Here is a 63,138-nt window from a genome sequence, read left to right as displayed (position 1 = left end):
ACACACACACACACACACAGCGAGGGAGGGACACGCACAAACACAGCGTGGGAGAGGGGGACATGCACATAGCGAGGGGGCGGGACACACACAGCGAGGAAGGGACACACTCACACAGCGAGTGAGGGCACACACACGCACACACACAGCGAGGGAGGGAAACGCACACACAGCGAGGGAGGGACACACACACACACACACACACACACACAGAGCGAGGGAGGGGGACACACACAGCGAGTGAGGGGGGACAGACACACACAGCGAGGGAGGGAAACGCACACACACACAGCGAGGGTGGGGGGGACACACAGCGAGCGGGTGGGACACACACAGCGAAGGGGTGGGACACACACACACACACACACACACACACACAGTGAGGGAGGGGGACGCACACACACAGTGAGGGAGGGACACGCACAGATACACAGCGAGGGAGGGACAGACACAGCGAGGGAGGGGACACACATACAGCGGGGAGGGGGACACACACACACAACGAGGTAGGGACACACACACACAGAGCGAGGGAGGGGGACACACACACAACGAGGTAGGGACACACACACAGAGCGAGGGAAGGGGTGCACACACACACACAGTGAGGGACGGACACGCACACACACACAGCGAGGGAGGGACACGCACACAGCGAGGGAGGGATAAACACACACACAGCGAGGGAGGGGGACACGCACACACAGCGAGGGAGGGACAAACGCACATACACAGCAGGGGGTGACACACACAGCGAGTGGGGGACACACACAGCGAGGTGGGACACACACAGCGAAGGTGGGGTACACACACAGCGAGGGGACACACACACACACACACACACACACAGAGCGAGGGAGGGGGTGGACACACACAGTGAGGGACGGACACGCGCACACACACAGTGAGGGAGGGACATGCGCGCACACACAATGAGGGAGGGGGACACGCACAGCGAGGTGGGGACACACACAGCGAGGTAAGGGGACACACACAGCGAGGTAAGGGGACACACAAAGCAAGGGAGGGACACACACAAACACAGCAAGGTAGGGGACACACACAAACACACAGCGAGGGAGGGACACGCGCACACACAGCGAGGGAGGGGGACACACAGCGAGTAGGGGGACACACACACACAGTGAGGGGGGGACACGCGCACACACAGCGAGGGAGGGACACGCGCACACACAGCGAGGGAGGGACACGCGCACACACAGCAAGGTAGGGGACACACACAAACACACAGCGAGGGAGGGACACGCGCACACACACACAGCAAGGGAGGGGAAGACACACAGCGAGGGGGGGACACACAGCGGGGGAGGGGGACACACACAGCGAGGGAGGGGGCACACACACACACAGGGAGGGGACACACACACACACACAGGGAGGGAGGGACACACACACAGCGAGGGGGAGGGACACACACACAGCGAGCGGGAGGGACACACACATACACAGCGAGGGAGAGGGACACACACACAGCGATGGAGGGGGATACTCACGCACACAGCGAGGGGGGGTCACGCACAGCGAGGGAGGGGACACACAGCGAGGGAGGGGGAGACACGCACACACAGCGAGGGAGGGGGGGACACACACACAGCGAGGGAGTGGGACACACACACAGCGAGGGAGGGGACACACACACACACACACACACAGAGCGAGGGAGGGGACACACGCACACACAGCGAGGGAGGAGGACACACAGACACAGCGAGGGAGGGGGGGACAAGCACACACACAGCGAGGGGGGAGGGACACACACACACACAGCGAGGGGGTGGGACACACACAGCGAGGGGGTGGGACACACACACACGCACAGCGAGGGAGGGACACGGACACGGACACGCACACACAGCGAGGGAGGGACACACACACACACACACACACAGCGAGGAAGGGAGACACACACACACACACAGCGAGGGACACACACACACGCACATCGAGGAAGCGGGTCACACACTGAGCGAGGGAGGGGGTGGACACACACAGTGAGGGACGGACACGCGCACACACACAGTGAGGGAGGGACATGCGCGCACACACACTGAGGGAGGGGGACACGCACAGCGAGGGGGGACATACACAGCGAGGTAAGGGGACACACACAGCGAGGTAGGGGGACACACACAGCGAGGTAGGGGGACACACACAGCGAGGTAGGGGACACACACAAACACAGCGAGGGAGGGACACACACAAACACAGCGTGGGAGGGACACACACAAACACAGCAAGGTAGGGGACACACACAAACACAGCAAGGCAGGGGACACACACAAACACACAGCGAGGGAGGGACACGCGCACACACAGCGAGGGAGGGGGACAGCCACAGCGAAGGGGGGGACACGCACACAGCGAGGAGGGGGACACGCACACAGCGAGGGAGGGGACACGCACAGCGAGGGGGGGCACACATAGCAAGGGGGTGGGACACACCCACACAGGGAGGGAGGGACACACACACAGCGAGGGGGTGGGACACACACACACACACACACACACACAGCGAGGGAGAGGGACACACACACAGCGATGGAGGGGGATACTCACGCACACAGCGAGGGGGGGTCACGCACAGCGAGGGAGGGGACACACAGCGAGGGAGGGGACACACAGCGAGGGAGGGGGAGACACGCACACACAGCGAGGGAGGGGGACACACACACACAGCGAGGGAGGGGGACACACACACACACAGCGAGGGAGGGACACACACACACACAGCGAGGGAGGGGACACACACACACACAGCGAGGGAGGGGACACACGCACACAGCGAGGGGGGGGGACAAACACACACACACAGCGAGCGGGTGGGACACAAACAGCAAGCGGGTGGGACACACACACACGCACAGCGAGGGAGGGACACGGACACGGACACGCACACACAGCGAGGGAGGGACACACACACACACACACACACACAGCGAGGAAGGGAGACACACACACACACAGCGAGCGGGTGGGACACACACACACAGCGAGCGGGTGGGACACACACACACAGCGAGCGGGTGGGACACACACACAGCGAGGGAGGGACACGCACACACACACACACACACACACACACACTGCGAGGGAGGGGACACACAGCGAGGGAGGGGACATACACACACAGCGAGTGAGGGAGGACACACACAGTGAGGGGGGGGGTCACACACATACACAGCGAGGGAGGGACATGCGCAATCACACAGCGGGGGGGGGGGACACAGCGAGGGGGGGAACACACACAGCGAGGGGGGGACAAACAGCGAGGGGGTGGGACGCACACACAGCGATGGGGGGACAAACAGCGAGGCGGGGACACACACAGCGAGGGGGTGGGACGCACACACAGCGAGGGAGGGACACACACACACACACACAGTGAGGGAGGGACACACACACACACACACACACACACACCACACACACAGTGAGGGAGGGACACACACACACACACACACGCACAGCAAGGGAGGGACATGCGCACACACACACAGTGAGGGGGACACACACGCACAGCGAGGGAGGGACATGCGCACACACACACAGTGAGGGGGACACACACACACAGCAAGGGAGGGACACACACACACGCACACGCACAGTGAGGGAGGGACACGGACACGCACATACAGCGGGGGAGCGGGGACACACACACACACACACACACACACACACACACACACACAGCGAGGGAGGGACATGCGCGCACACACACAGCGAGGGAGGGGGACACACACACAGCGAGGGAGGCACACGTGCACACACAGCGAGGGGGGACACGCACACACACAGCGAAGGAGGGACACACACACACACAGAGCGAGGAAGGGGGGGAAAACAGACACACACAGCGAGCGGGTGGGACACACACACAGCGAGGGGGTGGGACACACACACAGCGAGGGGGTGGGACACACACACAGCGAGGGAGGGGGACACACACACAGCGAGGGAGGGGGACACACACACCGAGCGGGTGGGACACACACAGAGCGAGGGAGGGGACACTCACACACAGCGAGGGGGGGTCACAAACAGCGAGGGAGGGGGACACACAGCGAGGGAGGGGGACACACACACAGCGAGGGAGGGGACACGCGCACACACAGCGAGGGAGGGGGACACACACACACACAGCGAGGGAGGGGGACACACACACACACAGCGAGGGAGGGGACACACACACACAGCGAGGGAGGGGGACACACACACACAGCGAGGGAGGGGGACACACACACAGCGAGGGAGGGGGACACACACACACAGCGAGGAGGAGGACACACACACACACAGCGAGGAGGGGGACACACACACAGCGAGGGAGGGGGACACACACACACACAGCGAGGGAGGGGGACACACACACACAGCGAGGGAGGGGGACACACACACAGCGAGGGAGGGGGACACACACACAGCGAGGGAGGGGGACACACACACACAGCGAGGGAGGGGGACACACACACAGCGAGGGAGGAGGACACACACACACAGCGAGGGAGGGGACACACACACACAGCGAGGGAGGGGACACACACACAGCGAGGGAGGGGACACACACACACAGCGAGGGGGGGTCACGCACAGCGAGGGAGGGGGACACACAGCGAGGGAGGGGGAGACAGGCACACACAGCGAGGGAGGGGGACACACACACAGCGAGGGAGGGGGACACTCACACAGCGAGGGAGGGGGACACTCATGCACACAGCGAGGGGGGGTCACGAACAGTGAGGGAGGGGGACACACAGCGAGGGAGGGGGACACGCGCACACACAGCGAGGGGGGGACACGCGCACACACAGCGAGGGGGGGTCACGAACAGTGAGGGAGGGGGACACACAGCGAGGGAGGGGGACACGCGCACACACAGCGAGGGAGGGGGACACGCGCACACACAGCGAGGGGGGGACACGCGCACATAGCGAGGGAGGGGGGACACGCACACAGAGCGAGGGAGGGGGACACACGCACACACAGCGAGGGAGGGGGGACACGCACACAGAGCGAGGGAGGGGGGACACACGCACACACAGCGAGGGAGGGGGGACACGCACACAGAGCGAGGGAGGGGGACACACGCACACACAGCGAGGGAGGGGGGACACGCGCACACACAGCGAGGGAGGGGGGACACGCGCACACACAGCGAGGGAGGGGGACACGCGCACACACAGCGAGGGAGGGGGACACGCGCACACACACACACACACACACAGCGAGGGAGGGGACACGCACACACACACAGCGAGGGAGGGGACACACGCACACACACACGAGGGGCTGGGACACACACACAGCGAGGCGGGGACACACACACAGCGAGGGGGGGACACACACACAGCGAGGGAGGGACACACACAGCGAGGGAGGGGACACACACACAGCGAGGGAGGGGACACACACACAGCGAGGGATGGGGACACACACACAGCGAGGGATGGGGACACACACACAGCGAGGGATGGGGACACACACACACACAGCGAGGGAGGGGACACACACACAGCGAGGGATGGGGACACACACACACACAGCGAGGGAGGGGACACACACACACACAGGGTGGGAGGGACATGTGCACACACAGCCAGGAAGGGACACGCACACACACAGTGAGGGAGGGACACGCACACATACACAGCGAGGGAGGGGACACACACACACACAGGGTGGGAGGGACATGTGCACACACAGCCAGGAAGGGACACGCACACACACAGTGAGGGAGGGACACGCACACATACACAGCGAGGGAGGGGGACACACACACAGCGATGGAGGGGCATACTCACGCACACAGCGACGGGGGGTCACGCACAGCGAGGGAGGGGGACACACAGCGAGGGAGGGGGAGACACGCACACACAGCAAGGGAGGGGGACACACACACACAACGAGGGAGGGGGACACACACACACACACAGCAAGGGAGGGGGGACACGCACACACAGCGAGGGAGGGGGGGACAAACACACACAGCGAGGGAGGGACACACACACACACACGCGCACACACAGAGCAAGGAAGGGACACACACACATACAGCGAGCGGGTGGGACACACACAGCGAGGGGGTGGGACACACACACACACAGCGAGGGGGTGGGACACACACACACACACACACAGCGAGGGAGGGACACACACACACAGCGAGGGAGGCACACGTGCACACACAGCGAGGGGGGACACACGCACACACACACACACACACACACACACACACAGAGCGAGGAAGGGGGGGAAAACAGACACACACAGCGAGCGGGTGGGACACACACCCACATACAAACACACACACACACACACACACATATACAGCGAGGGTTGGGGACACACACACACCACACACATACACACACACACACACACACAGAGCGAGGAAGGGACACACACACACAGCGAGGGAGGGACACACACACACACACACACACACACAGCGAGGGAGGGACACACACACAGACACACACACACACACACACACACACACACACACACACAGAGCGAGGGAGGGGGACACACACACAGCGAGGGAGGGACACGGACACGCACACACACACACACACAGAGCGAGGGAGGGGGACGCACACACACAGTGAGGGAGGGACACGCACAGATACACAGCGAGGGAGGGACAGACACAGCGATGGAGGGGGACACTCACACAGCGAGGGAGGGGGACACACGCACACAGCGGGGGGGGGTCACGAACAGCGAGGGAGGGGGACACAGCGAGGGAGGGGGACACACAGCGAGGGAGGGGGACGCGCACACACAGCGAGGGAGGGGGACACGCGCACAAACAGCGAGGGAGGGGGACACGCACACAGTGCAAGGGAGGGGGGACACGCACACAGAGCGAGGGAGGGGGACACACGCACACACAGCGAGGGAGGGGGGACACGCACACACAGCGAGGGAGGGGGAGACGCATACACAGCGAGGGAGGGGGGAGACGCGCACACACAGCGAGGGAGGGGGACACGCGCACACACAGCGAGGGAGGGGGACACGCGCACACACAGCGAGGGAGGGGGACACGCGCACACACAGCGAGGGAGGGGGACACGCACACACACACACACACACACACACACACACACAGAGCGAGGGAGGGGACACGCACACACACACACAGCGAGGGAGGGGCCACACGCACATACACACGAGGGGGTGGGACACACACACAGCGAGGCGGGGACACACACACACACACACACACACACACAGAGCGAGGGATGGGTGGGATACACACAGCGAGGGAGGGACACACACAGTGAGGAGAGTTACACACACACAGCGAGGGAAGGGGACACACACAAACACAGAACAAGGGAGGGACTCGTGCACACACAGTGATGTGTCTCCTCGGACGTGTAATCGTCCAGCTCTCACTCTAGTCTGCTCCCTCACAGGGTCACCGTCTCTGTCACTCCCAGGTACAGCGAGGCCTCGATCCTCAGTGCTGATTTATATTCTCCCAGGTGTGAGTCAGCCTCAAGCTCCTGCTCCAAGTTGCTCCCTCCCACGGTCACTCCCTCTGTGACTCGGTGCTGATTTCGAGCCTCCTGCTCTGCTGTTTCTCCAGATCCAAGTCCCAGTCGGCCTTGACCCTCGCTGCTGATTTATATTCTCCCGCTTTGTGCTGCTCTCTCTCAGATTCTCTCCCTTAGTGACTCCCAGGTAATGGTAGGCCGCAAGCCTCAGCTGAGATTTATAACATCCCATTCCGCACTGGTCTCTTACAGGATCACCATTGTACCTGGAAGACAGTGGGAAATAGGAGGATTAGACAGAGCAGAGGGTGTTACAGTGATTGATGGAGCTGTAGGGGATGGAACAGGTTATCTGGGGAGCTAGGCAGACCTGCAGTAACTAAAGAGCGTTACTGGAAGATACAGCGAGTTGCAGAAACTGAAGAAGGCAAAGGAAATAGCGAGATGGGGGCTTGCTCATGACGGAGCTTTGTAGAGTCTAAAGGGCTTCAAAGTTTGGGAGAAGATTTGTAGCTCGGGTGCTCGTTGTTGTGGTTCTGTTCGCCGAGCTGGGAATTTGTATTGCAGACGTTTCGTCCCCTGTCAAGGTTACATCCTCAGTGCTTGGGAGCCTCCTGTGAAGCGCTTCTGTGATGTTTCCTCCGGCATTTATAGTGGTTTGTCTCTGCCGCTTCCGGTTGCCAGTTCCAGCTGTTCGCTGCAGTGGCCGGTATATCGGGTCCAGGTCGATGTGTCTGTTGATTGAATCTGTGGATGAGTGCCATGCCTCGAGGAATTCCCTGGCTGTTCTCTGTTTGACTTGTCCTATAATAGTAGTGTTGTCCCAGTCAAATTCATGTTGCTTGTCATAGGAGTGTGTGGCTACTAAGCATAGCTGGTCGTGTCGTTTCGTGGCTAAATGGTGTTCTTGGATACGGATCGTTAGCTGTTTTCCTTTTTGTCCTATGTAGTGTCTTGTGCAGTCCTTGCATGGGATTTTGTACACGATGTTGGTTTTGCTCATGCTGGGTATCGGGTCCTTTGTTCTGGTGAGCTGTTGTCTGAGAGTGGCTGTTGGTTTGTGTGCTGTTATGAGTCCGAGTGGTCGCAGTAGTCTGGCTGTCAGTTCAGAAATGTTCTTGACGTATGGTAACATGGGCCAGTCCTTTGGGCCGTGGCATGTCCTCGTTCTGTTGTCTTTCCCTGAGGCATCTGTTGATGAAATTGCATGGTGTTTGACCCCACCCCACAGCTCACCAATAGGATAAACAACACACTGAGAAACTACAAAAAAGATAGATAACCACGTTTGACCTACAGATAATGAAAACTGAAAGCAACAACACCTTCAGATTCTATGGACTACCTAAAGTACACAAACCAGACATCCCACTCAGACCCATAGTATCACTACCAGGGACACCATCACACAAACTGGCTAAAGAGCTACAACAGAAACTGAAACACCTGATCAGCAGATCCAGACACTCTATACAGTCAACACAGGAATTCTTGGACATCATCAGAAATACACACGTAGACAAGGAAGAAACTATTCGACGTAACAGCACTGTTCACCTCTCTTGACAAAACCCTAGCCAGAGAAACAATAGCCAACCTGCTGGACGTACAGAACAGACAACAAGACGGGGAACCTATCAACAAAGACGGCATACTCAAACTACTGGACCTGTGCCTCACAACACACTTCACATTCAACAACCAAATATGTGAACAAATCAACAGCACACCCATGGGCTCACCCATCTCTGGACTCATCGCAGAAGCGGTAATGCAAAGATTAGAACAAACAGTCTTACCGCAAATTCAACCCAAACTCTGGGTCAGATATGTGGATGACACCTTTGTAATAATTAAAAACACAGAAATAGAGAACACACACCAGATCATCAACGCCACACTCACAGGAATCCGATTCACTACAAAGGTAGAAAAGGACAACCAACTCCCATTCCTAGACGTGATGGTACAGAGAACACCGAACGGAGAATTCACCACAAAGGTATACAGGAAAGCCACACACACAGACCAAGTCCTGAACTACGAAAGCAACCACCCCAACACACACAAAAGAAGTTGCATCAAGACACGGTTCAAAAGGGCCACAACACACTGCAGTACACCAGAACTGCAAAAAGAGGAAGAAGAACACCTCTACAATGTATTCGCCAGAAACGGATACCCCCGCAGTTTCAGTCAGGATTGTCTGTATGGATCTGCTAGACAACTGTCCTCTGATATTGATGAGGGCAGTCCAGATGATGTGGGTTACATGGAGTTCATTAAGGTCTTTGACAAGGTCCCACACGGAAGGCTGGTCCAAAAGGGAAGATCCCATGGGATCCAAGGTCAGTTGGTAAATTGGCTCCACAATTGGTGGAGGGTTGGTTTTGTGATTGAAAGCCTTTGCCCAGCGGGTGTACCACAGGGATCTGTGCAGGAGCCATTGCTGGACATTATGGACATTAATCACTCGGATGGGAAAGCAGAAGGTAACATTAGTAGGTTTGTAGATAACATGAAAGGTGAGGGTGTTGTCCATGGTGAGGGGGATGGACTCAGGCTGCAGTCTAATGTCCATCAGATGATAAACTGAGCAGAGGAATGGCAGACAGAGTTTACTTCTGATCACTGTGAGGCAATGCACTGTGGGAAGTCTCATAAACAAATGATATCCATCATGAATGGTCGGTCCTCCTGGAGTACTGAGGAATACAGGGACCTTGGTGGGCAAGTCCCTGGATGTCTGAAGGTGTCAGCACAGGTAGACAGGGCTGGGAAGGCACCTGAACTGGGAGCAGGAGGGGGACCCATATCCTGGTGGGGAACGTTGCTGGAGCTGCTCGAGAGGATTTAAACTTGTCTGGCAGGGCTGTGTGACTCCAAAGAGTTGTAAGGCCAGAAGGAAATTTGAGGCTGGTACAGATGTTGTAGACAGCAATATAAATAGACAAGGCAGGCACGAACATAGCAGACAATGAGGGAAAACGGGTGGATTAAACTGCAGTTATTTCAATGCAAAGGGCCAGACAGATAAGGCAGATAAACCCAGAGCATGGATGGGAACATGGGATTGGGATACCATAGGTATTACAGAAACACAGCTGAGGGAGCGACAGGCCCAGCAGCTCGATGTTCCGGAGACAGATGCTGCAGGAAGGATAGAACAGGAGGCAAAACAGGCGGAGAGCTGGTGGTTTTGACTGGGGGAAACATCCCAGCAGGACCTAGAGGGAGTATTCATGCAGGATCGCCCAGTTAAACGATATTAGTGGAACTGAGAAATAAAAATTGGCCATTAGTTTTCTATGGTCGGACTACAGCGATAGGCAATGGGAGATGAAGGAGCAAATATGTCAGGAGATCTCAGATATCTCTTAGAATATTAGGGTTGTAATGATAGGGGATCCTAACTGTTCCAAACCTGGACTGGGATTCCTACTAAGTTAAGCATTTGGATGAAAGGAATTTGTTAAGTGTGTTCCTGAAACTCCCAGTCATTATGTAAGTGGCCCAACTGGAGAATGGGGCTAAAGCTGACCTCCCCTTGGGAAACAAGGTCGGGAACGGGACTGAGGTGTTAGTGGGGGAGCCCTTTGGAAAGTCACCACAATTGTATTCGTTTGAAAATAGTGATGGAAAAGGAAAGGCCTGGCCCACAAGTTCAAGTTATTCAATGGAGCAAGATAGTATTCGACATGAATTTTTAAAGTAGATCTGGGGAGGCTATTTGCAGGTATGTGGATGGGTGTATGAATAGCAAAGATTTAGAGGGATATTGGCAAAATTGTGGCAAATGTGACTAGAAACGTCATGCAGGAGTTGGTCTGAAGGGCCTGTTTCCATGCTGTATATCTCTATGACCCAATGTCTTGAAATGAGTCCACATTATCGAAGAGGAGGTGCTGGAGGGTTTAAAACACAAAGGTAGATAAATCCCCAGGACTTGATCAAATGTAGCTCAGGACATTGTGGGAAGCTGGTGAAGACATTGTAGGGCCCCTAGCAGAGATATTTGTACCATAGAGAGCTATGTGTGAGAGGCTGATAGACTGGAGGGTGGCATTGTGGACAGTGAAGGTGGTTTTCTGAGATTACAAAGGCATCCTGATGAAATGTGTGAATGGCTGAAAAGCTGTAGATGGAGTTCAATCTGAATAAATGTGCGGGAATGCATTTGGTACAACAAACACGGGCAGGGCTTATACAATTAATGGTAGGACCTTCGGGAGTGTCGTAGAACAGAGGGACCTCAGGGTTCAGGTACATAATTCTTTGAAATTTGTAACATGGAGAGACAGGATAGTTTAAAAAAAGGTGCTTGCCTCATTTGCCTTCACTGCTCAGTCCTTTGGATATAGGAGTTGGAAGCCATATTGAGATTATACAGGCCATTGGTGAGTCCTCTTCAGGAATACTGTGTCCAGTTCTGGTCGACCAGTTATAGGAAGGATATTATTAAGCAGGAAAGGGTTGGGAGGAGATTTACTGGGATGTGGCTGGGTATGAAAGGCTTCAGTATAAAGAAAGGCTGAACAGGTTGGTATTTTTCACTGAAACCTGAATGTTGACAGATGACCTCATAGATGTTTATAAAATCATGAGGAGGATAGATCGAGTTAATGGGAGTTGTCTTTCCCATGGACAGGGGAGTTTCAAGGCAAGGCATTACATTTTTAAGTTTAGAGGAGAGACATATAAAAAAAAGACATGAGGAGCACATTGTTACACAGAGGATGGGTTGTGTGTGGAATGAACTTCCCAAGGAAGGGGTGAATGTGGGGACATTTACAATGTTTAAAAGACATTTGGATTAGGGCAGAAATAAGAAAGGTATGAAGGAATATGATCAAGGAACAGGTAGGTGGGATGAGATCCGTTTTAGAGTATGGTTAGTGTTAACAGAACAGTGTGGTATGACTCTCTGACTATGATTATAATGTTGTGTCATTAATTAAGAAAGGCTGCAAGAGAAAGCCAGGGAGCTACAGGCTGATGAGCGAGACATCAGGGTGGGTCAGTTGTTCTGACAGGTAGGCCTTATTACGAACAGCCAGCATGGCTTTGTGCGTGGGATAACATGTCTCACAAACTTGACTGGAGTTTGCTCAAGATGTGACCAAAAACATAGACAAAGGCAGAGCAACAGACGTTGTTTCTGGCTTCAGCAAACCCCTGTTCAGGGTGAAGCATGATCCATTGGTTAGTAACGGTAGATAACAAAGGATCAGGGAGAGCTTGCCAACTGGATACAAAATGGGATGACAGTGAGAGACAGAGGATGGTGGGAGAGGGTTGTTGTTTAAACTGGGGCCTCTGACCAGCAGTGTGCTGTAAGGATTGGTGATGGGACCACTGTTGTGCACCATTTACATAAACAATCTGAGTGAAAAGAGAGCAGTCCCTGTTAGTATGTTTGTGGATACCAAGATTAGTGGAAGAGTGGGCAGGGAATATAGATATCGAAGGGGATATTAATCAACTGGGCCAGTGGGCCAAGGAATGAAAGATAGAGTTTAATTCAGGTATTGGATTTAATCAGACAAACCAGGGAGGACTAACACAGTTAATGGTTGGGCCCTGGAGAGTGTTGTAGAAAAGGGAGAGACCAAGGGGTGCAGTTACATTGTTCCTTGGACTGGCATCACAGGGGGACCGGGTGTTGAAAGCGGTAATTGGCACACTTGTCTTCATTGGTCAGAGCATTGAGTACATGAGTTGGAGATATTGGTAACACTGTCGTCAATATTTCTCCTGGGCAGAGGAGGCCACGGGGTGACCTTATAAAGGTTTATGAAACAATGTAGGGCCTAAGTACGGTGAATAGCCAAGGGTAGGTGAGTCCAAAGCTAGAGGCATAAAGGTGGGGTGAGAGAGCAAGGATTTAAAGAGGGAGCTGAGGGGCAACATTATCCACAGAAGATGGTGCATAGACGGAATGGACTGCCAGAGGAAATGGTAAAATCAAGTACAATTACAACATGGAAAAGATACTTGGGCAGGTACATGGAGAGGGGAAGGTTTGAAGGGATATGGGCCAAACACAGGCAAATGTGACTCATTCCATTTAGGAAACCTCGTCCGAAGAATCATGCCGCACAGAAACAGACCCTACGTCTGCAGTTATTGGAGGAGGAGAAGACTATCGAGACAAGGCATGTTGTAGAGATTGAAGCAAGTTACAGCGATATGGATGGTCATCTGGACTGGAGGTTTCAAATATGTGAAATAATTGGTGAGAGGGGAGGAGATGACAGAGATAGGAACTGTGATAGGAGTTAGAATGATTGAAGACACTGGTCCTCAATACAAGCCATAGATAGTGTTGGAGAGGGAATAGGGAACAGAAAGATCCCAGATTGCATTACCACCCTCTCATGGGAGGCCTGCTTTCCCCTCAGTTGTTCTGATGCTCCCTAAGAAAGCACAGGACTGGACTGATAACTGGGAACTCCCGATGCTGTCTCATTACAACAAAACTTGCAGCAGGTATGGTGATTGAGCCTGGGTTGTGTCTGTACTGTGCTCCCCCTCCAGCACTTTCTCTATGTCCTGTTTTGTTAGCTGATGTTTGGATCCCTCTTACTACTTTCTGCTCTGTGCACTGGAATGATCTTACCTGGCAGCAGGATTGATTGAAGACTCCGACCTCCCTGACTGTGTCTTTCCGGCTGACCAACCATCGTCCCAGCCAGCAGTTGGCAAGTCTATTGAGTCAGGAACTCCATGAGTACCTGTAGAAGACACAGAAAGGGGCAGAATGGGAAATTAGACTAATGCTTTGAGGGTGACACATATAGAATGGCACTGAGCCCACATAGATCTGGAAAATCCCAGTCTCCATTCCTGACCTGTGCTGCCTCATCTCTCTGGAGCGGAGAATTCTGTTGGCTCATGATCTGGAGTAGCTTCAAAAGTGAGAGACGCTGACAGAAGCAGCAATTAGACCCCCACAGTGAGGGATACCAGACGGTGAGGTACTGAGTCACTACACCAGAGCGCCGGGTCAAACAATTGTGCAGGAAGAAAGGGTTTTGATTCATGTTGCACTGGGATATACAAACTGTGAGCAGGTGAAGTGATGGCCTTGGGGCATTATTGTGTGACGATTTATCCAGAAACTCAGCAAGTGTTCTCTGGACACAAGTCCAAATCCCACCATTGCAAATGATTGAATGTGAAATAAATGCTTCAAAAATGATGTAATTAAAAACATGTAAGTGAGTATTAAACAATTGCTGATGTTAAGAAAAATCCATCGGATACATCCCTGTCTTTAGTGAAGTAATCTAAGATGGGACTGGGATATCACAGGGATTACAGAACAACAGCTGAGGGAGGGACAGGACAGGCAGCTCAATGCCCCAGGGGACAGATGCTGCAGGAAGGACAGAAGGGGAGCTGAGAGAGGAGGAGAGCTGCTGGTTGTGATTGGGGTGAAACATCACAGCAGGGACTGAGAGAGGAGATTCCTGCGGGACCGCCCAGTGACGCTGTGTTCATGGAATTCATCAATAACAATGGGGCTTCCCTTTCCTCTGATTGTTCTACAGACCCCGATAGCCCCGCCCTCCTGCACCTTGACCTTCACAACATGGCGGCCCAGAGCGCTCCCTCTTCCCTCAAACAAATGGCGGCCGTGACCCTGGGCCGCTTCCCCGATCAGAGACCGCCACCTCCTTCCCCGGGCCTGGAGGGGCTTTTTTGTGTTTTTTTTACCTCTATCCGAGATTTGTGAATTCTGTCCGCTCCTTTCTCCCAGCGACGCTCCCACACACCGGCTCTGAGCTCACTCTCTGAAGCCGATCGCAGCTACTTGCCGGAGAATTCAGCTCCGTGTCTCTCCCTCTCCCTGTCCCGATCAGTGTGACACTGCGCATGTGCCACATAGGAACCAAACTGCGCGTGCGTCTGAGGTTTCCGGTGAGTTTATACAGATTATTCATAACTGAAGAGAATCATGGGTGAAATATTTGTCATTAACAACAGTTCTGTCGACTTACAGATATAGAGCTGGCTAGTATGAGAGTAGATTGTTCGGTCCAACTCAACCATACTGGCCAAGTATGTAAATTACCAGTCGTTCTGAGTTTGAAAACAAGTTTCTTACTCAATTTGTGCAAATCGATTGAAAATATGTACGTTATCAGATTTACATCACAACTATTTCTTAAAATCTCACATTGATTTATGACAGAGGTTTAACACTCCACTATGTAGTGAAAACGATCAATCCTGCAAAACAGTTTGCATTCTGACCAATCCTGACGCGTTCACTCCCGAGAATGCTTTGGCCCCGCCCCTCACTCACTCTGGTTGGAGGACCGGCCGCTGCTTGGTCCTCCAGTTCCGCCCCTTCCTCCCATTTGCAGAGTTGATTCGGGCGTGACTCAGCAGCTAAGCACCAGAAACATTAAGGGACAAGGGAATTTAGAGTCGATGTCTTGTGATGCGGTGAAAATATCCCGAATCTTGACCGGGAGGCCTGGGTTCAATTCACAGCGAGTGCAGGTGTGTCTAATAACAACTTTAAACAGGTTCATTCGGAAAAACAAGGGAACCGAGTAAAAACAATAGAAAATGCATACAATGTGGTGGGGTTCTCAATGCTCAGATGATTTTAGTCTTTACCAAGTGTTTCAGGGCCCCAATGGGTCCCAGTACAGACTATTCCACTCCACCTAGTGCGCAGCCAGATACCAGGATTGTGGGGCAAATTGTTGTGGTGGGATCCAGAGGTGCTTTCCCTCTATTTTGGAGGTAAAAATAGGTGAGAAGAAGCAGGGTTTTGTATGGAGTTACCTGCTCCCCTCCTGTTGCAGCAACTTATTATTGCCCTAACTTGACCTCGTACATTTTTGGTAGCGATCAGTGACATTTCGTAAGCCAACATACAAGATCTGTCACTCTGTTTAAGACAGCAGAAATCTCTTGTAGCACAATAGTCATAGAACAATACAGCGCAGAACAGGCCCTTCAGTCCTTGATGTCACGCTGACCTGTGAACTGATTCTCACCCCTACACTATCCCAAAATCACCCATGTCCTTATCTAAGGATTGTTTAAATCTTCCTGATGTGGCTGAGTTGTCTACATTAGCAGGTAGTACGTTACCCCTCTCTGAGTAAAGAACCTGCCTCTGACATCTGTCTTAAATCTATCACTCCTCATTTGTAGTTATGCCCCCTCGTGCATACTGACATCATCATCCTAGAAAAAGACTTCCACTGTCTACCCTATCTAAGCCTCTGATCATCTTGTATGTCTCTATCAAATCCCCTCTTAGCCTTCTTGCCAAGGAGAACAGGTTCAAGTCTCTCAGCCTTTCCTCGTAAGACCTTCCCTCCAGAGTAGGCAATATCCTGGTTAATCTCCTCTGCACCATTTCCAATTCCTCCTGTCCTTCCCGAAATATGGGCACCAGAACTGCACACAGTATTCCAAGTATGGCTGCACCAGCTTTTTGTATCTTTGCAGCATGATATTGCGGCTCTGGAACTCAATTACTCTATGAATGAAACCTAACACACCATATGTCACCTTAACAGTACTATCCACCTGGGTGGCAACTTTCAGGGATCTATGTACATGGACTCCGACATCCCTCTGCACATCCACACTACCAAGAATCTTTCCATTGACCTAGTACTCTGCCTTCCTGTTATTCTTCTCAAAGTGCATCACCTCACATTTAGCTGCATTGAACTACATTTGCCACCTCTCAGCCCAATTCTGCAGTTTATCCAAGTCCCCCTGCAATCTGTAACACACTTCCACACTGTCCACTACTCCACCGACTTTAGTGTCATCAGCAAATTTACTAATCCATCTACCTATGCTTGCGTCTAAGTCATTTCTAAAAATGACAAACAGCAGTGGTGGTCCCAAAACAGATTTTTGTAGCACACCACTAGTAACTGGACTCCAGTTGAATATTTTCTATCAACCACCACTCGCTGCCTTCCTTTAGAAAGCCAGTGTCTAATCCAAACTGCTAAATCACCCTCATTTCCATGCCTCTGCATTTTCTCCAACAGCCTACTATGTGGAACCTTATCAAAGGCTTTACTGAAGTCCATGTATACCACGTCAACTTCCCTACCCTCATCTACATGCTTGGTCACCTTCTCAAAAACCTCAATGAGGTTTGCGAGACATGACCTGCCTTAACGAAACCATGTTGATTATCTGAAATCAAATTGTTGTTTGCAAGATGATTATAAATCTTATCTCTTATAATCCTTTCCAAAACCTTTCCTACAACAGAAGTCAGGCTCACTGGTGTATAATTACCTGGGTCATCTCTACTGCCCTTGAACAAAGGCACAACATTTGCAATCCTCCAGTCCTCTGGTACCAAACGTGTAGACAATGATGACTCAAATATGAAAGCCAAATACTCTGCTATCTCCTCCCTAGCTTCCCAGAGAATCCTTGGATAAATCCCATCCAACCCAGGGGACTTGTCTACTTTCACTCTTTCTAGAATTGATAACACCTGTTTCTAACTAATCACGATCCTTTCTAGTCTAATATCTCATACCACATTCTTCTCCTCTACAATATTCTCCTTTCCCTGAGTGAAAACCAATGCGAAATGTTCGTTAGCACCTCTCCGATCTCCACATGGTACACACTCAACTTCCCATTCTGTCTTTGATTGGACCTGTTCCTACCGTAATCATCATTTTATTCCTCACATACCTATAGAAAACTTTAGGATTCTCCTTTATTCTATTTGCTAAAGACTGCTCGTGTCCTCTCTTTGCTCTTCTTAACTCTCTTTAAATCCTCCCTATCTGATCTGTAACTCTCCATCTCCTCATCTGAACCATCTTGTCTCATCAACACATAAGCCTCCTTCTTCTTCTTAACAAGCGATGCAATTTCTGTAATAAACCACGGATCCCTTACCTTATCACTTCCTCCCTGCCTGACAGGGACATACCTATCAAGGACATGCAATATCTCTTCCTTAAACCAGCTCCACATTTTCATTCTCTGCATCCCCTGCATTTTGCTACGCTATTCTATGCATCCCAATTCCTGCGTAATTGCATTATAATTGTCCTTGCCCCATTGATAACTCTTGCCCTGTGGCATGTACCTGTCCCTTTCCATTGCTAAACTAAACATATCTGAATTATGGTCATTCTCTCCAAAGTGCTCACCTAAAACTAAATCAAACACCTGGCCTGGTTCATTACCAATCACCAGATCCAATGTGGCCTCCCCTCTTGTTGGCCTTCGACATACTGTATCAGGAAACCCTCCTGTACACACTGGACAAAAATTGATCACCCAACGTATGAGAGTTATAGCATTCCCAGTCAATGTTGGGGAAGCTAAAGTCCCCCATAAGCTCTTCAGCCACGTTCTCAAACAGACTCGCTACCTCTCTGCACAGAAGCTAAAGTCCCCCATAATGCCCACCCTGGTACTTTTGCACTTACCCAGAATAATTTTGCTAATCCTCTCTTCAACTTCCCTGGAACTCTGTGGAGGCCTATAAAAAAAACTCTAAGCAGTGTGACCTCTCCTCTCCTGTTTCTAACCTCAGCCCACACTACCTCAGTAATAGAGTCCTCATCAAAAGTACTCACAGCCACCGTTATAATATCCTTGACTAACATGACTTGCATGGACCCATTGCAGTGCTTCAAACTCCATGAGGCAGCCATACTCTCTATGACAGACAGACTCAGTCTGGAACCTCCTCTGTCAGTATTATTGCCAGAGCCCGTAGCCTTTGCACTACTTAGCCATTTCTTGATGTTATCCAAACTGAATCAAACTGGCTTAAAACTCGCATCTGTGATGTTGGAAACCACTGCAGAAGGATGAGATGGATCATCCCACTTTGCACTTCTGGATACAGATAGCTGCAAATGCTGTTGTCGTATCTGGTGCATGGATGTGTGAGGCCCCTCCATCAGTAAAGGTGGGGATATCTGTGATGCTTCCTCCAGTGAGTTATTTAATTGTCCATCACCGTTCACAACTGGGTGTAGCAGAACTGCAGAGTTCCGATCTGTTCCATTGGATGTAGGATCACTTAGCTCTGTGGCTTGGTGCTGATGCTGTTTGAAATGCAGATGGTCCTGTTTGGTAGCTTCACCAGGTTGGCACTTCATTTTTAGGTACACCTGGTGCTGCTGTTGGCATGCCCTCCTTTCCTGTCCTTTGTGATGGGTGAGAGCAGGATTTACAAACCCACGAGATTACAGATTGTGCTGGAGTACAGTTCTGCTGCTGTTGATGTCCCACAGTGCCTCAGAGATCCAGTTTGAGATTCTACATCTCTTCAAAGTCTGTCCCATTTAGAACGGTGATAGTGTCACTCAACACAATGGAGGTTTTTCTCAACTTTCAGCCAAGACTTTGTCTCCAAGAGGAATGTGTCCTGTCCGATACTGTCATGGACAGATGTATCTGCAGCTGGTCAATTCATAACAATGAGATCAAGTATGTTTTTTCCCTCTTGGTTCCCTCACCACCCATTGCAGACTCAGTTGAACAGCTGTGTCCTTTAGGACCTGACCGGCTCAGTCAGTAATTCTGTTGCAGAGCTAGTCTCGATTGTGGACATTGAAATCCTGTACCCAGAGTACGTTTGACACCATTTTACTTCCCCAGTGCTTCCTCCAAATGGTGTTCAACATGAAAGAGAAGTGATTCATCAGCCAATGGAGGACGGTACCTAGTAATCAACAGGAGCCATGAGACTTCCTGGTGTCCGGAGTCAATGCTGAGTACTCAGAGGGCAAATCCTCCCTGTCTGTGCCACCACCTCTGCCTGGTCTGTCCTGCCGGTGGGACAGGACATATTCAGAGATTTCAGGAGAAAGTGAAGACCGCAGATGCTGGAGATCAGAGTCGAGAGTGTGGTGCTGGAAAAGCACAGCAGGTCAGGCTGATGAAGGGCTTAGGCTCGAAACGTCGATTCTCCTGCTCCTCGGATGCTGTCTGACCTGTTGTGCTTTTCCATCACCACAATCTCAATATCTTGGGATGGTGATGGTGGTGTCTGGTCATTGTCTGTAAGGGTTGATTTCATGAGTATGAGAATGTCAGGCTGTTCCTTGATTGGTCTGTGAGACAGCTCTGCACATTTTGACACCAAACTCCAGATGTTAGTCTGGAGGACGTTGCACCATCCAGAGGGCTGATTCTGTGGCTGTATTTTCTGGTGCCTTGTTAGATACCGAGTGGTCCACCCAGTTTCATTCCTTTGTTGAGACTTTGCAGTGATTAATACAGTGAGTAGCTGGCTGGGCCACTGTCGGGTTGGCAGGATTTTTTTTTGCCATTGACAATGGTTTCATGGAGATCAGGAAATTCCTAATTCCAGTTATTTTTTCTTGAATTCAGATTCCACCATCTGCCAAGTTGGGATTCGAACCAGGACTTCAGTCATTTGTTTTAATATTTTGGATAAAAGTTAAATATATTAGGTTTGTTTAATCACTTTAAATATCACTTACCCAGGTTTTGTTTCTTTGTGAAACACTGTCCATCCTCCTGTCTCCTCCATCCAACAAGAAGAGTTTGGAGCACATGGCGTTTCTCTGTCACTAAGACTGAGATAATCCAATCTGCTGCTTCCCTCCCTCTCACTAGCCCACAGAGCCAAACTGCCTCACATGGTGTTCCTGGTTTTTGTCCTAAACTTACATCTTCTTCCAGTCTCTTGTCAAGCCTTATCAGAACTCATCTTGACCCTTTACCCTAATTTCACTAAACTATAGACTTTCCAACTCTCTTTCCTCCTCCTTCTCATCAGTCCCCCTCACTGATTCACCAATATTGTTCCTTGTTCTGTCTTTTCTGGTTTTATCCTTCTCTCCCAAAATCCTGCTCCATCTCCACTCTCTCCCTTACCTTTCTGAATTCCTTGCATTTGGTGTCCTTGGCCCCTCCTGTATCTCACGTACACACTGCCAGGAGGTGCCATTGTGCAAAAGCACCATGTTGGGTTTCACATGTACACTGACGATGCCCAGCTCTCCCTCCCCATCATCCCTCTCCATTACTCCACTGTTACTCAGTTATCAAACTGCTTACCACATTCCCACTACTCGATTAGGTGCAGTTTCCTCCAATGAAACATTGTAATGGTTAAACCCATTGTCTGACAAATTCCTTTCCCTTACTGCTGAGCCTTTCCCTCTCACTGGGAACGATGCAGCAGAACTACACTCTTCACAATATTATTACAGTTATATCTGATGTGAAGCTGACCTTCTGATCAGACATCTACACAATCCCAAACACCAGGAATTCCAATCTCTTAAATGTTGCTTGTCTCCTCCTCACTCCAGATCCATTGCTACTGAAACCCCTTACCCGTGTTCCGTTAAACTTGATGAATCCGAAACAGAACCCTTGATTCTGTGACTGACTCAGAATCTGGTTTCAAACTCCCCCCTCTGTATTTACCCTCAGACACATCAGTATTTATTCTGTCAAACCCCTTAAGAATCTGGTGGTGCAGTCTGATTGTAGGTTGTGGAAATGGCAGGGGATGATATGTTGTATCTGGGTGGAAGTTAAGGACTTGGTGGGGGGAGGGGGGGTGGTCTATCCTTGTTGCAGTTGGAGGTGTGGGTTTCAAAGGCAGAGGTGCAGGAAGTGGAGGAGATATAGTGGATGGTATTGACCACATGGGAGGGGAAATTGCAGTCCTTGAAATACGGGCCATTTGGTATGTTCTGGCCTCACTGGAACACTGCAGTAAGCATGAGACAGAGACGTTGGCCAGGGAACAGGCTCGTGTGTTAAAGTGGCAGGCAGCTGGAAGCTCGGGTCTGTTTTTGCAGCAAAACGTAGATCATCAGTCGCCATTTCCGCCACCTCCACTGAGATGCTGCCAGACCCAGATTCCTGTCCCCTCCATTAACAGCTATGCACCCTCCCAATCAGATCATAATCCACTCCTTTGTCTTTCCAAATGTTCCTGTCTCTCTCTGGGTTCTGTACCTGCCCATTATTTGCTCTTTAACCCCTATCTCCTGCAGTACAAAGATCTGCAGGTTAGTTGAATTGGCCAAGCTAAATTTCCCATAATGCTCAGGGATGTGTAGGTGAGGTGCATTATTCAGGAGAAATATACAGTAATAGGGTAGGGGAATGGGTCTGGGTGGGATACTCTTCGGAGATACGCTGTGGACTTTTAGGGCCGAATGGCCTGTTTCCACACTGTCAGGATTCTAATTTTCCCAGCTCCCATCGGTTCTGAGGAAGGGCCACTGGACAGATTCCTGTTCCCAGATGCTGCCAGACCTGCTGAGCTTTCCCAGCACCTCCTGCTTGTTGTTCCTGATTGACACCATCCATCCACCTTCCGGGTTTGATTCAGGCAGGGGGAGGATCCCACCACTGACCTCACAATGGGGTCCAGCTGATTGATGGCAGCTTCGGACCAATAGGAAAAGGGGGTGGGACTGGTGGACGAAGTGGAACCAGCTGGTCATCCAAACAATGGGAGTGAATGAGGGGCGTGGCCAGTGGGATGACACGTCACCAGTAACTCCGCCTGTGCAGTGTCACGTGACTCGGCCGTTGGTGAATGTGGGAGACCCAAACAGGGAAGGGGAGAGTGGCCTCGGAGACGGAGACAATGAGTCACTTTAGGCTGGGAAGTGTTAATTACACTCTGTACGGGTCATTAATCTGAATTAGAAACTCTTTCCCGTGTTTGCAGCAGATGGGAAAATGGCTGCGGCCCTCAGGAGGTGACAGGTCTTGGGATATGGCCGCCATCTTTATTGGGGGCAAGGTACAGTGAGGGGCATGGACATGTCCTCTTTCTGGGATGGGGGGGGGGTGGTGTACGATTTGAAGAGAGGCATTTACACATCAGTCACATACCAAGAGAAAAATATGTCTTGTATTCTTCCTGCACTGGCTCTGAGTTTTGTTTTGAGAATTCATTTCATAGGATATTAAATCAGAATAATTGAGGCTGGGATCTCAAAAGTAAGTTTTTACAGTCAATGGAGTCATCAGGATCTGAATATCATTGACGTCTAAATGTGGAAGGAGAAAGGTTTGTGGAAAATATCTCCAATATTTTTGTTAAGCAGGAAGATGTACAAATTCGTGGTTGGATCACCCTTTGGGTGTGCGCTATGTTGTGGGCCCTGCAGCTGAGGAAGGAGCTATTGGCCTGAGAGGGAGCACAGATTTATCCAAATTACACCTGGTCTCTTTGGGTCTAAATCTGAGAGATCTTACAATCACTCACTTCATGATGTTAACCTGTAAACTTCATATTTTCAATTAACTGCAAACTTCCCATCAAAAGTCCTTTTGGACTCGAATTCCAGCACCATTTCAGGTGGAACGTTCCAGATTCTGACAACGGTCTGTTCATTCAGAAACTGCTGAGGTCCATGTTGACTCTGGGGTTACAAAGGGCTGCATTGAAAGATGAGATGCTGTCCCTGAGCTCCCATTAGATGCATTGGAACAGTACAGGAGGCTGAGGGCAGTGTAGGTGTGAGCAGGCAATGAAAATGACAGGGCTGCACTGTGAGGGCTGCTTGGCTCAATGAGAGTGTTTTGGAGTTGGGTGTAAACAGGGCGAGGGGAGACAGGGAGAAGGTGAAGCTGAAACTCAGTTTTAGTTCAGGGAACAGACAGTTTTTCAATGATTCCTGCGGAGTATTTGTTAACAGTGTTTAATGTATTTTTCCTGAGGGCAGTTGAGAGCTAACCACATTGCTGTGGGTCTGGAGTCACATGTAGGCCAGACCAGGTGAGGATGACCGTTTCCTTCCCTACAGGACATGAGTGAACCAGATGGGTTTTCTGACAATCGACAATGGTTTCATGGTCATCATTTGCCTTTTCACTCTAGATTGTATTGGATTCTGATGTCCGCACAGCCATGTTGGGATTCTAACCCTAATCCTCGGAACATTGCACATGTCACTCATCTGGCAGGAATACCATTAAGCCATTGCCTCCCCTTTTTAGCAATGTTTAAAGAAAGTTCCATCATTCTACGTGAACAATGTGCAACGTCCATGTGTCGGCCTCTCCAAAAGGTTAATCAACAGAAATTTGTTTGGGAGTGAAATATTTCACTTTTTTGGGGGGGAGGGGTGTTTATTAAACAAAAATGAATCTAAATAAAAATCTGATGCCACGGACATATAATTTCTGAAGCCGGAGGGGGATTACAGAGACAGGGAGGGTGGTGAGGCCAGAGGGGGACTGTTGTACAAAGACAGGGAGGGTGTACAGGGACTGCAGCATTTCAGGGAGGGGGTGAACCACCACTTTCTCCAAGACAAGGGAAGGTGGCCAATAAATACTGGTCTGGGCAGCAAAGGCAACTCCCAGTGAATAAAACCAAGCAGTGACCTCTCTGAGCTGACTTGCTGTGATGTTAAAAACCTCTCTGAAAATGGAGCGGGCAGAGAAGAGAAACAGTGACATTTCACAGCTGCCCTCAGTGAGACCTCACCCTTGGAAGTACTCAGAGCCGGGGTTCAGCTCAGTGAGTTTCAGTCTCTTCAAACATCAATCTTAGTCAGTTTTATTTTATTAAATCTACAGTAGTGAGTAAGGTGAGGATTTCTTTTTAATGTCTTTGGGTCTCTTGATTAAATGTTTAAGATATGAAATGTAAGCATTGCTAATCTCGGGCAGTATTTTTTGAGAAGTAAGACTGTGTCTTTGTCATGGTCTGTAGGTTGTTAAGGCGGAGAGATGGCCTGTTGTAGAGTGGCGTGCTGTTCCTGTCGGATGTGGGAGATTAGGGAGAGTCTCAATGATCCTGATGATTATGTCTGCAGGAAGTGTGATTGCAAATCCTATTGGATCGCATGGATTGGTGGAGGAGTGATTAAAGGCAGTGAGGAGTTAACAGGAGCCGGGGGGTGTGATATGTGGCCGTCTCAGGATTGCAAGATACTGCAGATACAGTCAGGTAGATGGGTTACCTCCAGGAAAGCTAGGAGGGGTAGGTAGGTACTGCAGGAGTCTCCACTGGCTATCCCCATCTCAGACAAGTACACGGTTTTGAAAAATGTAGGTGGTAATAGACTTTCAGGGGAATGCAGCACTGACAGCCAAGTTACTGGTACTGAGACTGGCTTCTAACATAATGTGAGGTATATCCAGTTCCACACGATCGATGGTGATAGGGGACTCTCTAGTCAGGGGCACAGTCTGCCATTTCTGCAGCTGACAGTGAGACATCAGAATGGGGTGGTGCTGCCCTGGTGCCAGTGTCTCACAGAGGGAGCAGAATATTCTCAAAAGGGAGAATAACCAGTGGGAGGACATTGTACATTGGTACCAATGGCATAGGAAGGGGAAAGCATGGGGTCCTGATGAGCAGGGAGATTTGCTAGTGCCACTCGGGAGGCATTAAACCAGTGAGGGAGTCGGGGTAAACCTAAAGAGATAGTGAGAAAAGAGGTGAGTCTGAGGCTGGTACTGTTCACCGGTCAGACTGTCAAGGCAGGCAAGAGCAAGTCACAGAATGAGGTGGGACGGACCAGTTACACTGCATTTATTTCAGTGCAAGAGACCTGACAGGTCAGGCAGGTGGGCTCAGGGTATGGTTTTGAACATGTGACTGGGATATTACAGCAATTACAGAGGCATCACTCAGGGATGGATAGGACTAGCAGCTTAATGTTCCAGGGTATAGATGCTATAGTAAGGATAGAAAGGGACCAACAGCGCAGTGGGAGAGGTGTTTTTGATTAAGGATAACATTATGGCTGGGCTTCGGAGGATATTCCTGGGAGTACATCCAGGCAAGTTATTTGGGTGGTACTGAGAAATAAGAAAGGGATGACCATCTTACTGGGATTGTGTTATAGACCCTCTCCCAATAGTCAGCAGGGAATTGAGACACAATTTTACCAGGAGACCTCAGATATCTGTAAGAATAATATGGATGCAATGATAAGTGGTTTTAACTTTACCAACATGGCCTCGGAGTGCTGTAGTGTTAAGGGCTTGGATGGAAAGGTATTTGTTCAGTGTGTACGAGAACGTTTCTGATTGAGTTTGTAGGATGTACCTACGAGAGAAGGAACAAAACCTGACCTGTTTTCTTTATTCATTCACAGGATGAGGCTGTCACTGGCTCGGCCAGCATTTATTGCTGCGTTTACCCAGAGGGCAGTTAAGAGTCAACTGCGTTGCTATAGGTCTGGAGTCCCATGCAGACCAGACCAGGTAAGGATGGCATTTTCCTTCCCTAAAGGTCATGAGTGAGCCACATTGGTTTTTCCAACAATTGACAATGGATTCCTGTCATCACTAGATTATTTTTTCCAGATATTTATTGAATTCACGTTCCAAAATCTGCCGTGATGGGATTCAAACCCTTGTCCCCAGAACGTTATCTGGGTCTCTGAATTAACTGTCTAATTTCACTCCATCATCACTGCCTCTTAGGAAATGAGGCAGGGTGAGTGACTGAGGTATCAGTGGGGCAGCTCATCAGCATCAAAGATCCCACAGTATTGTGGCTCAGTGGTTTGTGCTGCTTCCTCAGCACCAGGGACCTGGGTTTGATTCCAGCCTCGGGCAACTGTCTGTGTTGGAGTTGACACATTCTCCCCAGTTTCTGTGAGGATTTCCTTCGGGTGTTCCAGTTTGCTCCCACAGTCCAAAGATGTGTAGGTTAGTTGGATGAACCATGTTAAATTTCCCATATTCAGAAGATGAGGTTTTGGGATGTGCAGGCAAATCTCTGCCTGATGTGAAAAGATCATTTTGGGGTCTTGGACAGAGGTCAGAGGGAGGTGTGGCCGCATGTTTTACATCTCCCATGGTGGTAAGGGAGGGTCAAGGGTGTGGAGCGTGGGTTGGTGGGAGGGTGTGGACCGAACAAGGAAGGCGCAGCTGGACAGAAATGATCAGGTAGAGTCAATGTGGCTTTGTACATGCACAATTGGGTCTCACTAACTTGAGTGAGTATTTTGAAGTGACGAAAAAATTGAATAAGGAAGGCGGTGAATGCTGTTGATATGGACATTCAACAAGGTTCCACAAAGCAGACTGGTTAGCAGGGTTAGATCACATGGAATGCAGGGAGAGCAAGCCATTACAAAACTGCCTTGAAAGTAGGAGACAGAGGATGATGGAGGGTTGCTTTGCGGACCGGAGGTCTGTGAGCAGCAATGTGCTGCAAGGATGGATATTGGGCCCTTAAATAAATGACTTGGATGTGAATATATGAGGTATGGTCAGTAGGTTTACAGAAGACACCAAAATTGGAGGTGTCATGGACAGTGAAGAAGGTTAGCTCAGAATACAACAGGATCTTGATCAGATGGGCCATTGGAGCAAGGAATGGCAGACGGAGTTCAATTTAGATAAATGTGAGCTGTTGTATTTTGAAAAGGCAAATCAGAGCAGGACTTATACACTTAATGGTAAAGTCCTGAGGGGCGTTGCTGAACAAAGGGACCTTGGAGTGCAGGTTCATAGTTCCTTGAAAGTAGAGTCACAGGGAGGCGGGGTAGTGAATGCAGCATTTGGTACGCTCCCCGTTATTGGTCAATGCATTGAATGCAGCTGTTGTGATGTCATATTGTGGCTGGACAGGGCACTGATTATAGGTCTTCTGGAATTCTGTTTTCAGTTCCAATCTCGCTGTTCTTGGAATCAGGCATCTGATTGGGTACATGAAGAGGGAGGTTTAGAGGGATAAGGGTGAACCGCTGGCAAATGGGACTCCATTAACGGTCTCCGTTATTGGTCAATGCATTGAATACAGAAGCTGGGATGTCATATTGTGGCTGGACAGGACGTTGGTTAAGCCACTTCTGGAATTCTGTTTTCAGTTTGAATTTCCCTGTTCTGGGAAGGATGTTGTGAAACTTGAAAAGGTTTGGACAAGATTTACAAAAACGTTGCCAGGATTGGAGGATTTGGGCTACAGGGAGGGCTGAATAGGCTGGGGCTATTTTCTCTGGAGAGTCAAAGACTGAGAGGTGTCTCCATGGAGATTTATAAAATCACGAGGGGCGTGGATAAGGTGAGCAGCTGGCGTCCTATTTCCTCAGGTTAGGTGGGTCCAAAACTAGAGCACATGGGTTTAAGTTGAGAGGGCAAAGATTTAAAAGGGATCTAAGTGGCAACGTTTTCAAGCTGAGTGTGGTGTGTGTATGGGAGGGGCTACCAGATGAAGTAGTGGAGGCTGATAAAATCACAACATTTAAAAGGCTTCCAATTGGATACATGAATAGGAAGGGTTTTGATGGATACAGGCCAATAGATGGTAAATGGGAATCCATTAGTTTAGGATTCCTCGTTGGCACGGACGAATTGGACGGAAGGTCTGTTTCTTTGATGTTAATAATTTAAGATGCATTCCTCTCTTTTGTGCAGAGCTAGCTGAAGCACAGATAATTATCCTTGGAGCTGAGAAGGTGAAGCAGTGATTTCGATCTTGTGCAGATTTGGTTGCAAGGTCTTGAATTTACAGAGAGAGAGAGGAATTGTTAACACTGTCACAATTTTTAGTAACTATTTTCAAGTAATTGGCAAATAATACAAGGTGAAAATGTGAACGCTATTTTACTCAGTAAGTTCTGAGCATCTGGAACAGTCTGAACGACACAGATTCAGCAGGTATTCTGAAACAGACTTGGAATTTTACTTTTTAAGGAAAGATTTGGGAGGCTATGGGCTCATGGGAGGGGACTTGGGACAGATTTGCAGCATCTCCAGAGAGAGAGAGTACAGCCCCAATGGGCTGAATAGCCCCCAGCCCCTGTGCTCTGTGATACTGCTCTATTCACTGTGAATGATGAAGCTCATCCCAGGGCAGAGAGAGGGAGGAGTCAACCACTCTCATGACAATGGTGCCCGGCTGATTGACGGCAGCTCCAGACCAATAGGAGGAGAGTCTGTGTTCCCCTGCAGCCAATGGGAGTGAATCAGGGGTGTGGCCAGCAAGCCGACACCTGTCCATGAGCTGTGCAGGTGCAGTGTCACTGGGTGGGGGTGGGAGAGACAGCAGAGACTGGGACAGAGGCTGTAGGACCTGAATTACAAACTCCCGGTAAATTAAAACCAAAAGAACTGCGGAAGATGTAAAACAGAACTAACAACCCGGAGGGTCTGGAAAATCTCAGCAGGTCTGGCAGCATCTGTGAAGAGAAATCAGAGTTAAAGTTTAAGATCCGGTGTCCTTTCCATAGAACAGATGTTACTGAGGAAAAAAAGTCAGTTTATTTGCAGAAGATAGTGTGGGGGGAGGATATAAGGAGTAAAGGATAGGTGGGGATAGAGTGAGAAGAACGGTTGGATAAAGGAGTGGATAACGATCTGGCTGGGGGAGGGTGACTAGCTGTTAATGGAGACAGTTAGTGGCTAACCATAGGTAGTGTGTAATGACAGGCTGTGAGAACAAGGCCTGGTGTGTGGGGTAGGGGGCTTCGACATGGGGTTCTTAACCTATGGTTAGCCCCTAACTGTCTCCATTGTAAGCTGTTGCCCACCTATATCACTCCACAATTGGAGCTGCCGAGTACACAAACCTTTGGAATATCCTCCCTAACCCCCTCTGTCCACCTTAAAGATGTATCTAAAAATCGTTCTCTTTAATCAACGTTTCCATCATCCGTGAAGCATTTTAGGAGATTTGTCAATGTGAAAGGCTCCATACAATGCAGGTAGTTGTTGTTATTGTCTGACATCAGGAGAAACAGGGATGAGCCCTCTCTCTCTCATACCTGATGAACAGCAGCAAAAGCAGGAAGCACTGAGCATGCTCCAGCCCACAATGGGCCTCGGATTATTGATGTTAATGGGGGAACGGGGGCTAGAGGTGCTAGTTGTTGCTTCAACCAATCGGAGTGAATGAGGGGCGGGACAATACTCAACCACGTGGTAAACTTCACTGACAGCACAGTGTGTTGTGACCAAGGCATTGGAAATGTGTGAAGGTGCAGGGCAGGGGAAAGGAAAGACGTATTGACCAGAAAGAGAAGGAAATTTTCACGGTATGGAATGAGAGGTTTTACAGAACGTAGTGCACATTGTAAAACACAAATTTGAAAATCCCAAATTCTGCCCCATTTTCCCTCCCTATAATGCATTTTACACTCCCTGAAATATCAACTGTGTGTTTCTCCCTCCACAGATCCCAGTGATCAGTGCCAAAGCCCCATTGCCTGTGGAGAAGGTGATGTTTGACTTCCTGTACAGCTGCAGTTCGTGTGGTGAAGGTGCTCCCACAATGTGGTTGGGTAAGAGCTGTTATAGATTATTCACTCAGCGACAGTGAAGAGTTGACAATGTATGTGCAAATCAACAACAGTTTGTTTTTTTTTTAAGTTTATAATTCCACAGAAATACTATTGAGAGCTTCTGACATAAAGCCACAGATGGGGATATTAGGTCAGGTGATCAAAAGAACTGCCAAATAAACAGGTTTTCAGGAATACCTTAAAGGAGGAAAGCAGGTCTGAGAGGGTTAGGGTGGGAATTCCAGACAGTGTTGCCTTGGCAACAGTAGAAACAGCCAGACAGGTGAAGCAATGAATAAACACATCGTTGGGAATCTGAAAGAAAATGAGTTGTCGGGGTCTCACAGGTTGTGTGGTGCAGGGAGACAGGGATGTTCACAGCCAGGAATTACATCAAGGGTGAGAATTTTAAATTGTTGCTTGTTGATGGATCAACAAATTTTGGTACAAGTGAGCACTTGGACAGTAGGGTTTTAGATACTCTTGAGATTGCATGTAAGTTGAATGTGGGAGGTTGGCAAAGAGTGTGTTTGATAACGAAGTCTGGAGATAACACAGGGATGGACGAGTGTTTCAGTAAATGAGCTGAGACTAGGGTGGAGTTGGGTGACGTCACTAATGTAGAAATAGTGTTTTTGGTGTTAGGCTGTGCCTCCTCCTCACCACTCCCCCTCACTAAGTCACAGATATTGTTCCTTGTTCTATCTGTCTCTCTTTTCTGGTTATGTCCTTCTCTCCCATTCTGCTACAAACTAATATTTGACCTCACCGTTGTTGCAAACACCTCCTCCATCTCCACTCTCCCTTTTCTTTCTGAATTCCTTGTATTTGGTGTCCCTCCAGGATCTCTCCTTGGTCCCTCCTGTTTCTCACCTACATACTGCCAGGAGGTGACATCGTCCAAAAGCACCGTGTTAGGTTTCACATGTACACTGACAATGCCCAGCTCTCCCTCCCCATCATCCCTCTCCATTACTCAGTTATCAAACTGCTCATCACACTCCCACTACGCGATTGGCTGCAGTTTCCCCCAATGAAACATTGTAGTGGTTAAACTCATTGCCTTCAGTTGCTATTACAAATTCCTTTCCCTTACTGCTAACCCCCTTCCTCTCCCTGGGAACTATCTGAGATAGAACCATACTCTTCACAATATTGCTGTCATATCTGTAACCCCAAGTTGACCTTCTGATCAGACATCTACACAATCACAAACACCAGGAATTCCAATCTCTAAAATGTTGCTTGTCTCCACCTCACCCCAGCTCCATTGCTACTGAAACCCCTGACCCGTGTCGGTGTTGCCTTAAACTTGACGAATCTAAAACAGAATCCATGATTCCGTGACTGACCCAAAATCTGGTTCCAGACTCCCTCATGATGGGAAACATCCTCTCAGTATTTACCCTGTCAAATTCCTTAAGAATTCTACATGTTACAATGAGATCACCTCTCATTCTTCCCAAATCCAGTGAGTGGAGTCCCAACTACTTCAGCCTTTTCTTAAAAGATAATCCCTGCAAACGATGGATCATCCCAGTCAGGTTTCTGTGAAATGCCTCTGATGAAATGTATTTCCTTAAATAAAGGGACCAAAACTTCTGTCATTAATCCCAGATGTGGTCTCACTTCAATTTATAAACTTCATAAAGTTCCTCTCAGGTATATACTCCAAACAACTCCCTTTAAACTTGCACAGATGTTGAAATGCTCAGCAGGTCATGCAGCATCTGTGAAGAAAACTCAGTTAAAGTTTCGGGTCTGGTCACCCTTCCTCAGATACGTTAACTCTAATTTCTTTTCACACCTGCTGCTAGACCTGCTGAGCTTTTCCAGAAACTTCTGTTTCTCTTCCTGGTTTACAGCATCTGCAGTTGGTTCGGTTTTCATATCCTTTAAACTTGCCATCTCTCCTCTAGAATTTGTCATTTCCACCTTGGGGAAAAAGATTCACATTTGTTTGGTCTCCCCGACTCTGGGGGAAAAATATAAACCATGACTAGTCACCCTATCATTGCTCCTCATAATTTTATAAAGTTCGATAAAGCCACCTAAAGTGTCCAGTGCTGCAGGGAAATAGCCTCAGCCTATTCAGCCTCTCCCTATGGTTCAAATGTTCCAATACTGGCAACACCCTAGTAAAACTTTTCTGAACTCGTGCAAGTTTCCCAACATCTTTCCTGTAACAGGGAGACTGGAATTGAAAGCAGTCTGGGGATTCCAAAAGTGGCCGAGCCAATAAACTGTACAACTGAAACATGATCTCCCAACTCCTATCCTCAATGCACTGCCCAATAACAGCTAGCATACCGCACACCACCTTCACCGACCTGTCTACCTTCAACCACACTTTCAAGGAACTATCAACCCACACTGCACGGTCTGTTTGTCTGTCAACACTTCCCAGGAATTGCTATTAAGAGGTTGAGTCCTATACTGGTAACATCTTTCTGAAATCAGGGAGACTACAATTGAATGCAGTATTCTAATACTGGCCTCACCAATGCCCTACTCAGCCACAACGTGACCTCCTAACCCCTATACTCAGTGACAGAATCCCCACAGTGTGGAAGCAGGCCTTTCGGCCCATGAGACCATACCAACCATCGGAACAGCATTCCACCCTAACTCTGTAACCTACCATTACCCAAAGCTAATCCAGCTAACCTGCATGGCTTTGGATTTGTGGGAGGAAATTGAGAGCACCCAGAGGAAGCCCACGCAGACACACAGGGAGAATGTGCAAACACCACACAGACAGTGGAGTCGAACCAGAGTCCATTTATTGACCAGCGCATTCCATTAAAGGTCAGTGTCCCAAATGCCACATTCAGCACCTGATCTCCCTGAAACCCCACTTTCCAGGAACTATGCAGTTGTTCTGAGCCCTTCAGAGGGAAGTAAGGTGAGGAGGAGAAAACACAAACAGGGTTGAGTAGTAGATCTATAAAATAACTCTCCATCTTCCCCCTCTGTGTTCCCCCCCGTCTCCCCCCACTCTCTTTTACCCCCCCCCTCCTTTGTCGGTCAGTCCTTTGTCAGCCCCCCCACATCGTCGGTCGTGCATCCCCCCCCTTTGATCTGTCCCACAATCTGTCACACCCTCTGTCAGTCGCCCCCTTGTTGGTCGCACACCCGTCTCTTTTCCCCCCTCTGTCGGTTGCCCCCCCCGCCCTCAGTCTGTTCCCACTCTTTGTCGGTCGCCCCCTCTGTCCCCCCCCCCCCCCCAGTCTGTTCCCCTCCTCTCTAATCCTGTTTTCTGGCCCCATCCATTTCTGTGTCTCCCCTCTCTGTCCCCACCCATTTCTGTCCCAACCCTCTCGATCCACCCACCCTCTCTGTCTACCCTCCCCTCCCAGTCCCCTAGTTCTGTACTCCCTTCCTCCCCCCCCCCCCCCCCCGCCACCCCCGGCAGGGAAAATATCTTGTCTATTTACCCTATCCATGCCCGGCCTGATTTTAAAAGTCTCCTTCAGGTCACCGTTCAGCCTCTGACGGTCCAGGGAAAACAGCCTATCCAACCCTGGCAACATCCTATAATTCTTTTCTGACCCCTTTCAATTTTGAGAACATCCATCTGACAGGAAGGAGACCAGAATTGCATGGAATATTACAAAAGTTGCCGAATCAATGTCCTGTACAGCCGCAATATGACCTCCCAACCCCTATACTAAACACTCTGACCGATAAAGACAAGCAGACCAACTGCCACCTTCACTATCCTAATTTCCTTGCTATTCTACTGTTAAGGAACTATGAAGCTGCACTCCAAGGACACTTTGTTAAGCAGCACTCCCCTGGAACTTATATTAACTGTATACGTCCTGCTAAACTTTGCTTTTCCAAAATGCAGCAGTTCGCATTTTTCTAAACTGAACTCCTCAGCCCATCACCCATCTGATCCAGATCCCCTTGTACTCTGATCTTTTTCCCTGTCTACCACACCTCCCATTTTGGTGTCATCCGCAAACTTATTTATAAGATCTCTTATGTTCACATCCAAATCATGGATATAAATGACGAAACGTGGATCCAGCACCGATCCTTGTGACACTCCACTGGTCACAGGCCTCCAGCCTGAAAAGTACCCTCTGCCTTCTACCTTCGGGCCAGTTCTGTACTCCGTACGATCTAACCTTGCTGACCAGTCTCCCATGAGGAACGCCTTACTGAAGTCCATGTAGATCATGTCCATGCTCTGACCTCAGCAATCCTCTTTGTTATTTGTTCAAAAAAACTGAGTCAGATTCATGAGACATGATTTCCCATGCACATATCTGTTATTAATATCCAGGATTTAACTCTGTACATCGGGGTCTGCGTTACCCAGTTATAGGTGTTAATATTCTGGATGAAGTTCATGTACACCAGCATTTTGTCAGTGACTGTGTATTGAGTCTTGTTAATGTTACCAACACCGGTTTTTGAAACCTTTTGAAAGGCAGTCCCCGTATCCCTTGCCCACCAGGAAATGGTGGCAGTGTCCTTACCTCTGGACCAGGAGGGTCAGGCTCAGCGTTGAGGAACAGCATCTTTGAAGAGGATGATTAGAAAACCTGCCCAAGCCACCAGGCCATACTGTTTCCCAGCTGTCCCTGCCTCAGCCTCTAAACAGAACCTTCCTGTAGTTTCTCTCCTGTCAGACTCTCCCATTGCTCAGTTTGTCCAGGATTCCCTCCTGCTGCTGCACTGCTCCTGTCGCTCACTGACCTGTCCATCCCCCAGTGTCCTCCACATTCATTCATTGTTTACAATCCATTACCCCAGTTCTCCAGCCCATAGAGACGGCTCAATGATTAGCACTGCTGCCTCACAGCACCAGGTACCCGGTTTTGATTCCAGCCAAACCCAGAGTTTGTGCATTCTCCCCATGTCTGAGCGGGTTTCCTCCGGGTGTTCCAGTTTCCTCCCACAATCCAAAGATGGGCAGGACAGGTGAATTGGCCATTCTAAATTGTCCATAGTATTAGTTACATTAGTCAGGGGTAAATATAGGGTAGGGGAATGGGTCTGTGCAAGTTACTGTTTGGAGGGTCGGTATGGACTTGTTTGGCCGAAGGGCCTGTTTCCATACTGTAGGGATTCTGATATATTGGGCAGCAGCTGCTGTCAGTCTCCCGGACTCCTGTATGATCGGGAGCACGTGCTGTAGGAGGGGAGACCAGTGTATGGGCACAGTGCTGGCCCATTGTGGGAGTATGCACAGTGCCTGGGAAGGAGGCTGTGGTTGTGAGGGATTAATCTGTTATTGGCATCTTCCTCCCTCTGGGAGCAGGACCCAGGGGAATGGCCTATTTCCTGGTACCCTGACATGTGATCAGACTATCAGTGGGGCAGCATTTTGCAGAGAGTTATCAGAACTCTTTTGTGAAGATTCAGGGTTTTTATGGAAAATGTCAAGGATGGGCCTGCAATTCGAGTTCTAATTTGGTTCATTTTAGTAAGACAGGTTTTGGCCAGAGTGTGCAGGAAGCAGTGCATGCAGGATGGTTGTCATCAGAGGATTCACCAACAACGCCCCGCGCCCATCCCCCCCCCCCCCCCCCCCCCACCCTGCTGGACTCAGAGTCAGACTCATTAATTTGGTTCTTAGTCCGCAGACAAGAGCTAGGAAACTGAATTCAAAGTGAGGAGAGAGAGTGTGAGAACTGGGTGTGGAGGGAAGGGAGTGAGGAGATTGGTTTGGATTTCAGTTCACAGAAGAAAGAGATTGCTAGACTGAGAGTTAAAACTTTGGGAAACATGAAACTACAATTTAATACTATAATTGTCTTATAAAGATCCATCCTGTATTAATATGGTGAGTTGTTTTCTCAGTTGTAGGGTACTGAAAGGGTGGATTTGTGGATGAGAAATTCAAATTGAACTTCATTTTCAGTTTGATAGTTACTTGATCCGTGCCGATCTGAATATTCATTGGCCTTTTCCTGTGGAAGGAAAGGTGTGTATTCTGTCCGTGGGCGAATATTCCAAATCTCAGTGTGACTGGAAAAAACTACTGAGACACAGCCAAGTCCATGTTAGGGTGGTGACTGTGGAGAAAGAGTTCGTTTGTTTTTGAAAGTCTGAAAAATCATGGCATGTTTCCCAGGAACAATTAAGCCACAGCTTTGCTTTGTAGAAGGACAAGTCTTTAATTAACCATACAACCAGAAAGACACAAGGATACCTGCACCATGGGAAATACTATGAAAACGGGATTGTTGTAAAGGAGTTCATTCTCGATCATGGACTGTAATCCATTGGCGTTGTCACGTCGGTTCCAGCGCCGTGGGGAAACACTGGAAATATGATGAATGCAGTGTAGGTTTCAGTTATTAAACTGTAAAAAGTGCAGAACAATTTACAAGGATGTTGTCAGGGCTCAGGGGTCTGAGTTATAGGGAGAGGTTGGACAAGCGAGGATTTTTTTTGTTTAGAGCAGAGGAAACTGAGTGGGTACTGTTCTAGAAGTGTATAAGACCATGAGGGGCATGGATAAGGTGAATGCATTCAGTCTTTTTCCCAGGAAATCTAGGACTGGAGGGCATCAGTTGAAGGTTAGAGGGGAAAGAATAGAAGGGAAGTTGAGGGGCAACTGTTTTACACAGAGGGTGGTATGTATATGGAATGAGCTGCCAGTGGAAGTGGTTGAGGTGGGTACACTCTCACAACAGGTAAAAGGCATTTGGACAAATACATGGATAGGAAAGGGTCAGAAGCAGATGGGCCAAGTGCAGGGAAATGGGGTTAGTGTGGATGGACATTCTGGTCGGCATGGGCCAGTTTGGGCCAAAGGGCCTGTCTCTGATGTTATAACTCTAAGTGCATCTGCTATTTCTCCCACTAACTCTGTTGATATCCTGGGATGTATTCCATCAGGGCAAAGAGACTTATCTATCTTTAGCTCCATTAGCTTGCCCAGCTCTACCTCTTTCGTGATAATGGTTGTTTCTAGTTCCTCACCTTCCTCAGTCTCCTTATCAATTACTGGCATGTTCTTCGTATCCTCCACTGTGAAGACTGACTGCTGTGTACTCATATTCCTAAACCATGCTGGATAGCAACAACTACATTAGCAGAACTCTGAGAGGTCTTCTTTGAGTCTTTATTGATGAGACATGGCAGTTACCTGGATAGTGTACATGCAAAACACCTCCAGGCAATATCAGGTAAAGCCCCACCTGTCCAATGTAAAGCTCCCATTCTTATACCTTTTGTGGTTTGGTACTTTGAATAGAGACTCTCTCTCAGTATTATCTCCATGACAATGGTCAGTTAGAAAGTCTACTTCAGTTTCGCACTTTGTGGTTAAAACATACACCCCTGTGGCTCCCTCAAGTATCTGACAGGCACTTCAGTTTCAGTGGGGCTGTCTATCAGGATTCTGATATGGAGGAGCCGGTGTTGGGGTGGGGTGGGCAAACCTATGAATCACACAACACCAGGTTATAGTCCAACAGGTTTATTTGGAAGTACAAGCTTTTGGAGTGTGCTGTGATTTTTTAACTTGATCAGGATTATCTCTATGGTAACAGTTAAGTGCTTCAACAATTACAGAGACCATATATTTCCCCTTGAGCAGTGTAAAACTGCTATTCCGGCCCTGGGGACAGCTACTCATCACTTTTCTCCCCCAATCCCATCTAGCTTTCTGTTGATCTTTAAAGTTTCTCTAATCTCCTAGTTTCTCCGTGGTCTTTGCCAATTTGTATGCCTTCTATTTAAATTTGATAGACTCCCTTATTTCCTGAGCCACTCATGGCAGATTACTCCTTTTCCTACAGTCCTTCCTTTTCCCTGATATATACTTTTGCTGAGCACTTCGAAAAATTCCCCTGTTGTCCGTCAACTTTCCCACGGTAAAGTCTTTGCTTCCAGTTTACATTAGCCAACTCCTGCCTCATCCTATTGTAGTCTCCTTTGTTTAAGCACTGGATCTTGGATTGGATCTAATCTTCCCGCTTTCCAGCTGTGTTCTAAGTTCAACCAGATTTATCAGAAGTCTTTATCAGATTACGAGGTGAGGCGAAGTTTCCTGGGTGTTTTGTGTTTCATTGTCAAAGCCAAGGTCTTTGACAAAGTATAGGATAGATATTCACAACAGAGTATTCTGGACGGTGTGAATGTCCTCACAGTCTAAAACCATAAATCACTGTCTCCCCTCAGTTTAAAATTGCAAAATCATTATCTCCTACACGCTTCCTCACTATCTAAGTTTGGAACGCTAATCCACCTGACTATCCTGCTTTTTCCAAAATCTCCTTTGGTGAAGGTGGTGAGTTTTGGATTCAGCTTTCCAGTTATTACCGTAAGAAGATAAGCACTGGGCACAGGAGAGGCAATGCAGCCCTTCGAACCAGCCCCACCATTTAATACGGTGATGATTGAGCTCACCTCGGTCTCAGCTGGGTTTTCCCACCTGCTCTCTCACCCTTCATCTCATTGTAAATTCAACATCTGTATCTCTTCATTAAATCTGCTCATTGTCCTGGCATCCACCACATTTTGAAGAGGGAATGCCACAGATTTGCAACACATTGAGATAGGTACATTCTTCTTCATGAGAATAGAGTCCCTATTGTGCAGAAACAGGGTATTCATCCATCGAGTCCACACCAGCCTATGATGAGCATCCCATTCAGACCCACCCTGTCCCTGTAACCCTGCATTTCCCTTGGCTAATGGCCTAACCGGCACATACATGGACACTGTGGGAAATTTAGCATGGGCAATTCACATAACCTACACATCTTTGGACTGTGGGAGGAAGCTCGAGCACCCTAGGAAACCCACGCAGACATGGTGAGACCGTGTAAACTCCTCACAGTCGCCTCTGGCTGAAATAAAACCCGGGTTCCTGACGCTGTGAGGCAGTGGTGCTCACCACTCAGCTACATCTGCTTAAAATCTGCTACCCTTCATTAACCTCCCCACCCCGCAATCTATGTTCCTTACGTCAGAAATCAGGTTGTGGAAGCAGATGTCTCAGTAAAATCCCGTGACAGCCCACATGTCCTGTGTGTCTGAATGGGGATCCTATACACAACACCCTCCAGCCCACACCTTTCATTCACTATCCAGAAACATGTCTCCAGTGGCTTCATGGGGGCTAAAACTCCCACAATCCCTGAGGCAGGGACCACACATGTGCGGGGAAGCCCAGAACTGCACATGTACAGAATATGGGCGGATTTTGGAGCATGTGCTTTGGGGTAATTAGCGGAAAGCATTTGACACTGTGATTGGCTGGAGGAGGAACCAATCAGCTTGTAGGATTAACGGGTTGGGGGGGTCAAAGGGTCACCACACCCACATGGGCCCAAGTTCCATCCCCAACTTGTCATAATGCTGGGAATCGACCAATGGGAAACAAAGAAGGATCTGACCCATTCTCCCAGACTGAAGGTTCCTCTTCTGTCCAGGATCTGCCACCTCCCTTTCTGTTTCCTTTTGATTAATTCTGCTGTTACATTATTGACTTGCAGCAACTGAAGGGAAAGGAAGTGAACCCAGAAAGGGTGCAGAGTCTAACCAGGACAGGAAGTGGTGGCATGGATCTGTTTATCAGTAACTCCATGAGAATGGGGGCGGGTACATTAGGGACAGCAGAGGCAGAATGGTGGGAGAGAGTAAGTGGGCTGGAGGGTTACAGCTTTTGCAGAAGAAAGGGAAAGAAGATTTCCAGAGAAGCTAGAATTGTCTGCTCTGAATTTCTAACCTGTACATATTTGTTTATTCAGGGTGCTTGATGGTGAAGATTTGCAGACTGAAATCTCAAACTCATGTGCAGATTGTGATTAAGTTAACCAGCATTTGAAGAACCAAAGATGGAGAATAACTTGGCCAAAATCCTGTACACTCTCCTTCCCAGCATTGTCGGTCTCTCTGCGCCAAATGGACTGTGAATGTTTCAAGACAGCAGCTCACTACCATCTTCTCAAGGGTAACTAGAGATGGGGAATAAATGCTGGCTGAGCCAGTGATGCCCATATCCTGGAAATGGTTTCTATCTCTAGTTGCTGAACCCCAGTTGATGTTACTGCAGGATGATGAGGGATGCTGAGTGTTTCCTCCAGGAGGCAGCACCATCACATTACCCCTGCCTACACCCACACAGTAACACAGCAACGTCACTGGAACAAAAGGCAGTGAAGCCAAAGGAGGACTTAGATATAGTTCTTCGAGGTAAAGTCATGAAAGGGGATTGGAACACAGCAGGAACAGGAGACTGAGCTGGATGGTCAGCTGTTTCCCATTGAATGGTGGGGCAGGATTGAAAGGCCGAATGGCCTCCTACTATCTCTCCTGTATGTATATAGCCATGGAGCCCGGCTAGGAAGAAGTAGGCAGGGCAGGGATTCTCCAGGCGAATGCACTTCCACACCCGGTTTCAGTGAGGGATGGTTTGATGGATTTTATTTAACATTTGTCTTTAACACAAGGTTTGTGAATTTGGTTTTAAAATATTGTAGCTATTTATTCCACAATAAATAAAACTAAAAGAAAATAAATGAAACTATCTTAATATAACAGTTTTTAAAATTTCAAACGCCCTGTAAAACAAATCCTGTCTACTCCCGGACACCATCAGTTTCCAGTTACTCAAGCTCCAGGGAAATATTCCCTCCCTGTCTGAACCTTTGGTTTGATTTAACTGTTTTTCAGTTCTGGTTCTGTGAGCTGTGAAGTGTTCTTTATTCCCCATTTCTCTGACCCGGACGTGGTATCTCACACAGCTGATCAACCTTCCCACCATCAACATCATCACCCCCCATTACCCCATTTTGGTTCACATATAATCACCAGCAGTAAACCACCCATGTATCCAATTGAATATTTATAAACAACGCCCCTTACAGGCAAAGCAAACCATTATAAAAGACAAAGTGGGAAGGGATCAAATCAAAGTAGAGTTGGGAGTGAGGAGGCAGCGATGGAGATAAAGCACTGTATCCACTGCGGTACCCATCTCTATCTAAAGGCAGCGGGAGAATTGATAAAAACTACGTGCTCCTTCTCCAAGGACACCCTGTTGTATCGCCTTTATCCTCAATCATAGAATGGAATCCCGACAGTGTGGAAGGAGAGCATTGGCCCATCAAATCCCACCAACTATCCAAAGAGCATCCCATCTGGAGCACTCCACCCCTGTAACACTGCATTTCCCATGGCTGATCCACAGAGTCTGAACAATCCTGGACACTGTGGACAATTTAGCATGACTGATCCACCTAACCCACAAATCTTTGGACTGTGGGAGGAAACCAGATCACCTGGAGTGGACCCACACTATCCTGGGGAGAATGTGCAGACTCCACACAGGCTGTTGACCAAGGCTGGACTCTAACCTTGTACCTGGTGCTGTGAAGCAGCAGTGCTATAGAGCAATTTAAATCAAAACAGATGACCCCTGCTCATTGATGTTTGTGGAGACTCATTGCCCAGAGAGACATCCTGAGATTCAGAAAGAGACAATATGAATTCAGTCAACTCCTGCCGAGTTAATGTGATTAACAACAACATCAATACTCCAACAGCGTCATCAGACCTCGTACCTACTCTATCATTTACGATTTTTAACCCATGGGAAGTTTGTTACCAGCTTCGATGACAGCCATAATGCTCTGACCACTTTGACAGAGCCAGTGCTTGTCAGTTCTCATAGTTATCAATAGATTGTATCTAAACAGGATGCCCCACAACAGGAAGTGCACTGACACTCAATGCATGTAAGGCAAGGTCATTTTCCTAAAACCACTCGCGTCTGGCAATACCATTGAATGTATTTTATACAGGAGTCTTTCAGTCTCAATTGCCAGTTCCAGTCCATGAAGCAGCCAGTAACACGCCCCAGTGAATTGAATTCTAACAGCAGCATTGCCCTGGCAGGAGAGATTGAGGAGATTGAAACTGTCTTCTCTGGAGTATCTAAACATGAAACACTTCAAATGAACAAAAATCTTCAAGAGCTCGAGAGAATGTATACAGGAAGGAAGTGCTCCTAGGCTGGTGTGCCTGGAATGAAATAAACACTAACTACGGTATCTTTACCCAGCATCCCCTTTAGCTGCATAAATGTTGAAGATTTATTTGCTGCTCTCTCCATCACTCCCATTTTTCACTGCTGTAATGTTGATGACTGTGCAAATATATAAAATTTAATTTAATCCATCCCAAAGCCTCTCTGTACCTGTGTCTCACTTGTGTTCACCGAGACACTCATTCAATCTGACCTCTTCGTAAACCCTGCTCTGATATTTCCTTAGAGGGCTCAGAATTTATTATTCACAGAATTGTTAAGGTGTAAAAGGAGGCTGATTGGCTGATCAGCTCTCCAAAGGATCACCTCACGGAAAGCTATTCTTCTCCCTTTACCCCATAAACCTTTCCATTCATCCTCTTCCAGTAACACCGGCGAGTTCACAACTAACCACAGCGATCAGATTTATTTTGTTTGTTCATGGGATCATGGCATCACTTGCTGGGGCAGCATTTGTCATCCATTCTGACTGCACAAGAGATGGTTCAGAGTCAACCCCATTATTCAGGGTCTGGATTCACATGTTGGCTGGACCAGGTCAGGAGTAACACAGTCTCCCAGACCCAATGACCGGAAGAGTCGGTTTCTGGCCTACTATCTTATTTCTGAAATGATAATGAATAATGTTTGCCTTTGAATTAAAAGAGAAAGACGAAAATGTGTTTTATTCTGATTGAGCACATCCTCCTGTGTGTCTCAGTTGTTATTGACAATCTCATTCCCCCCGCACCAGAACCTGTCCCAGAGAGTGTTACAGAAATAGCAGAATGGTCAGCTGCAGCTGGTCACCTGACCGGTCACTGGACCCAAAGGTGCACTCTCCACAGATGCTGCCAGATCTGCTGAATTTTTCCAGCAATTTCTGTTTTTATTTCTGATTTCCCAGCATTTGCAGATGTTTAGTTTTTCATATTCATCTGGTCTGTTGCAGAGGAGTTTATTGATGAAATTAGAGGGTTTTGCAAGTTGTACGTTAGGTCACACATCAGCTATGATCATCATGAATGGCAGAGAAGGGTTGAGGGGCTGAATGGCCTCCTCCTGTTCCAATGAAAGTTATCCATCGGCAGCTTGTGGTAACATTTCCCCTCACTGCTCACTTCACCCTCCATGTTTAACACACTGTTACTGACTGAACAAACCTCCTGTGTTTGAACTAAACCTGCTAATGTTCAGTGGCTCCTCCTGCCTCCTGGGTTTAACTCTCATCATGGAATGCTGTCTTGTATTACTGCGGGAATGCCCACAAGGACTCAGCCTGGAGTCTGTATTCCCTGGGATCCACGAACCCCATTTATTTCCTCCTTCCTCTCTCATTCTGGCTATTGAACTCTCAGTTTCAATCCATTCTCTTGTCATGCTCTTCAACATGCCCATGTGGGTGGACTAGAGGCAGCTGGGATTTAATGAAGGGAAATGGGAATTAGGCGGAAGCATGAGGAGAGGTGACAGCAAAGACAGTTCTCATTGTAACGGCAGAGTTTCTCCATGACCCAGTGAGTGCTGCAACACCTGAGACTGTGGGGGAGCCAGATTCAATCAGGGATTTGGGGAAACACTCAGACACTGACCTGTCCATCTGGTGTTAACTCAGACAGAGAGAATGAAAGATACACATTAGATTGCAACTTTGATGATCTGGGGCAATGAAACATGCTTCCGACCTGATGATTTCAACCTCAAATCTCTGAAAATACAAACACAAAGCTTCCCATTTGTACCAGGTTGTCTCTCACCCTCCTGTTTTCTTGAGAAAAACATTTGGAGCCGTTCAGCCTTTTCTTGTAATTATAACCTCTATGTTCCTGTAAGATTTGTAATGAAACCTTTATTGTTTTCCTGTCCCTTGTGAGTGGTGGCAGCAGCAGAAACAGGTCCAGACCTGTGAGGAATTTCAGTTGGAATACTTATATTTAAAAATTCGTTCTCACCCTCACATACAGTGTGAAATTGAGGTAAAAACAGAAGGAAAGGAGTGAGTGAGAACCCACAGAAACACACAGGCAGCATGTGTACCTGAGCTGAACGAACCAGGCATTAGGAAAATGTGACAGCAATCGCAACCATTTATAATCGCATAATTCTGCAGGTGTAGACAGAGGCTATTCGGTCCATCAAGTCGGTAATTACCTGCTCTCCTACCCTATCCCCGTAACCCCACATTTACCATGGCCAACCCAACGCGCCAAACCTGCACTCTCCAGGCCATGTTAGCACGGCCAATAGAGCAAACCTGCACATCTGTGGGAGGGTCACAAATTACATCCAAATGCTCGGAATTGTGGATGAAAGCTCACAAATACTTGACTGACGCAAATTCTCTGTTTCCAAAATAAAATCTGGGGAAAACTGCAGCCAGAAAGATTTCCCATTATCTCTGGAGGAACAGAATTCAAAATTTGTGCCATTGACCCGGGGGGAGTGAAAGTTACGGTGGTCAGGGAACTATCAGAAATGTAATAGGTTGTGAGTAGGTAGGTGTGAGACAAGGACAGAAAGGCAGTCTGTCACATAGGCGAAGGCAGGAGAGATTAAACAGCAGAAATGGTAGTCCCTCAAGGCCAAGGGGAATAGATTTAGGGCTGGGAAAGAAACAAGGAAACAAGATATGCAGCTGCCAAAGAAATACTTTGAGAAAATAGGTTATAACAACATAGAGGACAGCGTCTACAGTCTGAAATTGTTGCTCTCATTGGTGAGTACAGAATGCTGTAAAGCCTGAGTCATTCTGTCACAGCCAACACATGGAGGATGGGCCAAGTGGCTTTGATCTGTGCTGTAACTTTCTGATAATTTTATTCTGACATTTGGAGCTCAAGTCTAATGATGTTTAACTTCTCAAATTGGACTGGAGTTTAATATTCTGGAGAAATGTCAAATAAATCACATTTATCCCATTCTGCAGAACTTAGTCCATTGCCCTGCACGTTCCAACATTTCAGTTCCATCCACGTACTTTTATTCAAATGTAATGCTGGTAACTGCCTCTGTCACCCCATCAGTGAGATCCTGCTCGCCACCATCTCTGAGGGAAATAAATTCTCCTTTCCTCTTTTTTTCTGAGAATTATCTTCAATCTAAAACCTCTAGTTCCTGATGGCTCTGTTAATGAATAGCTGCTTCCTATCCATTCTACCTGGATTCCTCAGCATTTCATCACATCAATTAAATCTCAGTTCATCTTCCTTGGGAACCCCCCCCCCTCCCCCAACCTATCCAATCTTTCCTCAGAGCAGAAATTCTCCAATCAGAGAAACATTCTGATCAATCTTCTCTGTCCCCTCTCTGGTGTGATCACATCAATCCTGGAATGTGGGGACTAAGAGTGAGTGCAGTACTTTAGCCGTGGTCAAACTAGTGTTTCAGTGTCACCTCCGTGTTCTTGTGGTTGTTGCTGATACAAGAAGTGTCCTGGTTTTCCCACATGGAACTGAATGTGCACTCCATGGGGCTGGGATTCCCTACCATGTGTTTGTTTGTTAACTAATCCTAAATTAACTTCACATTTCAGATACCCACCAATAAATTTCGTCCATTATACTCAAGTCACCTTACTTTTAATATCTCTTTAAAATTATTACTAACACAACAGGTTTTAATTTGCTGAATAAGTATTCCGGTGTCTTCACTGGTACAATCACTTGAAGATTATCTTTACCTTCAGCTACATGTGGCGAATTGAACACTGATTGTAAACATATTAATATCAAATGGACTTCAGTTTTATGATGATTCATCCAGTCTGACATTCTTGTTGATTAATATCTTGGAGAGAACTGTCCTCAGAACTCCAGCTGTGCTCTGACTTCAATCACAACTGGTTGTGGTGGACTGCAGATCTTAGATCTGTTCCGTTGTTTACTGGATTGTTTCGCTCTGTCTATCACTTGCTGCTTATGCTGTTTGGTAACTTCATCAGGTGAACACCTCATTTTTAGGTATTCATGCTGCTGTTACTGCCATGCCCTCCTGAATTCTCTCAGTTGAATGAGGGCTGATCCTCTGGTTTGATGGAAGGAGGGAAGTTGGGGAATATGCTGGGCCGTGATTCTGTAAGCTTTGTTGGTGTACGACTCTACTGTTGTTGGAAGGCAGGAGCTAAACTCTTGCACTGTAAACCCGATGTACAAGAAGCTACATGCAGTATCCTGAACACTGATAGGCCAAGACATGAAATACGAGCAACGCTGTACAATGATGCAGGATCACAACTGCAGCAAGGGGAGATTAAGATCCAACTTGACATAGGAGTAGGGAAAGAAGCAGCTGATCAGATTGTCTCCTTCATAGTCACAAAGAAACTCTGTGAGATTATTGTCCTGTTGGAGGTGAGGATGGAGGAGGTTGGGGAGATGAGGAGCTCTTCAAAGGAAACTAATCTGCCTGAGAGTTATGGGATCGACTTGATTGCTAGGTATTTAACAGAAAGGTAATTGAAACTGTTCTTATCCCCAAAAGATAACAAGACTGATGGTGTTTACAATCATGATCAGAAACAAACCTCAGAATACATGGTTCATAGATGGATGTCAATAGCCCATCAACATCCAGCTCCTGCAATTATTCAGCAAATGTATGTGTGATTAACCAGTCCTGATGTCAGTCCTGATGTACCAGAAAATCGCTGTTTACTCGGTGCAGATGGACAGTGATGTGGGGAAGTATTGGCCGAATGACATTGTCTGGACAGTTAATCCAAAGCCCCAGATAAAGTTCTGGAGGCCTGAGTTCAAAGCCTACTGCAGCAGATGGGGGAATTTGAATTAATTTTTAAAAAACTTGAAAATTTAAGAATCTAATGATGACCATTAATCGATTGCCAGAAAAGCCCATCTGGATCACTAATGCCCGTTCAGGAAGGAAGCTGCCATCCTTACCTGGTCTGGCCTACATTGTGACTTCAGACCCACAGCAATGTGGTCGACAGTTCAGAAATGTTGTGAACATTTCCAAAACGAAGTTCTCGATATGCAAAACTTTATGAACTGCCAAAACCGTTGCCCATTACTTGGTGTGAAAAAGAGAAAAAAAATCATCCAACTGTGGTTATGAGTAAATTGACTGGTATCTCAGCAGGATGGATGCCTGAGTGAATCCCTTCCCCCCCCCCCCCCCCCCACACACACACACACACACAGAGCAGGTGAACAGCTTCTCCCCAGTCTGACTGGTTTGGCCAGTTTCCAGGTGGGATAGGCAAAGAATTCCCTTTTGACATTCCCCACATTTCCAGAGTCTGTCCCTAGTGTGGCTGCACTAGTGTTTTGCCATTTCAGATAAATGCTGGCAGACTGCTATACACACCGTTACACCCTCACCACCCCCTCCATATATATATATATATACACACACACACACACACACACAGAACCCAGTATAAAGCAGTAAACATTATCTCCTGCTGTGGAAGGACAGACTGTATTGGTCTGAGTAGGAACACTGAACAGATTTACCTAAATGACAACTTAATCGGTGACCACAGCAAGTTAAGCAAGTCCAAATAAAATGCATTATTGCACAGAGAGAGGCCCATCAAATCCAAGCTGGCTCTCTGTAGCAGAATCCCATATTCTCCCTCCTCATATGTCCCACAAACTTTGCAAGTTTATTTCCCTCAGATCTGATATAATTGTTTTTATCAATCATTCATCTTCTCCTCTGCCTGCACCACCATAATAGGTAATGTTCTGCATATTTCTAGCCAATACAGACAGCAGAAACACTTGTTCATGTCCCTCTGTCTCAAAACCTTACATCTGATCTTAATTCTTGTACCATCGCCTATCGAATACAGATATTTTTGTCTGCTATATCTAGGTCTGTTATAATCTTATACAGCTCTATCAAAAATATATTTAGCTTGTTTACTTCAAAGAAAATAGCAATTTCTTCAAATCAATCCAATGACTGCATTTTCTTCATCAGTGAGCCACTCCAGTAAGCCTGTACTCCACATCCTGAAGATCACTCATATCCTTCATTGTTGATGACTATTTTGTTCCACAAATCCAGACGATGCAAGTTTTCTGCACAACAGCAGTAGCTTTATTATCGGACAGCCGGCGAGAGTTTTAAAGCATCTCTAAAGTAGAGACTCTTCTTCATGAATCTCTGCCTTACCCACAGAGACAGTATATTTAATAGGAATTAGACAAAGGCATATCAGTCACATGGGCGATTGTCATTACATAGTTTAAAGCAGGTAATTATGACCTTACAAAGCTTGATGAATGGCGATGTCCTGTGATAACGTATGAATGGATTACAGAAACTGATTATCGTAATGTTCATGATTATGTGTTGGTGGGAAGAGATTAAGGCTGGAGGGTTCTTCCTTCAGTAAATGGGGAATTCACTTACCTATGCTAATATGGAGGGGAGGTAAGACAATGGGAGCTTGTTAGATGATTATAACTGTTATCTCTTATAATCCTTTCCAAAACCTTTCCTACAATGGAAGGAAATCTCACTGGTCTATAATTACCTGGGTCATGTCTGCTGCCCTTCTTGAAAAAGGGCACAACATTTGCAATCCTCCAGTCCTCGGGTACTAAACCCATTGACAATGATGACTCAAATATCAAAGCCAAAGGCTCTGCTAGCTCTTCCATAGCTTCCCAGAAAATCCTCGGATAAACCCCATGGGGACTTGTCTACTTTCACTCCTTCTAGTATTGATAACACCTGTGTGTAACTAACCTCAATCCTTTCTAGTCTAATATCTCGTACCAAGTTTTGTCCTCTACAATATTCCCCTTTTCCTGTGTAAACACCATTGAGAAATGTTCATTTAGCACTTCTCCGATCTCTGCACGGTCCACACTCAACTTCCCACTTCTGTCTTTGATTAGCCCTATTCCTACCCTAATCATCCTTTTATTCTTCACATACCTATGGAAAATTTCAGGGTTATCCTTTATTCTGTTTGCTAAAGACTGCTCTTGTCCTCCCTTTGTTTTTTTTTAAACTCTCTCTTTAAATCCTTCCTAGCTGATCTGTAACTCTCTATTGCTTCATCTGTACCATTTTGCCTCATCAACACATAAGCCTCTTTCTTCTTCTTAACAAGAGATTCAATTTCTGGAGTAAACCATGGTCTACAAACTCTGTCTGTGCCAGTTGGGTCACCCCACAGCCATTGATTTTCCAAAGACAACAATCCAAGATTTTCCAACCTATCCCAATCCAGGCAACATCCTGATAAACCTGTTTCCACCTTCCCAAAACCCTTCACATTCTACCTATAATAAGGTGATCAAAACGGCACACAATACCCCAAAGGTGGCCTGATTCTAGGTTTATATTCACTTCCCTGACAGAAGGAGGCAAGCCCTGCCATCCACCTCCTTCACCACTTTCAGGGATCTTTCAGCTTGCAACTGAAGATCCATCTGTTTATCAGTGCTGCTCAGGGCCCTTCCGTTTATTGTATACATTCCTCTTGCTATGTGTCTTCCAAAACGCATCACCTCACACTTGTCTGAATTAAAATATATCTGCAATTTCTCCACAAAACTTTCTGACTCATCTCTTTCTTGCTGTATCCTTTGACATCATTCTTCACGATTCACAACTTCAACAGTTTGTGCCATCTACAAACTTGCTCATTAAATCTTTTACATTTCCAAACTTTTCATTTACATACATCACAAACAACAGATGGCCCAGGTCTGATCCTTGTGGAACAGCACTAGCCACAGACCTCCAGCCAGCAACATGCCCCTGCACAACTGTTGCTGGGAGAAATATCAAAGAGGAGCCTTGAGTTCTGTGATGAGCAGCATGACCAACGTTTATTCAGAGCTCCTTACTAATGCATGATGGGAGAGGTCTCTCTCTGGCTCCCCCAGATAACTCCAGCATTTTGATGTGTTTATTTCATACGTTCCAGTAATATTTTCCCCCTGACCTGAACTCCAGGGTTTGGAATGTCAGCTCGGATATTTCCGTGTTCCCTTTCACAGTCTCTGATTCTCTCAGCCCATGCAGCTGCTTTGCCAGTTCTTTCACAAATGGTTTAACCCTATCCTTGTCATTGCACATCTCCAGCCCTCCCACTACCACACATCTCCAGCCCTCCCACTACCAAACATCTCCGGCTGTCCCACTACCAAACATCTCCGGCTGTCCCACTACCACACATCTCCGGCCCTCCCACTACCACACCCTGTGGCATCTGCATAGTCCATCCAGTCACTAATTCAAAGGGGGACAGCCCCATACCCTTTGCTGGGGTTGTCCTCAGTTTCATTAGGCTGGTGTGGAGTACTCTAACCCATCGCTGTCCTGTCTCTGAGAGAGCCTTAGTCAGACTAGCTATCAGTGTCTGCGTCATTCCTTCTAGTGTCCCAGAGCTCTGGGGGTGGTATGGAGGAATGGGTATTCTGTTCAGTACCAAACAGGGCACATAGCTCTTTAGCTATGTTCCCTGTAACATTTGTCCCTTGGTCATAATCTGCAGGGGAATGCTTCCACCCAATGAGTAAACCTATTTATTAAAACCCAGTAGGACTTCCTTCCCTGGGACTGGGATGGGTGTGTGTGTCAAATCCATCTGTAATTGTTCCCATGGGCCCCTGCTGCTGCCTCCATTTTATCCTGATTGCTTTCCCTGGCTCACATTGTGAACACACTGCACCCCTTCGACAAAACCTTGCTCCCTGTTCTAGGCAAGGATTGTCGTGGATCATCTGCTATTGCATTGTATCCTGCCCCATATGGTTCAGCCCATGATATGTTTTTAATAATGTTTGCCTTATACAGTGTGGTGGCACTGCTGGATCATCCAGACTCTGTCTTGTCCTATTATTGCCCCACCCTTTTCCCATTCCTGTTTCTCCTGTTGTGGGACTGTTTCTGGGAATATCTTTCAACCTTCCTCTCTCACTTCTGTAGCTATGCCCATTGCCATCTCCTCGAATGTCTTCACTGTTTCAGTCAGTATTTTACATACAAGATTATTAAAGGATTCGACATTCTGGAGGCTGGAAGCATGTTTCCGCTGATGGGTGAGTCCCGAACTAGAGGGCACAGTTTAAAAATAAGGGGTAGGCCACTTCGAACAGATTGAGGAGAAACTACTTCACCCAAAGAGTAGTGGGATGGAATGCTCTGCCCCAGAAGGCTGTGGGGGCCAAGTCTCTGGATACTTTCAAGAAAGAGTTGCATAGAGCTATTAAGCATCGTGGAATCAAGGGTTATAGGGATAAGGCAGGAACAGGATACTGATTGAGAATGATCAGCCATCATCATAATGAACGGTGGTGCTGTCTTGAAGGGCAGAACGGCCTACTCCTGCATCTATTGTCTATTCACCCGCCTTCCCACATACTCACTGCCCTGTTAGTGTGGGGTTTCTACTTTCCTGTGAGCTATAATCTTCATTATTGCTGCTTCACTGGGAAAGTTAGCTGCTTCCACAAACTCTCTGATCTGTCCTTCATGCTCTATATGCCCCACCAAGCCCAGGCTATCAATTGGTCATGAACTATACCAAAGGCATGCTGTCTGTCTGTGTATGTGCTGACTCCCTGACCCCTGGCTACTGTCAGTGCTTCTGTTAGGGCTCGTGATGGTTCTGCCATTTCTGGGTAATTCTCGACAAAAGTCCTCCAATAATTGAACAATCCTAAAGTTTGCCTTATCTCCTTCACGGTGTGTGGGTGTATAGTTTTGAAATCATGATCTTTCGTTACACTGGGATTGTCCTCCTTCCTTCCTGATTTGATCGCCCTGATGTAATGTCCCAGGTACGTCTCCCCCTACCTTCCCACGCTCTGTGGGTTAATTTTAAGCTCGGCCTGCCTGATCCAACACAATAACCTGTGTGATATCTGGATATGTTCTTTCTCTCCAACTGAGGTAATGAGGTGCTGGTAAGATTAAATTGACGAACTCCATCAGCCATGTATCGGTGGGATATACTGGAATATTATGGGATCCCTGAGGTAATTGGATCCAGGTCTACTGCTTTCCTCAGACAGTAAATACCAGCTTATTCTGCTGTTCCAGGTCCACAGGAACCCATTCACAATATCAAGGGCTGAGACTGTATCCTGTTGCAATTTTAATCCATTAACTGAAGTGGTGTGGTTCGCTACTGTAGGATACTGTTTAGTGGCGGATTTACTGAGGGAGGTATAATCAATAGTGAGGTGGGATGACCCTTTCGGTTTCTGTGAGTTAGTCTGGGATACTGTTAGTCTGACTATTCCCTGCTTCTCTCACTCTGTTACTGTCACAATGACTGCCTCCTCAGCCCCAGCTTTAATGGGATCCTGTTTGTGTGGGGAGTGAGAGGACCCTCGATCTTTACAGGATCTACAGATAACAACCCACATTCCTGTTTGAGTTCCCCACACTGCTATAACTCTCCAGATTCTCTGACTGCTCCAGTCTCCCTGCAAGGTAACTACTCTGGAAATGTCGCCTCTCCTTTGCTTCCTGTCCCAGGGCCTGGCCAGGTTGTTCCCGTATTACAGTTTGTGTCTCTACATCAATAGTTGTTCGGAACTGTTCTAAAATGGCAACTCCCAGAATGGTCCTTTCCTCAGTTTCACGCTCCCATATCTGAATATATTTTGCCGTATCCATGATCTGCATCGGGACAGGTTTATTTCATCCAGCTTCCTCGATTCCCTCTCCAACTGCTCTCATTTTAGTAATTGAGGAGTGAGGGGCAAATCTGTATCGGTAACTGATATAGATGCTCCTGTATTAATATTATGTTCTGCTGGTTCCCAAGCACAGCATCAATGAATATTCATGTGCCTACATGAACACAGGTGCACACACAATGTGAACATCTAGCTCCCTCTCTCTGCCTACGTTCCTTGGCTATGTACCCTTTCCTGCTTCCCTTGTAACATTGTGGGTCTGGTTCCCCTCCCTGTACTGCAGCTATTCCCCTGTGTTTCTGAGTTTGCCTCAACTCTCATGGCCCAATTCAGAAGGTGGTTAGAATTATCTCCCACTGGGAGTCCCATGTTTATAATTACAGTTAAATATGGTCCCATGTTATCTTTAAACACATCAACCTATTTCATCATCACAGGTTGGGGGTTGGTAATCCCCAGTGGTCCTTACACACCTTAGGTTTCCTCTCTGTATGATCCTCGATATTACCCTTGGGTCCCTGAGTCACCAAGGTTATTTTAGCCCATTCAGCCTGACCCCTCCCCAGTGTGTCCCTGTAATATCTGTAAATGCCTGGAGCCACTGATCGGCTGTGCACTGGGAGGGAAGCAGCTCACACCCTCACCATCTCATTGCAGAGACATGTTCTGCTGTACACATCGTGGCATCTTGGCCTGACACCATCATCGGTGAGACTGTATCTCAACTAATTTATCTGTATTCACCCAATAAGGCCCATTATTACCATTTCTCTATCAGGCTGGGTGGTCAGTCACCAACATCTGTCGTTCAGCTGGATAAACGGTTCAGTTTGGTTTCTGTCAGTTCCCTTTCTTGCCCCCCTCCCGTCTGTCCATGTTTGAGCTTTGATGCCGAGCGGTGCCACAGACATGGCCTTCTGGGCCTTACAGGGCGGTGGGTCAACCCACCTATTGTCCTCTCTCTGTCCATACGTGGGCGCTTTGTCATCTAACCCGTCCCAGTCAGTGTCACCATCCTCACTGCCTTCTGAGGATAGTGGGAGACTCGGTACCTCCCCCACTGTAACTACCACCTGGCTCTTTGGCTTTCAGGTCTCGCGTCTGAGAGGCACCACCTTCACTTGTTCCTGTTTCCCATAATAACGTAACACATCCTGTCATTCCTGGAATAAAACAGAACAAAATGTAAATTTGGTTTGACTTGAAATATGAGTAATTTGACATTCACTTGACATATCTATAGAAGTGAAAATTCTACTGTGATTATTTAAGTGAATTTAACGTGATCATATGGTGAAAATGATGATAATCAACGACAATGAATGAACTGAATAATATGTGATTATTTGCACAAGTTCTTGCAATGAAAATTCAATTTTATTTTAATGCTTGTCACCCATTACACCATGGGCATTGTTATTAGGGAATAAAGTAATGGAAGGATATCAGAGAAAATAAATAGACTTTAATTTTAGCTTCACTACAATAATGAACCAAAACAATATTTGGACATACGGGTAAACTACATAACAAAGTTTCCATTGTCATTATTACCATGAAAACTATTTTAGTTTGCAAGTTGTTTTATACTAAGAATAATTGGAAATAAATTGTGATTATGAATTGACCATTTAACATATATTTTGAAGAGAATAATCAGATATATTTTTTGCAGGAAATTAGGAAAGTAAATAAATATGTATATATTGATATTAATAGTTTTAAAATGTTTAGAAGTTGACTAGGATTATTTGATTGAGAGAGGCTGCATGATTATAAAGACTAATTCACCTTTTTCATTGCATTGTTGGTTTCACTAGAATCTGTTGTGGTCTAAGCTCTTGTTGTGTGCAATGGGCTGTCACTAATAGCTTCATTAACCTGCGAGTCTCAGATCAGGTTTCCTTTGTCTGTAAGGCAGTCTGTAAGTGCGCGACACACCTGCTTTTCTGAGGGGAAACAGCGACTCTTTTCAAAGGAAATAAGTGGCAGATCACTGAGAATGGTTTCTACTGCAAACCATAAGCAGGGAAGTGTTTTTCCAAAGAATTCCAATCTTTATCTATAAATCTGATGGTATCTGTGTTTGTCAGTTTGTGGAGGATTCAGCCCCTTTGTTCTGAGCTGTTTTATACAAGCAGTTGGTTCATTAAGTCTTTGCCAAGAATGTTGTTTACTTTCCCCTTTTACTGTGATTCTGCAGGTTAGAATATTCTGAGAGTCAATAATGTCCAATAACTGAACATTGAATGATTTTGACTCTAACAGAGCAGTTGCCTTGTTTTCAGCTAATTATTCATGTTTTTTATTTCCTGGTTGAGTTGAATGTTACAGAAACAGGCTCTGAGCAATGTTTCCATTCACTTGTGTTGGAGTCACTGACAGCCACATGGTCAGTCAGTTTCAGGCTGATGGATCAGTTTCTCTGACCTTGTACATGATGACACTGTTGGAGTATTGATGTTGTTGTTAACCACATTAACTGGGCTGGAGTTGACTGATCTTACATTGCCACTTTCTGAACCTCAGGCTGTCTCTCTGGGCAGTAAGTCTCCAAAAACAGTAATGTGACAATGCGCAAGGATCATCTGTTTTGATTTAAATTGTGATTGTAGCACTGCTGCTTCACAGCATCAGGTACAAGGTTGGAGTCCAGCCTTGGTCAACGGCCTGTGTGGAGTCCCCACATTCTCCCCATGATAGTGTGGGTCCCCTCCAGGTGCTCTGGTTTCCTCCCACAGTCCAAAGATGTGCAGGTGGATCAGTCATGCTAAATTGTCCACAGTATCCAGGATTGTGCAGACTAGGTGGATCAGCCATGGGTCATGCAGTGTTACAGTGATAGCGTGCTCTGGGTGTGATGTTCTTTGGATGGTCGGCGCGATTTGATGGGCCAGTGCTCTACTTCCACACTGTAGGGACTCTATTCTATGATTGAGGATAAAGGCTACACAGCCGGGTGTCCTTGGAGAAGGACCATGTGGTGTGTATCAATTCTCTCGATGCCTTTAGATAGAGGTGGGCACCGCAGGGGATACAGTGCTTTATCCCCACTGCTGCCCCCTCCCCACAACTCTACTTTGATTTAGTCCCTTCTCACTCTGTCACTTGTAATGGTTTGCTTGGCCCGTAATGGGCTTTCTTTGGAAATATTCAATTGGTTACACAAATGGTTTACTGTTGGTGATGATATGTCTAGATTAGAGTGGTGCTGGAAAAGCACAGCAGGTCAGGCAGGATCCGGGGAGCCGGAAAATCAACGTTTTGGCAAAAGCCCTTTTCCAGCACCACTCTAATCTCGGCTCTGGTTTCCAGCATCTGCAGTCCTCACTTTTGCACTGCTGGTGATTATATGTTAACCAAAAGCAAAATGGCATAATGATGATTTTGATGGTGGGAAGGTTGCTGTGATAACATTTCTGTGTCAGGGAAATGGGGAAAAAGAACGCTTCGCAGCTCACAGAAGGAGACCTGAAAAGCAATTACATCAAACCAAAGGTTCAGACAGGGAGGGAATATTTCCCTGGAGCTTGAGTAACTGGAAAGTGATGGTGTCCGTGACAAAAGGGATTTTGTTTTACAGTGGTTGAAAGTTTTAAAACTGTTATATTCAGACAGTTTAATTTATTTTCTTTAATTTTATTTGCTGTGCAAAAAACTTTTACAACATTTTAAAACCAAAATTTACAAACTTTGTGTTAAAGATAAATGTTAAATAAAATCCATCAAACCTTCCCTCACTGAAACCTGTTGTGGAAGTGCAATCTCCTGGAGAATCCCTGCCCACTCCTTCCTACCCGGGCTCCATGGCTATATACATACCTGGGAGATAGCAGCAGGAGGAGACCATTCAGCCTTTCAATCCTGCTCCACCATTCAATGGGAAACAGCTGACCATCCAGCTCAGTCTCCTGTTCCTGCTGTGTTCCAATCCCCTTTCATGACTTTACCCCGAAGAACTATATCTAAGTCCTCCTTTGGCTTCACTACCTTTTGTTCCAGTGACGTTGCGGTGTTACTGTGTGGGTGTAGGCAGGGGTAATGTGATGGTGCTGCCTCCTGGAGGATGCACTCAGCGTCCCTCATCATCCTGCAGTACCATCAACTGGGGTTCAGCAACTAGAGATAGAAACCATTTCCAGGATATGGGCATCACTGGCTCAGCCAGCATTTATTCCCCATCTCTAGTTACCCTTGAGAAGATGGGAGTGAGCTGCTGTCTTGAACCATTCACAGTCCATTTGGTGCAGATAGACCAACAATGCTGTGTGTGAGTGTTGCAGGATTTTGGCCGAGTGATTCTCTATCTTTGGTTCTTCAAATGCTGGTTAACATAATCACAATCTGCACATGATTTCGAGATTTCAGTCTGCAAATCTTCACCATCTAGCACCCTGTATAAAGGAATATGTACAGATTAGAAATTCAGAGCAGACAATTCTAGCTTCTTTGGAATATCTTTTTCCCCTTTCTTCCCCCGAAGCTGTTACCCTCCAGCCCACTTACTCTCTCCCACCATTCTGACTCTGCTACCCCCTAGTGTACACCCTCCCCATTCTCATGGAGTTACTGATAAACAGATCCATGCCACCACTTCCCGTCCCTGGTTAGACTCTGCACCCTTTCTGGGTTCACTTCCTTTCCCTTCAGTTGCTGCAAGTCAATAATGTAACAGCAGAATGAAACAAAAGGAAACAGAAAGGGAGGTGGCAGATCCTGGACAGAAGAGGAACCTTCAGTCTGGGAGAATGGGTCAGATCCTTCTTTGTTTCCCATTTGTTGATTCCCAGCATTACAATGAATTGGGGATGGAGAGTGGTCCTACATGGGTGTGGTGACCCCCTAACAGATCAATACCAGAAGCAGATGCATCCCTTCCCCAGCCAATCACAGTGTGAAATACTTTCTGCAAAGTATACTTACCTAAAGCACATGCTCCAAAACCCGCCCACATTCTGTACATGTACAGTGCGGGGTTTCCCCACACACGTGTGGTCCCTGCCACAGGGATTGTGGGTGTTGTAGTCCCCAAGAAGCCACTGGAGCCCTGTCTCTGGAAAGTGTATGAAAAATGTGGACTGGAGGGTGTTGTGTATAGGATCCCCATTCAGACACACAGGACATATGGGCTGTCACTGGGTTTTACTGAGACACCTGCTTCCACAACCTGATTTTCTGATGTAAGGAATATAGATTCAGCCAACTGGGGCGTGGGAAGTGAATAGGAGGAGCAGATTTTAAGCAGAGGTGGCTCAATGGTTAGCACTGCTGACTCACAGTGTCAGGGACCTGGATTTGATTTTAGCCTTAGGTGACTGTGTGGAGTTTACACGTTCTCCCCGTGTCTGAGCGGGTTTCCTCTGGGTGCTCCCGTTTCATCCCACAGTCCAAAGATGTGCAGGTTAGGAGGATTGGATATGCTAAATTGCCCACAGTGTCCATGCCTGTGCAGGTTAAGCCATTAACCATGGGAAATACAGGGAATGGGTGAGTCTGAATGGGATGCTCATTATAGGGTTGGTGTGGACTCCATGGACGAATACCCTGTTTCTGCACTGTAGGGATTCTATTCTAATTTCATGAAGAAGAATGTACCTACCTCAATGTGCTGTGAATCTGTGGAATTCCCTATTCAAAATGCAGTGGATGCCAGGACAATGAGCAGATTTAATGAAGAGATACAGATGTTGAATTTGCAATGAGATGAAGGGTGAGAGAGAGCAGGCAGGAAAACCCAGCTGAGACCGAGGTGAGCTCAATCATCACCGTATTAAATGGTGGGGCTGGTTCGAAGGGCTGCATTCCCTCTCCTGTACCCAGTGCTCATCTTCTTATGGTAATAACTGGAAAGCTGAATCCAAAACTCACCACCCTCCCCAAAGGAGTCATGATTTGGAGATGCTGGTGTTGGACTGGGGTGTACAAAGTTAAAAATCACACAACACCAGGCTGTAGTCCAACAGGTTTAATTGGAAGCACACTAGCTTTTGGAGCGACGCTCCTTCATCAGGTGATTGTGGAGGGCTCGATCATAACACAGAGTTTATAGCAAAAATTTGCAGTGTGATGTAACTGAAATTATACATTGAAAAATTAATTGTCTGTTAAGCCTTTCATCTGTGAGAATACAGTGATAGTTTGACTTCTTTCATGTGTAAATCACAAAACCCTTCTTTTTAAAGTTGCATTCTCAGGTTAGCTGCTAACAATGGTTTATAGTGAGACAATATGTTGAAGGTGTTAGTTCCCTTTGTTCTCTGCCTATGACCTGATGTTTAGATTGATCCTCTCTCCACAGTCACCACGCTAACATGGACTTGGCTGTACCTCAGTAATTTTCCCAGTCACACTGACATTTGAAATATTCACCCACGGACAGAATACACACCTTCCCTTCCACATGAAAAAGGCCAATGATATTCAGATCGGCACGGATCAAGTAACTATCAAAACTGAAAATGAAGTTCAATTTAAATTTCTCATCTGCAAATCTGCCCTTTCAGTTCTCTACAACAGAGAAAACAAGTCACCACCGTTAACACAGGATGGAAATTCATAAGACAATTATAGTATTAAATTGCAGTTTCTTTGTTCCCCCAAAGCTTTAAATCTCAGTCTCACAATTTCTCTCTTCTGTGAACTGAAATCCAAAATAATCTCCTCACTCCTTCCCTCCACACCTAGTTCTAACACTCTCCTCTCTTTGAATTCAGCTTCCTAGCTCCTGCCTACAGACTAAAAACCAAAAAAAGGGGTGGCACGATGGCACGGCAGCCCCACAGCACTAGGGTCACAGGTTCGATTCCAGCAATCCAAAGATGCGCAGGTCAGGTGAATCGGCCAGGCTAAATTGCCCATAATATTAGATGCATTAATCAGAGGGAAATGGGTCTGGGTGGGTAACCCGAGGGTCGGTGTAGACTGTTTGGGCCGAAGGGCCTGTTTCCACACTGTAGGAAATCTAATCTAATCAAATCAATGAGTCTGACTCGGAGCCTCCTGGGTGTTGGTGAATCCTCCCCACACCTCCCAGGGCTTCCTTCTGGGACAGAACGGACTGACGTTTTCCCCCCCAATCTGGAACCTCTTATTTATTCCCCTACTCCGATCCTCTGATGAGAACCATCCTGCACACACTGGCCAAATCATATCTGGTTGAATAAAAATGAACTAAAATGAATGTTCCTCTCCGTAACATCCCTGAATCTTCACCCGAGTTCTGATAACTTTCTGCAAAATACTCCCCCACTGATACGCCGACCACTTGTCCCGATACCAGGGGAGGGGCCATTCCCCTGGGTCCTGTTCCCAGAGGGAGGAAGGGAGTGAGCTGCCAATGAAAGATCAATCCCACACACCCACAGCCGCTCTCCCTGGCACTGACCCACCTTGCACATACACCAACAATTGCCCAGCACTGCGCCCATGCACCGGTCTCCCCTCCTGCTGAGCATGCTCCAGATCACACAGGAGCCTGAGTGATTGACAGCAGCCACTGCCCAATAGGGTGGAGGGGGCGGGGCTGGAGGACTGGGACAATGGGATTGTAAACAATGAATGAATGTGGAGGACACTGGGGGATGGACAGGTCAGTGAGGGACATGAGCAGTGCAGCAGCAGGAGGGGATCCTGGACAAACTGAGCAATGGGAGAGTCTAACAGGAGAGAAACTACAGGAAGGTTTTGTTTAGAGGCTCAGGCAGGGACAGCTGGGAGACAGTATGGCCTGGTGGCTTGGGCAGGTTTTCCAATCAGCCACTTCAAAGATGCTGTCACTCAACTTTGAACCTGATCCTCCTGGTCCAGAGGTAAGGACACTACCACCATTTCTTGGTGGACTAGAGGAAAGAAGGGAAGATGTTCTCCGTCTCACTCACATGGAAACTCCATGAGCTCCTACCACTTACTGTCTCTGGTGGGGATGGAGGAGACAGAGCAGATGGGAGCAGGGTTAGGGATATAGGGACTGCCTTTGAAAAGGAACTCACTGTGTTGGTGATATTAATAAGACTCGATACACAGTCACTAACACAAAGCTGGTGTACGTGAACTTTATCCAGAATATGAACACCCATAACTGGGTGACGCAGACTCCAATGTACAGAGTTAAGTCCTGTATACTATTAACAGCTTTGTGTGTGAGAAATCACGTCTCATGAACTTAAGTCAGGGCAAAAGGGTGGAAATCATCTACATGGTCTTCAGTAAGGCGTTCAAGAAGGTTCCCCATGGGAGATTAGTTAGCAAGGTTAGATCTCACGGAATACAGAGAGAGAACGAGCCGTTTGGATACAAAACTGGCTCAGAGGTAGAAGACAGAGGGTGGTGCCAGAAGGTTACTTTTCAGATTGGAGACCTGTGACCAGTGGGGTGTCACAAAGGATCGGTGCTGGATCCACTAATTTTCATAATTTATATAAATGATTTGGAAGTGAATATAGAAAGTATTGTTAGTAAGATGACATCAAAATTGGAGGTGTAGTGGACAGTGAATAAGATTATCTCAGATTACAACGGGATCTTGGTCAGATGGTTGAGGATTGGCAAATGGAGTTTAATTCAGATAAATGTGAGGTGCTACATTTTGGAAAAGCAAATATTAGCAGGATGTATACACTTAATGGTAAGGTCCTCGGGAGCGCTGCTGAACAAAGAGACCTTGGAGTGCAGGTTCACAGCTCATTGAAAGCAGAATCGTAGGTAGATAGGATAGTGAAGAAGGTGTTTAATATGCTTTCCTTTATTGGTCAGAGCACTGAGTATAGGAGTTGGGAGGTCATGTTGCGGCTATACAGACATTGGTTAGGTCATGCTTGGAATATTGCGTGCAATTCGGGTCTCCTTCCTCTCAAAACAATATTGTGAAACATGAAAGGGGTCAGAAAAGTATTACAAGCATGTTGCCAGGGTTGGAGGATTTGAGCTATAGGGAGAGGATGAATACACCGTTTTCCCTGGAGCGTCAGAGGCTGATGGGTGACCTTATAGAGGTTTATAAAATCAGTAGGGGCATGGATAGGGTAAATACACAAGGTCTTTTCCCTGCGGTGGGGAGGAGGTACGATGGGGGGTGGGAGACAGAGGGGGAGACTGAGAGGGGAGGGTGACGGTTAGTTTGTAGATCTACAACACAATCCTGTTCCTGTTTTCTCCCCATCCCCTTCAATCCCTCTGAAGGGCTCAGAGTAAGTGCACAGACCCTGGAAAATAGAGCTTTAGGGTGACCAAGTGCTGAAGGTTGCATTTGGGACGTTGACCTTTATTAGTCTGTGCACTTTATCAATAAATGGACCTGGGTTCAATTCCACTGTCCTGGATTCATGTCAGTGGCCACAGACGCGCCTGTCTCTGACCCTGACTACTGGATCCCCTGTCACTATAGCTCTGCCATTCTCCTTCCTCCCGTTCTGTGCAGCGGAGCTCTCTGTGGGGTCATGAACCTGGCTGTTGCTGATTTCCCCTGAGAGGCAACCCCACCTGTTCCCTCCCTTATAGAATCCCAAGCGGTGCACAATATCTGTATGAGAAGCGAAATGATCATGGGGAGTCCTGCACTCCCTTCCTGAGCCTTTTGCTTGATATGATGGTCACCCATTCCCTTTCTGCCTGTGTAACCCTCACCTGCAGTGTGACTAACTCACTAAACGTGCCGTCCATAGCATTCTCAGTATTGCTCCACAGTGAGTCCACTCTCAGCTCCAGGTCTGAAAAGCAGTTTCCCAGTAGCTGCAGATGGACACCCTTCC

At 47.6% G+C, this 63,138-nt stretch overlaps 2 long non-coding RNA genes across 3 annotated transcripts; one reads left to right on the top strand and one right to left on the bottom strand.

Moving 5' to 3' along the window:
* Positions 1 to 7,480: 7,480 nt before the first annotated feature.
* On the bottom strand, positions 7,481 to 15,385 carry LOC132811703 (uncharacterized). The gene is made up of 3 exons (XR_009643365.1): positions 15,243 to 15,385; positions 14,143 to 14,257; positions 7,481 to 7,789 (listed from the first exon to the last, which is right to left on the bottom strand). It is a non-coding gene; the product is annotated as an uncharacterized LOC132811703 (long non-coding RNA).
* A 517-nt stretch (positions 15,386 to 15,902) lies between these two features.
* LOC132811702 (uncharacterized) lies at positions 15,903 to 42,904 on the top strand. Of its 2 annotated transcripts, none has more exons than XR_009643363.1 (4): positions 15,903 to 16,034; positions 26,618 to 26,726; positions 30,649 to 30,754; positions 40,477 to 42,904. It is a non-coding gene; the product is annotated as an uncharacterized LOC132811702 (long non-coding RNA). The 2 variants fall into 2 exon arrangements; XR_009643364.1 differs by lacking the exon at positions 40,477 to 42,904 and adding an exon at positions 33,447 to 33,523.
* Positions 42,905 to 63,138: the final 20,234 nt, after the last annotated feature.

Source organism: Hemiscyllium ocellatum, unplaced genomic scaffold, assembly GCF_020745735.1.
Source record: "Hemiscyllium ocellatum isolate sHemOce1 unplaced genomic scaffold, sHemOce1.pat.X.cur. scaffold_2331_pat_ctg1, whole genome shotgun sequence".
Classification (NCBI taxonomy): Eukaryota; Metazoa; Chordata; class Chondrichthyes; order Orectolobiformes; family Hemiscylliidae; genus Hemiscyllium; species Hemiscyllium ocellatum.
The sequence above is the reverse complement of the archived record's forward strand: the minus strand, read 5'-3'. Positions and strand labels throughout refer to the sequence as shown.